Source organism: Platalea leucorodia (genome assembly GCF_965183815.1).
Source record: "Platalea leucorodia genome assembly, chromosome: 11".
Lineage (NCBI taxonomy): Eukaryota > Metazoa > Chordata > Aves > Pelecaniformes > Threskiornithidae > Platalea > Platalea leucorodia.
In genome coordinates, this window is record NC_138833.1 from 24,108,655 (window position 1) to 24,177,191 (window position 68,537).

The following is a 68,537-nucleotide window of genomic DNA, read 5'->3' on the forward strand; positions in this document are numbered from 1 at the left end:
GGAAAATAAAGAAACTGGGTCATTTTCTGTTTATTTGGAAGAGCTGAGATGTTAGCCCTCCAGCTGCAGAGAGCTCTGCTCACATCTCTTCAGGGCTTGTGGAACTTGGACACAAGCAATGGGGGAGAGGAGAAACCTCCCCCTCGCCGAAGAAAATGTGCGTTTTGCCCAGCTTCTTGTTTAGCCTGGGGGGAACTGGGTGCAGTGAGACTGGGATTGCCTTCCCAATCTAAAATGGCTGATTCGGGCTAAACACGTCTGTTTGTTTCTCATGATGGAGAAATGCAGCCAGGAGGGGCTGGGTTGCACTGGGACTGATTAACTCCCCCAGGCTGGGGAATGCCCCCAGCCTGCCGGGCCTCGGCAGTCGCCCAGGGGCAAGGGACGAGGGACGGGCAGCCAGGTCCCCACTTCCAGCTGGAGGTGTCAGGAGAAGAAGTGCTCCTCTCCTCCCCATCAGAGAGGTTTATTCCTTCCAGAAGAGGACGAGGTCAGAGGGCCGGGGTGGTACAGTGTGATCCGGGCAGGTCATGCCAAGTATAAAATACCTAGCGCTCTTGTCAGTGCGATTGCCATAGCCATAATGGGGCAGAGCCCCTCTCTTATCAGGGATGGCTGCTTCTGCTTTCACCTCCCCGAGCTGCTGCGCTCCCCGTGCCCGCGGTCCCACTCCGGGTGCCGACAGCATTTCTGGAATCCCCTGGAAGGGATCCAGGCTGGGGGACGCCGGGCACTGAGCAGCCACCAGCATCCCTCCGGCCAGGCCTCTTTGCTCTTATCTGCTCTCCCTTTTTGTGCCTAAGTCATCAGAGACAACAGCATCAAATCAGAAATAAAGTAATTAACTCACTAAGCAAATACAGATGAAAATCCTCACTTTATATTTTGAAATTGGAGCCCCAGCTCCTCGGGGCTTTAAGCAGCATCTTCCCTCCTCCAGCCTTCCCGCGGCCAGGTCCGTCCCAGCCCCACACATGTCCTGGGGGCGAGGAGAGGAGGAAGACACGGGCACGCACCCTGCGGGGCTCGGCTTGGCCCACAGCAGCCCACGCACTTGCCATCGATGTGGCTTTCCAGCCGGGACGGGGGAGCCCTGTGCCTGGTGCACTCCCGTGCCAACAGGCTCCAGCTGCACAAAACCGTGGTCACTCTCCCAGCCCGGGCTCAGGCGTGCTGGGCACATCCAGCGGGAGCGATGTGTCCCCCCCCCTCCCCCTGCGGCACCCATCCCTGCTGCCAGGGCGGCACCCTCTGCCCGGGGCTCTCCTGCCTCCCGCACGGCTGCAGCTCACGCATCCCCATCCCAGCCGATCCGTCCCGATCCATGATGTCGCTCTTCTTCCTCTTTTTCTTTTTTTTTCACCGTGTACAAGTGGGAATTAAATTGAGGCCACTAAACTCATTCGCGCTCGCAGCCATAATGGGATTGCAGGCAGCGTTTCACCACCAGCTCTTCACAGCAGCTGCCTGTCTCCGGCTGGAAAACCGCAGCATGCTCGCTGCTGCTGCCGGTGCCCGGCGTGCCGCTGCCTGCTCCCTGCAGGGCCTTGTGCCGCAGCCCGCCTGGGAACGCAGCGCTGGGGTTAAACCCAACCAGACCAAACCACGTGCAAGCAATTTCTTTCTCATGCGAGCACGCTAGGGGCCAAAAAGCTCTGCTCAGCTCCTGCTCGGGGTCCCGCGGCTACGCCTGGCCCAAAACCCCATCACACTGGGTGTGCCCCCACGTCCCAGGGGTGTGCGCCTGTCTGCACCCCTGCCCTGGGAAGCTGAGGGTCTTTTGGCGCAGGGGGTCAGTTCTCCCCCTGGAGCCGGCGGTGCGGTGCCGGCAGCGGGCTGGGCGGCCGCCCTCACGGCAAGGCTCAGCCTCAGGGGGTGAAGCAGCATCACAAGGAACCGGGAATGAGCCGGGGCCAGGAAAGCAGCCCTGGGGCACCCATAACCGGCTCAGGGGCTGGGGGTGCCGGCGAGCACACGGGCCTCCTGCCGTGGGGCGAGGACCCAGCCGGCTCTGCACGACCCACTGCACCAGGGCAGGGGGAGGCACCACGGGGGGCTGAACCCCCTGGTGGGTTCAGACCCCCAAGTGGGGAGCAGCCCCCAGCTACTGTCCGCCCAGGGCTGGCCACTTATTTTCAGCAGGCAGGAGGAGAAGGAGGGATACTGGTCACAGGCGAACTTGCGGGAACACCCGCTCCCCTATCGCCCAGGAAAAATGCCCCCGAAAGTGCCTGTGGACAGCAAAGGCGGGCGGGCCTGAGTGTGCTGGGAGGGAACAGCTGCTGGGAATTTAAATGACCGCCCGTGAATGCTGGTTTTGTTTTGTCCCAGCCGTGGCTGCACTCTGCTCCGGCCAGGCAGCATTCAAATACAGCCACTTACGGGGCTCGCGCCTGCAAAGAAAGCCAGTCTGGAAAACCGGGGGAGAAACTGAGCTTGAGAGGAGCCCTGGCAGCACCCTGCCCCTGCCCGGCCCTGCCAAGAGCCACGGCCCCGCGGGAGAAACCAGCAGAGCCGGCCAGAGCAGGCAGAGCCGCAGCGGCAGGGGTACAGGAGCCTCTGGCGAAGCTTTATTCCCGTCTGCCAGAAAGAAGAGCGATGGAAGGAGCAGAGATGCTCAGGAAGCGAGCGAGGTGCGCTTCCCGCGCGCTTCCCGCACGCTTCCCGCGCGCTTCCTACTCACCCCGCCCGAGGTGACACCGCCGTGGGGCTGGGGCTGGGGAGCAGAGACAGACACTTCCAGGGACAGCCTTGGGGTGAAGCCCTTGGCCTGGCCATCAGCCTGGGACGTGAAACCCTGCCCTGGGACCCACCACGGCTCCCCGGGCAAACAGAGGTGCTGCCGGTCGCCGTGGCTTGTGGTCTCAGCCACGCACCGATTCAGTGCACGCTGCCAGATCTGTGCCCTGGAAATATAGCTTTGTATGGATAAATGCATTTCTTATTACTGTTGCTAATGTGATATCAGCACATTGCAACATAGGTATTTTAGTAATACATAGTTCTTTTAATGAAGGGGCTTAACAAACTAATTTACTTTCCAACATTTGTGTATGTCATCTTTGCTCATTTATTCATGCAATATATGCAATGAAAGTTTCTAAACATTTAGAAAATAACAAGCATACGTTAAGAAGTGCACCCGTGCATTAAACAGAAAAGCAGGCGCTGCGTGCCCTGGCAGAGGCTGTCCCAGGCGCGCGCGCGCTGCCGGACGTTTCCTCCTCTGCCCGTGCGGCAGCGCAGGCGGGACAGGGAGCGCGGCTGGGCACTGCCAGTCCCCCATTCCCGGGGATGCTGACAGTTGTGACAACCCCCGCATTTTTATTTTTGTCATCCCGACAATGTTGCTGTTTGGACCGGCTTTCATTAAAAATAAATAATGCTTTTAAAATGAAGCTGGCACCGGGGCACCAAACTGTGACAAAGGCCAGGGAGGTGGCGCTGAGGACGACTGATGTGATTTTTCCAGCAAAAACTGTCGCAGTTCTCCCATGTCAAGGGCTCTGCTGGGGGGTGCGGGAAGGACGAAGGCGCTTGGTGCCACTTGCAGCCCGGTGGCTCGTCCGCAGAGGGCAGAGCCCAGGCTCGTGAGAGGTCTGACTGCGGCCTCACGCTCTCCCCAGGCCAGGCTTTGGTGGGCGCGTGTCGGGCAGAGGCGGGAGGTTGAGGCACAGAGGCCTCCCAGCCCCTTTGCAGGTCCTGGCTCTGTACCCATCCCTCCTTCGGCCGTTATCCCCCACGCCTGCCTCCAGCAGACCCCTCTGCCCGAGCCCAGCTGGGTGATGAACACCGCTCATCTTCAGGGTGGTTAAACAGGACATATGACATGGACTGACAAGCAGCGCACGGGGTCCCTGGGGCTTCAGTAATGTCATATATCTATCACTTCGCCACACTGCACAGGCACAGAGCGGCCCGCACCAGGCACATCTGTACTGGATACAGAGGCTTCCCCCATATCACAGCCTCCAGGTGAAGCTGAACAAACCTCCAGCGCCCTGGGAAAACTCCTGAAGGCTGTGCAAGGACGAGCTCGCGTCCCCTGGGCAGACTCAGCCTGCTCGGGCTTCCCGGGAGGGTGCGCCCCATCCACCCCAGCACAGATGCGTTTTGGTGCCCAGAGCACTGGTGCAATGATACAGCTGCCTCCACTTATGGCCATAGGGACTGGGCTGCAGCTGCTGCCCTGTTGTGACAACCCCATTGCAAAACCCCACAGCGCACGAGGCTTGCGGCGGGAGGGCTGTAGCCCTCGCTTGGAGCTTGTCCAAGAAGCGCTCAACGCCTAAGCTTTCCCCTGCTTCCTGCTCACAGCGACCAGAGGGAAAAGTAAGGAGCAAAGTCTTAGGCAAACATTTTGGGAATCAAAAAATCTCACTCTCTGAGCACGGTTTGGCTTAACAGCTTGATGGGGGATGGCGCGCACTCAATGTACAGATTGGGAGACAGAGACACTGCCCCGCCGAGCTTGCAGTTATCTGCTCCCGCAGGGAGGGGAGAAGGCGTTGCCGCACATTGCTTTCCTCCTTTCACCCTGGTCTCTCCCCTGCCTTTCCAGGCCAGAGCATTTTCCAAACTCTGCTTTATCCCATCCCTGCCGCTTCCTTTCTAGCGCTACCAGCATCACTAATAACAACAGCTCTAAATTCTCCTCGCCTGGTGCTTAGTCTGTGGCAATGGGCACTGTGCAGCCTCATTGCATCTCTCTGTGTCTCCATTCAGTCTGCGGCTGTGCGTGTGCCCTTAAATACATAAAATGCGTGGGCAATCGCACACCACTCCCTCCTCCCCCAGTTGTGCAATTTGGGATGCAATATCCAACCCCCTGGCTCTTTGCTCATGGGAATATCGTGCCCGTCCCTGTGGCAGGCAGAGTAGCGAGGTGGCTGTATTCCTTACCTCTCGAAGGAGCCAGGAGTGCGGAGAGAGCTGGAAATAGCCCTGGCTGACACAGATACCTGTGCAAAACAGCAGGGGCCTGCACTTGCCTTGGTAATTGCATACTGCATGGCGATGAGTCACCCGCAGCCCCGCTCCGGCGGGCAGCACGCGGCCTCCCTGCCTCCTGCTGCATGGTGCGGGCAGCGTTCGCCATGCTCAACTTGGTACCATTGGCTGCGAAAGTGCTGCACGCCCCCCCAGGAAGGGGGGCCCAAAGCACAGGCAGCAAGCGGCGAGGATAGCGGGGAAAGGATGGGAACGAGAGCATCTTGCAGCTTTTTAAGCTCTCGACATGCTTTCAAGTGCCAGGAAGACTGTGTGAGCTGTGATTTTGCTGCATTATTTCTGTTGCTAGCCATCTCTGCACGGGGAGCTCCTGCATGCAGAACTGCTTGCAGCAAGCAGGCATTCACCCACCGCCTGGTCTGGGGGGAGCTGAGCCCCCCGGACGACCAGGGACCACACTGGGACCAGCCCTCAGCGCTTCCCAGGACAGGGACCCGGGGCCTCTGAGATGGGCCCCCCTTATCTCAGCCACCAGTCCAACCATAACTGACGGTGCCGGAGAAGGAAGCAATGTGTCAGCTCACCCCGAGCTCCTCGGCCATGGCAAGAAGGCCCCACCAGCAGAGCTCTCCAGCCTCCTCCTCATCCTCCTCCCCATGGCAGGAGGCTCGGGGGCTGCCTCGCTGCTGGCGATTGCACTGTCAGGAGGAGATTAATAAATAATTAGCCGGCAAACTTCCACCGAGGAGCTTTGTTTCTTCTCCTCCAGCGGTGCTGCCTGTTCAGAGAGCGAAAAGCAGGGGAGAGCAGCTGTCTCTGGGGGAGAGGGCCTGGAGGGGGTGGCATTTTCCCTGCCAGGCTGGCGGCTGCCCGAGCTCCTCCGCAGCTGACTTCACATATCAAAGGGACAGAGGAGAGAGGAGGAGGAATAGGTAAAATCAATGAGAACCTATTTGGCGGGATAAAAGAGCGTGGTTTTATTTATAGCACTGGCTGGAGCTGAAGTGTCTCCTGCCCAGGGACGTGGTGCTGAGGTGCTGAGGAACAGCAGAGCAGCGTCTGCGCTGGGCCAGGAGATGCGCCAGTGCCTGCTGTCCCGGCACCCCGGCCTCCAGCCTCCAGCCCCACGGAGCCCCCGTCCCCACCGCTCCCCAAAGTGCTGCAGGCAGCTCCGCTCACCAGGCTGGCAAGGGGATCAGGAGGGGTCTCTGCTCTAACACCAGTGCCTGCGGTCAGGGACCTGACAACCAGCCCCTTCCCACCGCTGGTGCCCCGGCCAGGGGTGCAGTAGCTGGGGACAGCGACGGCCAGCCGCTGTGGGCGATGCTCGGAGGAGAGCTGGTGAGGAGGGCAGGGGCGGTGTGGAGGGGGTGCTGCGGGATGGGGGCCTGGGGGCAGATGGGGCAGCCTGGCTGGCGGTTGCCCTGGGCTGGGAGCCATGAGGCAGGGAAATGCCCACGGACATCCCTGCCAGCAACGGCTGCTTGAGGAACAGCAAGTCCTCACTCAGCAGCACTGGGGATCCAAAGAGGCTCCCTGTGCTGCTCTCCCCCTTGGCCAGGTCTGCTGGTGCAGGGGGATCGGGACCTGCTTGTCTGATCGTGGCACGTCTCCGGGAAGAGGCAGTTAAGCAGAAAGAGGAAGCGAAAGCAGTGATGGCAGCACCGAGACTCTGAGCATCTCCCGGGGAGAGGCAGGAGGAGTGGCCCTGCTCAGGGCCAGGGTCAGCAGAGGAGGATGAGGTTGGTCTGGGTCTCAGCCAGTCTCTCCCCTGCCCCTCGCTCCTCCCGGGGAGCAGAGCAGAGGAGCGGCTGGCAGCAGGATGATGGGGATGGAGGAGACAGCCCAGCTCCTGGTGCTGTCCTGCCAGGCAGGGACAGGCAGGGAAGGGAGGCCAAGCAGTGCCACCAGGAGCAGAGGCAGCCCAACAGGCAGGGACAAGGCAGGCGAGCCAGTGAGGGGACAGTGGGGTGACATCCACAGGCTATGACAGACACCATCAGCGCAGCGTTAGAGCCACCAGTGGCACGGTGCGGTGGGGAAGCCAAGTTCAGCCAGAGCAAAAGAGTAAGCACGAGGGACACGTGCCATACGGTGCAGCTCCCTTTGGTCCCCGCACGCTGATGGCTGGCTGGTGCCAGCGTGCCAGGCTGCCTCTGGGGCAACACGTGGGGACACCGCCGGCGAAACAGCAAGGGGAAGGCTTGGTCTCCATGGTGGGATGCCAGGCAGTGCAGCAAGAGTAGTGCAGGGTCTTTGGCAGGGGGTGCCTTCCCCCAGATAAAGTGAGGTACGGGGTGAGCTGAGTGCCCCGGACTGCTGCTGGGCTCTCATCCCAGGGCAGAAGGGGCCGGCTGGCCCTGCTGCACTGGAGCAGCCCAGGGAGGAGGACTGGCTGCTTCAGCTGCTGCGGGTGCGCTGCTTCCCGTGGACAAATGAGTCACTGAAAATGCCAGAAGGAGTCAATGGACATCCTGGTCTCCTCGCTCAGCCCACACAGCTGGTGGGCAGCATGAGCCATCGCGCAGGAGCCTTCCCTACCCTCTGCTGCGCCGCCTGGCCTCTACTGCTTGCTCCAGGAAATTCCCATCTGTTTCAATAGCTCATCCACAACCCCCTTCTTACTCCTTTGCCACTACATTTCTCTCTTTATAGGTTTTCTCTGTGATAACTGCATGGCTTTAGCTCCACAACATGTGCAAGGCTGCAGAACGGGGCAGGCTGGAGCCCTGTACATCGCCCTGTGTGTGTGCATACCCCAGCCCTCAGTGACGGCCGCAGGCTCCTCTGCCGGAGCCGCCCAAGTGCCTGCCTCTGCTCTAGGGAAGGACAGCTGCAGCAAGCTGGGTTTGGTGGCACGGGCTCGGGAGGGACCCTCTGCCAGGTGCACTCCAGAGAGGGGACTGGGGGGTCTCTGCCACAGCACAGCCAAATACAGTGCCCAGCGTGCCTGCATGAGAGGCTTTGCCAGCACGGTGGAGCATCGCTCCCCGACGATGCCTGGGGATGCTGGAGTGGGAATGGCAACCTTTGAATAAGCACAGCCACAGCCCCGCTCCCTGGACAAACTGGAGCTCAGAGCCAGGAGGCCAGCCAGCACCCCCTTGTCCTCTGAAGCCACTCTTTTGCTTCCGAGGTCCCCGTCAGCCCAAGAGGCCATGTCCTCAGCAGTGTGGCAAAGAGGCCATCAGACTGAGAGCAGAGGGGCAGGTTCCAACCAGGCTTGTGGGCAGCAAGGGCCACGTCGCCCAGCGGTGCATTTCCAGAGGTTCACACCTTGCTGGCCATTAAGCATCACAGAGCCCTCATGTCACACACTGAGGAGGAGGAGGCAGGAGCTGCCAGGTGAACATGGCTCATCAGGAGCCACCGGACACAGAAAGCATGGAGGAAAAACAACACTAGGTCCCTGCGCTCGGTGACTTCAGGTGAAGGACAAGGCTGAGCTGAGCACCCAGCAGGGCTGAGGAGAAAGAAAAGCAGAGCTCGTGGAAAGGAGCCAAGCAGAGAAACTCAGTGACACCCAGCGGCATGGCACTGCTAACCACCGCTGCCCCGTGGGGAGCGGGGCCTCCAGTTAGCAGCCCACATGAATGGAGATTGCTTTAGGGGAGAACTTTGGGAGAGCCTCGGGGACACCTTCCCCTTCGGCTGCCCCCAGTTTACCCAACCGCCGGCTCAGAGAGACCCAGCCAGCGCAGAGCCCCCCTCCCCTGGGTCCCCAGCGAGAGCGGCCGCCAAGCAAATTCCCCCTGGGGCTGCATTTAATTTTAGTGCCAAGGAGAGAGTGTCACAACGCGGGGGGCTGGCGAGGACCCACCAGAGACTGGAAATGTTGTAACTCGGAGGAGCCCCATTTGCCGCTGCCTCTCACTGCCCGCGCTGCCCGGTCCTTACAACATTTTCCCATCCACAAACAGGGGCAGCTGCAACACGAAACCAAAGGCGGGAGTTTGCACAGCGCGGGGTGTCTCCTGTCCAGCCGCCGCTCATTGGCTCCTGCCCCTGTCCCACATTTGGCCTTTGGTAGGCTAAGGGTACCTTCAAACCCTGTCCCCTCCTGACCGCTGGCCTAATGACATTACTCGCTCTCTGCTGTTTTGAAAGGGCATTTGCAGACTTTTCCTGTTATATTTTACCTTGGTAACATTATCCCCAGCCCCTCCAGGTTTAGCATCGTGTTGCTGTGGCTGGCTGCAGCGCCGGCACGGTGCCCTGGAGTGCTCCAGCTTAGCCAGGGCCGGCAGGCGAGGGGTGGGCGCGGGGGGCTTATATCTGCCCGACTCTGGCTGATGCCTCTTTGAGGTGTCATAAATACACAGAGCATAAATACAAAGAGCAGCAGAAGCCAGAGCTCTGGCAGCTCTCCTGCTCACAAAGCTCAGGTTCTGGTTTAGGAGGAAAGCTGTGAGCACCTAGAGAAACTGCACGGTCACTCTGTGCGCAGACAGGGAAGGGTGCGTGCAGACGGGGAATACAACGTCCCGTTCGCACCATTGCACTGAAGCACCACGGATCCAACGCCCTCTCTACCCACCGCAGGTATTTCTGAGGCTGCCACATGACTGACTTCTAAGGAGGTAGAGACAATACCAGCTATAACATCTTGTCCTCCTTTGCCTCTCTCCTGGTGCTTTCGAAGCCCTTTTTATGAGCGTTATTCAACCAGTCCTCCCAGAAGCTCCAGAGCACAGGGGAGTGGTGTGATCTCCATTCTATAGGTGAAAAAACCAAAAGGCACATAAAAATGCTTGGACTATGCAAAAGTCCAGAGCAGTTGGGAGCAGAAGCTGGAGCATGTTAACACCGACTTGCAGCCACGTGAGCAACTGTCCTTCGTCCTCCGGGATCCCACTGACACCCAGAAGGAGCAGCAAGTCCAGCACTCTGAGATGCCCCCGTTTCGCTCCATCTCTGCTGTCCTCTGGCCCGCTCTCAGCACAAGGGCAGCCTGACCCTAACGTCCCATCCAGTTTTGCCCACATGGCTGAAAGAAGCCCTAACCTGTCTCTGTCCAGAAGAGAAATGGGGCAGCACAGGCTGGGCTTTGCTTTCCTCGTGCTCCTCGGTGCCTCTGGGCTGCCTGGCTGAGCCGCACCGTGCGGGTGGCTGCTGCCAGGGTGGGTGGGCGCCCCGCAGGCTGACGACAGCGGGTGACTGGAAAGGGCTCATCTTCCTAGGTTAGAAAGAAAGGAGCGAGGAACTGTGCTTGCACATGCACCAGAAGGGAAAAGGTATTTCTGAAACACACAGCTATGCATACCGTGATTTTAGAACAACCATTCACAAGTAATTCCCGTGAATGGTTACTTTCTATTTGAGTACAGCTGGTATGAAGGAAATCACGAGATACTCAAGCGAGAACCTCTCCTTTTGTGCAACAAATTCCTCCGAAAAGACTACTTTTATGGCAAGGCCTTCCAGTCCTGCTTTTTCCCCTGACGGGACAAATGTCCCTCCTGTTCTCAGCTCACCTCCTCTCTCCGTAGCATTCAGTACTTGCATCTTCTGCAAAAGAGGGACTGGGGGGAGAATGCACTCCAGATCACCAGCTAGCAGGGTCAGCTGGGAATTCGAGTCTTGTTCTGCAAGGAGCTGCACGTGCCCCAGCGCGAGGCAGTTCCCTTCCCAGGCCGGTGCGATGCAGGCTGACGGCGCCGTGCTCTGTGCTGTGCCCGCTGTGAGCGGCAGCTGTGCATCCCGGCAGCGGCGCTTCTGGGCCCAGACCTCCCACCCACGGGAAGGGAAGTTTCATTGCTGGTACAGCAGCTTGAAAAGCACCTTGGGTAACTGTTTCAGCACTTCATAACAGTAATTAGTAAAAAAGCGCCACAGCAATGAGGAAGAGTTGACTTCTCTCTCACTTTGTCCCATCCCAGCCAAGCCGCTCCTGCCCCCAGCTCTCATCAGCCGTATGATAGAACACACGCTGTCCGCTGACATCTTCTCCTGGTGCAAGGCTTGGGATCATCAGGGAAAATCCAACATCAAGACATTGCGTGGTGTTCACAGCATGTCCTGAACCAAAGGGAGGCCGGGGGGTATTAAAGAGTGGCTGGAAACAGCTCTCCCTTTGAAACAAAAGCAAAGGGAGAACATGGACAGGCAGCAAACCTTTCCTACCAGAGGAAGCAGCACCTTCTGTTCACCCATCAGAGCCTGACACAGAGCTCTCCACCTAGCTCACTCCACATCACTTTGCTTTACTAGCCATTTACAGTGATCCTGCAGGCTCATCTGAGCCACCTGAGGGGGTCTGAGGATCTCGAGCCATTAGGCTGCAGGTGTTGCCACTCGGTTGGTTGTGTATCAGCTAATTCAGGCTGCAGTGCCAAGCCCTGCTCTTTCCCATGTAATTGCTATGGGTAAGTAAATAGAACATTCATGAGATTTTGGGTCCCATCATTAATTATTTCTGCAAGGGCTTTTAGCGTACGCCTCAAAACCCCTAACAGAAAAATGACGCGCACGGCATCAAGATGCTTGCAGCAACAGTGGGATGAGCATTGAGACGAAAACGAGGGAAAGCTGAAGATCTTTTGCTACTTGTTACTCTTTGCTCTCAGCCACCTGGCCCCAATCCAGTGCAGACCCACCGAGCCTGGAAGTGACCCTCGGCCCAACACGCTGCACTCACTCAGAGTTTATATATCTCACCTTGGGGTCAGCTAGGGACTGTCGAGCGGCAGTCGGTGATGCTAGCAGCACCTCAGTTGCCCCCACTTTTCAGAGCTAGCACTTCTAAGGTGTGTCACAGCGGTGCTTAAGGTGGGTACATGTCCCATGGGAAGGTGCTTGTGCCCCTCGCGTGGCTGCGAGCCCTGGGGGGCACTCTGCAACTGCAGATGTCGTGTGTGTCGTCCCCCGTCCCCCCCCCCCCAAGCCTGGATGTGGCCCTCAGCCCAACACGCTGCTCCCAGGGTTTATATATCTCCACGCGGGGGGATGTAGGGACTGCCGAGGGGCACCCAGTGATGCTGGCAGCCCCCTGGGCACCCCCACTTTCAAGGGCTGGCACTTTTAAGGAGCGCACAGCGGCGCTTAAAGCGGGCGCGTGTCCCGCGGGAAGCTGCCGGTGCCCCGCGCCTGGCTGCGAGCCCCCCGGGGCTCCCCGCACCCGCCGTGTGCCCCCCGCCCCGCTCCCCCCCGCCGCCCCCCAGCTCCGCCGCCCCCCCCGGCTCCCGCAGCCGGCGGGCGGGGGCTGCGGGCGGGGGCTGCGGGCGGCTCCGCCCCGCCGGCCGCCCGGCTCCCCGCCGCCGCGCCTGCTGCATGCTCGGTGCCGCCTCAGCCCCAGCCGGAGGTGGAAGATGGCGGAGCCGGGGCCGGATTGCAGCTCTCTGCTCGACGAGGATCTTTCCTCCTTCGTCTTCAGTTACCTCGCTGACAGCCAGGTAGGGAGGGCGGTGGAGGGGCTCTGCTGTCCGGCTCCCCGGCGCGGTGCACCGGCGGGGGGGAAGCCGGCAGACCCCCCCCTTTCCCGGGGCACCTGGGGGAAGAGCCGGTCCCCGCACCCCCGAACGGGGGTGCGGAGACCGGCTCTTCCCCCAGGTGCCCGGAGGATCTGTGAGGGTCCCGTTTGCTCCACGGATGCGCGGAGAGGGGACCCGCAGAACCCTGCCGCCCCCGCAGCTCTCTCCGCGCCCCTCCCCGTGGCTTCGGGGCGGCCCCGGCGCGGCAGCAGCCCCGCAGCCCCGCCGGCGCTTTCAGCACCACTCGCACGTGGACTCCCGCCCCCCCCCCCCCCTTCTGCCGGCAATTTGGGGGGGGGGGGGGGGTAGAAGTTGAGGGGTTGATCGGTTTTGGTTCACACTATCCCCCCCCCGCAACAACCCCCCGCCCCGCTGCGAGGGAGGGGAGGGGGACGGCGCGGCGCAGGGCGGCGGGGGGGCTCCGCAGGGGGCTGCGCGGAGGGGGCTGATCAGAGCCGGGCTGTGGGATGAGTCATGCCGAGCGTCAGTTCCACGCATACGGGCTGGGATCTTGGGGGATGGAGATTTGGGGAAGGGGGGGGGGGGGTTGGCAGGGAGAGGGGGTCTCGGTGCTGCGAGGCAGTGGCTCCAAAATCTGGATGGGCTCCCTTTTGGACGGAGCTGGGTATTAAAATCAGATTAAGGCTCCTTGGCAGCTCCGGCACGATCACGAGAGCGAGCCGTGCTGGCTATAGGGCTTGCATGCTTTTCCATTTTGGGGGGTGGAAGAGAGGCGCTATACAATAAGCCGGGCAGTAGCAAGAGCCGTGACTGATCTGGAGCACAACCGCGCATTTCGCAGTCGGATTGATGAGGCTGGTGCAAGTGGGAAGAGTTTTCTGTAGTTATATATCATCCCTCCAGCCCTTCACTTTCATAACCAGAGATTACAAAATAGCTGCGATTGTGATGCTAGCACATTCATCCCAACCCTTGCTCTCTCACCAGTTTAGCTCCGGGATTGCAGGCAGCAGGAGTGTGCGTGTTGGGAACGGGACAGGGACTAATCTTGCTGTTTGGGTTCAAAACAAATAAGGTCTCAAGTCTTGGTAAATCAGATTTGCCCCTGGTGCATGTGCCAGACAGAACCAGGCAGGTCTTGCCACCACCTAGACTGATGTAGTCCCGGCGCCTCTCCTTGCATGCACCAGCTCCCGAGTGCTCCGGCTTGGCGTGGGACCCGGGCGGCTTGCTGGCAGCAGAGCAGGGGAGAGGTGGGCAGCTTCGGTTGTTCACGAAGAGCTGCTGACAGGTTGATTACAGCAGAAGGGTCAGGAAGGCGTGAGAAGAGGGCCGAGAAGATTTTGTAAGCAGTTTGCGTTTTCTGATTTGGATGGATTTATTATTGCTGAGGGACCCGTCGGCTAGAGAAGAGGAGGCTGGTTGTGTGGGATGCCATGCCTAGGAAGCGTGGCAGAAAGGCTGCAGCTCCCACCAGCCCCGGTGCTCCCTGGGCAGGTGAAAGTTCCTGGCTCCGCTTCTCTGCAATAACCTGCCTGTTCTCTGCGTGCTTAACGTGAAGTGAAAAGCTCATGTGATTGCAGCACACGTCTCAAGGCTTTTTTCGTTTTGCTTTTTTGGTCAGCATTTGACATGCCAATTTAGGAATCTTATTCCAAAAAGGGACTGCCATGGGGGGGGAAAAAAACATCCTGAGAATTGTCATCCTTCCCTGGTGCAAAACCACCATGTTGTGAACATCCCAGAAAAATGTGGGACTGCGAAATGGCCTGTGATGAAATAAGACCGTTTTTATGGCATCTCTTAAAATACGGTTTGCTGTGCTTGAACGCTCTTTTTCTCCCCCTCTGCCATGCATGCACTACATGGGAGGGAGCAGCGTAGGTATGTGCACAGAGTTAGTGCTGGTCTGATGTCTGCGGGGTGGGGTATTTGCAGCCCGCTGCAGGTTCCCTGGCAGTGGCGTGCAGCCTGTGGTTGCTCTCCCGCCCCTGCTTTTGAGAATTGCATTTCCTCCCCGTCCCCACGTGCGCAGGGGTTAAAGGCTGGGGTAAAAAGAAAAGAAAAAAAGGGGAGGGAAAAAAGCCCCCCCCAGCTATGATTTGCATGCATTTGCTTAAGAAACGCCTGAAGTTGGAAGCGTGTGTGGTGCTTGTACCTTAACCTCTGATGAAACTGCAGGGAAGGCTCCAGCCCTGGCTGCTGTCACATGCCCGCTTTATAACTCGGAGCGGGAGGCGGTCCCGGGCTGGCCGCTGACGTCTCTCCCCATTACTACTGTACGAGCCTCTGCTTACAACTGGGTTACTGACTTCTCAATGAAGCCCGAAAGCTGCTTCCGCAAAGTCCCCGGTGCTCCAGCGCAAGATCAGGTTATCCGGAGAGGCTACGATGTCAGGAGGCCATGAGATCATGAATATTAGCCATTTCCTTCGTGGAAATCTTGAGGAGCTCTGACTCTCCTGCTCTCTCCCCGGTGCTCCTCCCCAGTCCTTGCTTTCGCAGTAGGTTTCGAGAAGGGCGCAGTTGGGTGCGTGCAGGTGCCAGGCGATCCCTTCCTCTCCGGGGGAGGAATCCTCGGGAGGGCTCTTGGGGGAGATGCACGGTGAAGGTTTGACATGGGTATTTGCATCACTCCCTTAATTATACGGGCTGGTGCTGAGGATGCCTCCTAACCTCTATTTACATATCGAGGACAGTGATGATTCACATGGTACCTGCATTGCTACAGAAAGAAAATCAGGGGTTTTCACTTGATATCTGCCTTTCTCCTGCCACCTTCTTTTCCCTTTTTAACAACAAAAAAAGTGATTTTGTTTTGCTGCAAATCAAAACATGTCATTTCTCGGCCCGCTTAGTCCATTTTGTGCAACTCTCTGCTGCTCAGAGGTATGAAGCTGGTTGTAGCTGGTTCGTCTGCTGGCACCAGGCGCTGGAAAGTGCCAGCCAGGCAGCTCTGCCGAGCGCACCGCGGAGCAGCCGGCGACTCTCAGCATCCCTACGAGAGACAGGAGCAGTTTGACTCTTATGGCTTCGATTTGTTTAAAAACCCCAAACAAAGTGCAGCAGGGGGAAAAAAAAGAAAAAACCAAACCCCAGGATGCTTCTCAGAGAGATGCTTAAAGGTCACATGAACTGAAATACAATATTCCCTCTCTAACTTCTCAGCCTCCCACTAACAGCTTAATCCAGTGCTGAGTGCGGGAGGCACAGTGAAGCCCGTGGTAGAAAAGCAGTCCATCGGGTGGATTGTTACTGCTAGTAATGAAGTGGGGATGCATCCCTAATTTCTGATAGTCCTCACCAAGCAGACCGATATTCTGCTTTTTCTGTGTCTTTTCTCTCAAAGATTGGGGGCGGGGGAGCAGTCTGGATGGCTGAGACAGCCCAAGGACCTGTGCAAAGTGGATCTCTAGCCTGGCTGCATTGCTGCAGCTTGGGTCGAAGGGCCGCTGCATTGCTGGGGCTGGAGACCTCCCTCCCTCTCCCGGGAAAGCGCTGCAAGGTGGCTGTGGCTCGGCGGCTGTTACCGACTGTGGCAGTTAGCAGAGGCCATGCTGGTACATTTGCAAAGTGGGGGGCGGCGGTTGCTGGGGATGCCGGTAGCCGCCCGCGCCGCAGCGGTGGCTGCGGGAGATGGTGAGCACGGCGTGCTGCTGCGCCTGCTGCTTGGAGCCGGGAGAGAGGAGCCTCTGGGAGCAGCAGGAGGGAGCAGCGGTGTGGGAAAGGAGGGCTGGCCTGAAATCTGGCCCCTCGGAGAGCATCCCCGCACACCCGCCTGCCTTCAGCCCCTGCTTTTGACCAGATCTCCCAGTGCTCCCCACCCTGGCAGGGCCCCAGGGCTACCCCAGACCGTGGGCTTTCCTCCCTCCTGCCTGCACATCCCTGCCCCAGTCTCATGCTGTAATGGAAAGGCACCTCTCCAACAGGTGAATAATTAAGGTCTCAACCTAGTGCCTTCAGCAAAGGGAGCTTTGTGAGGAAGACGGATCTCTCTCTCACATTAACCTTTCCAATGTCAAAAGCCTCTTTGTAGTTACAAACTCCACTTGCTCCGGCACTTCAGCGCTGTGGGTTGTCCAATGAAAAATGCCCCGGGGGATGCCCTTTCTGCTCCAAACCCCTTCCTGGCTTTGAGGAGTGGGTCCCAGGGCCCCCCGTGCAGGGCTGGGGACAGGGATGCCGTGGGCTGGCTCCCAGCAGGCGGTTTGCTCTGCTGCCAGCCACTGCTGCCTGCCGCTCCCGAGGCGCAGGAGCCCGCCGGGCTTTGGTGGGGCTGGGGACCGGCTCATGGCAGAGCATGGGAGTCCTGTGTCGGCACTGCCGGCAGGCAGAGTGCTGGCAAGGGCATGCTTCCCCGTGGCTGGCATGTGCCAGCACTCATGGGAGCTCGGGGACATCGGCTGGGGCAGAGGCATTGTGCAGGGACAGTCTGTGCCTTCGTTGCCCAGTGCCTGCGGGGCAAACACCACCGAAGCCGCTGCTGCTTCTGCCTGCCCACGGCCTTGGGGAGATGGCGTCACTGGGTCGAGGGGCACCGTCCCTGCAGGGCGCTCCGAGCTCGAGTGCCCCGCAGGGCTCTCCAGCACGGAGGGGGCCTTGGCTCTGCTGGGGGAGGGAAGGGCTGACCCCAGAGATAAGGCTCCACCAGGACCACGCATGTTGCGCTCACTCGCTGCCACCAAGGAGCCAGGGACACGAGGTGCCAGCAGGGCCTCGGTCGGCAAACGTGTTTGCCAGAGGAATCGGCTTCGGGCTCCCGCGGCGGAGCCCCGCTCCATGGCAACCCTGTGCGGGCTTATATTTCTCGTGACTGCTTGGCAGCCTGAAGTGATTTAGGAGAGGGGGAACTTTGTACACGCCAGAGCCGCCGCTGCCAGCACGGCCATGCCGGGCCGACCGCCGCAGTCCCGGCCACATGGCACACCTCCTCCCTGGGGGGCACGGGCTGGAGCAGCCTCTTGCCTGCACCCCAAGAGTGGGCAGCTGGCTCCCCTGCCTGCATGCCGTGCTGGGAAGAGCAGGTTCCCACCACCTGCCTGCTGCCTGGCAAGCTACCCTCTTGCGAGCGCCTGGAAGAGGGTGTTTTAAGCTGCCCCTGCTTGTAGTAACGGGCCAGAGACTAAAGGTTGAAGTTAATGGAGCGGGTGGTCAGGTGAGGTAGTGACCTACTTCCAGGGGCAGCCGCGCTGTAGGCGCTGGGTGATGGTCCAGCCAATGTGTTTCCCTTCCCTTATCGCTCGGCTGTTCTGCTTTTCAGCGCTTTTCCCGAGCTCTGGCTCACAAATTTTTGTTTATTTATTTATTGGTTTTTATAATGGGAGCTTCCAAGAAGTGCCAGAGGACTTTGCACAGATCTGGCAGCACTCAGGGTCTCATTAGCCCCATCCTTATGCTGCTCCATCTCGCTGCACCTCCCCAGGTAGAGGCAACAGCCAGGGTCGAGCTGCTGCAAATTGCTACGTTAAACTGGTTCACTTCAGAATTAAGACAGGGAAAAATAGAAGCTGGAAATCTCCTTCGGCCCTGTAAGAGCTGGAAACCCCCCGGGAGGGGCTGCCCATGTGGCAGGTCTGGTATCTGCTGGTGGGGGGCGTGGAGACTGCGGCAGCCCTGGGGGCTCTTTGGGATGGCCCCATCCAGTAGCCAGACTAACCTTTGATCGCTGCTGGCTCCCGGGCAGCATTGTGGGGCTTAGGGAAAATACTTCGCTTATCTTGCATCCCTGCTGTTCCAAGGCAAAGCCGGCAGGCGCTGGGTGCTGGGTGCCTCCCCAGTGCCCCCCATACCGGGACCTTCATCAGGGGGAGCACGATGAGGGTCCTGCTGAAGTATCACAGGGGCTTTTGATACCTGCGTGCACGTACCCACCCTTCCCATGGCACCCTGCCCACCCAGGCAGCGAACAGGCAGGCCTTTGCCCTCGCAGCTGGGAGCAGGAGGCCTCTGCCCTTGGCGAGGGGGAGCCTCCATGATGGGGGCTGAAGCGGGAGAGACCCTGGTGTGCCGGGAGGGCTGATGTGACACTTCTCCCCTCCCCTGGGACAGAGCAGTACATGCTTTATATGGATGTTTTTGTGCTGAGGTGGCGGAGGATAAAACGAGTGCCTCCAGCTCTTGCAGCGACTACGGTTGCAAGGCAGCGAATCTTTACTGAGATGCATTTTCTAAATTCTTCCTCTGCGCCACTTCTGCGCCCTGCGGTCGCTGCCTGCAGCAGCAGAGAGCACGCCGGCCGAAACGGCCCCTTCTGCTGAGCCAGCGCCGCTGGTCAGGCTCCTCAGTTCCTGTTTCAGTTTGCAGCAAGTTCATCGCTGCTGTCATTTCTGCTTCCCCGGCCTTTGTTTGAGGAGGCTGCAGGACCCCATTTGACCCCAGCATATGGGGTAGCAGGCAAGGGGGGTGGGAGGTGTCATCCTTTCCCCCCGCCAAAAGCTGCCTTCCCCACCTAGTCCCCAAGGAACCCTCATTTCCTAATTGTTGTGCGCATCAAGAGCAAGGAAATCCTGTGGCGGGGGGAGATGGAGGGGAGAGGGCAGAGCATCGCGGCACAGGCGGGGGGCTGAGCTGGGGCTGTGCTGCAGCCGGAGCAGCGTGCTGGGGCGGCCGGCTGTGCCTTGCGGAAGGAAGGAAGCCCAGCTGCCTCTAATCATGTTTCTTCTCCTCCCTCTTGCCCGGATGAGGGGGGACTGCAGGTTTCACCGCCTGCAAGTGACAGCTGGGGACCTGGTTGTCCTGCCACGAGGGGACCCACGGCCGGAGCAGCCCCAGCTGTCCCTCGGCACGCAGAGCTGGGGTGCAGGGGAGCTGCTGCCGGGAGCAGGCAGCATGGTCCCTGTCCCCCAGCCTCGGCCGCCTTCTTGCTGAGCCCTTTCTTGCTTTGTTTTTAGCCAAAGTGCCTCGGTAGGAGCGAGTTACGTTATTTTTTTTTAATGAAGAAAGTGCAAATGTAGCCATGGGGTGTTTCAGGGAACATCCCAGCGGGACAGTGCCGCAACCCTTTGCATGCACACGAGGCTGACGGGGCTGAGCTCCAGCCAGCCCCGCAGCAGCCGGGCTGGGTTAGAGCAAAGAGCAGTGCTGATTGCAGCTGGGGTGATGGTTGTACATGTGCTCGGATAACAGCAAGGAGCTGGAGGTGTAAAACATCACACCTGTGCAGCTCCCCTGGAAGGCCAACGCAGGGGCAGGCTCTGGCTTCTCTTTCCCCTGCAGAGGCCAGCCCCTCTGCGAGCATTGCGTGCCCGTGCCGGTGGGCGCAGGGCTGGGGTGGCCGCAGTCCTATGGCTCCTTGCACGTTGCCCAGGCAGAGCGTGCGCTCCCTGGCTCGGAGCGGCGGGCAGAGCCGCTGCCTGTGTGCCGGGAGGGCCGGGGCTCTGCCGCCTCGCAGTCAGCGCTGGCGGAGGGCAGGGCAGGAGACCCGGGGCCGCGCGGTGGTCCGTGCCAGGCGAGCCGGCCGTGCCCTTTCCTGCCGCGCAGAGGTCGCTCACCTGGCACCCAGCATGGCGGGGCTGAACTTTGTTCCAGCTCAAGTCCCTCTCTCCTCATTTCCTGGGACTTGCAGAGCCTCGGTGCAAATGTTTGCAACTTCCATGGCCCTTGGCTTCAAGCTAATTAAACTTTGTGTTCCTGTCGGCTTCCTTTAAACCGCGGCTGCTTAGCTGCTTTCCTTTCCCCCTCTGCTCTGGGGCCTGCAGCCCTGCCTGTGCGAGGCGTGTGCGGCTCAGAGCCACCTTCCAGCAGCTTAATGACGGGAGGATTTTTAAACCTTCCCTTGAACAGCATAAACCCCAGAGCTCTGCATAGCTGGAGCTGGAGATTTAAACCAACCAGCATCGTTTCTCCTTGGGAGCAAGCTTGCACACAGTTAGTCACGACCGAACTGCGCTAATAATGAAAGGAAAAAATAGCAAATGTTTTTCTTAAAAAGTAAGTTTCTGTCTCTGTGGGGGCCCCACCAGGAGACCGGCGCATGTGGGTTTTGGGTGCTAAAACCCATTTCCCAGGAAACAGAACTCAAGCCTATGAGAACTGTGTGGTTTTCTCAGGCTGAAAGGTTGGATGGTATTTGAGCTGCCTTTTTTTTTTCTTGTGGCCATGTCCTTTTAGGAAGGAATAAAGTGTGTCTGTCTATATATATATTTAAAATGAAAGCACGTGGTATGTGTCCCCAGAAACCCCCATGGTGCATGTTGTCACCCAGCTGTGGTGGGGACGCTGCTTTGCTGATGACCAGCAGCCCACCTGCCCCAGCAGCTCGGGCTGGCAGCGGAGCTGGGGAGCAGGGGCAGCCCCAGCCCTGCAGCACCGGGGCTTGGGGTGAGCAGCAGCGGGTGTGCGGGACACGCTCGTGCACGCGCGTCTCCTCTCCTCGTGGGACCAGAGGCTTCGGGATGTGGAAGTGGATTCGGGAGGAAGGAAGTCGGCAGCTGGGCGCGGAGGGATGTCGCGGGGGGACTGTTAGGACAGGCACGGATGGGGCGGGCTGGAGCTGCTCGGTTTATTTACTTCTGTCGACTCCTCCTGCCCATGCTTTTGGCCATGCTGCCTGGCCTGCCTGCAGTGATGGCTTCTCCGTTCCTGTGTTACCAGGGCTGCGGTGCATGGGCAGCCCCTGGGCCCCTGCCTCCCTGCGGTGACCAGGGGCTGCCCATGAGGGTCCACTTGCTCAGGCTCCCTCATCTCAGCTGGCACCGCTCGCCTGCTGCCTGTCTGAAACCCATCCGCACATCCAGCTGAGTAGAAAATAAATGAAAGGGAGATTATCCAGGGGGAGACTGTCCCTGTCTCTGCTGCTCGCTTATGGCAGTGCAAGGACCTGGAAACACAGCTTTCAAGTTTCTCTCTGTATTTATGTAACCCAAACTCACTCTTTTTTGGAAAGAGCCACTCTGTCTCATTTAGATACCTAAATATAGCAGCCGCTCCGGAGGGAGGATTAGCCTGTGAGTGCCCTGGCGGGTACGGGACCTTTGTGGACGGGTGTTAGGGGGAGCTTAAACCTCATTCAATCAGGCCCGAGCGGGTTATTCCCCTGCCATTGGCAGGGCAGGCTTGCAGCCGTCCCGGGCCAGGGGGGAGCTCGCAGCAGTGACCGGGCTGCAGGCGGGCAGGGAAGCAGGAACCTGTGGAGATGTGAACTGCAGGGTTTTTTCTAAATGTCTCGATGCCTTTTGAGGCCAGAGCCCATCTATGCCCAAACATGCTGTTTGCTAACGTGCCATCACCTCCCCTTGGAGGAAGGAACCGGTTCCCTAGCCTGGCGCTGCTGCAGGGGCTCCCTGATCTCTCTTGTGATTCAGGCCCTGATGGAGATGTGCAGGAGCTGCCTTATGTTTTCTGCAGGAAAGCAGAGGATCCCTCAGCTATTTGAGCTTTCATATCTGTACTTTTCTTGTTGCTTCCTTTGCACGTGGCGGCTCGGTCTCCCTTCACGCCTCCACGTCTCCCTGCTGCCCATCCCTGCCCCTCACCGTGCACTCTGCCCGGCTCGGAGCTGTGCAGCCTCGTGCCAGCGCTCACCCCTGTGTGCAGGGTCCTCTGCCACCCCTGCCATCCCACCGGGGCAGGAGCCATCTGGCTAAACGGTGGGACCCCCGGAGAGGTGTTGGTGAACACATACATGCTGGCTTCACACGGTGCCCTTGTACAACCTTGCAAACCCCGGTGCGGTGCCCCTTCGGTTCCCATCGCATGGGCAGGGACCAAGCAGGTTTGGCGCTGCCCGGTGGCAGCCCCACTGGTCCCTGCTGGGTGGAGGTGGCCTGGATCTGGAGGAAGGACCCTGCCGTTTTGGTGATGCCCTCAGGTCTGTGTTATTTGGCCCTAGCAAGGTGGAGGTGAAATAGAGAAGGTGAAGGCTGCGCATTGAAATGGGAGGAGGCAGCGTGGTGGAGATCCGGCCAGAGGGCTCGCAGCATCCCCAGGATCCCCGAGCCGCTCCGGCAGATGGCTGCAGCCGTCCCGCCCTGCTCTAAGGAATACAAATGTGCAGCAGATACGGTTACCCAGCCCCGAGAGCGGTGTTAGCTTTCATCTAGATCGATATCCCTGCCTGGCTGTGTCTGAGGGAGCACTCAGCTGGCAACCCAAGCCCGGCCAGGAGGAGACGCCCGCTGAGGTTCTGCTGCCGGCTCCAGACTCTGTTCGTCTGTCCGTCTGCCTCGGTGTGGAGGCAGAGCCAGCGCCGACCGCAGTGCTGTTGCCGTGCTGTCAGACTCCGTCATGCGTAAAATGTAATAAATAGGGGCATAAGCCTTTTACGAAGTCTATTTCCACTCTTGGATCCAGGATTTAATGCATGGCTGCTTAGAGAGGCTGAGGATTTCAGGGGTCAGCAAGGCTAATTGCACTGCTGGAATAAAAGGGTGTGCAGCAGGATTCTGTGCGCGGGCGGGAGGGGGTGCTGGGGGTCCCAACTGCGCGCCGTGCTGCCCCGGCCCTGCGTGCTCCCCGCCGGCAGCCTGGGAAAGCAGCGGCCACGCGTGGCAGCTTGGCAAGGGACGCGGTTCCCGGGGAGCGCTCCTTGGCTGGGCGCTGGTGGCTTTTGGGGCTCAGGGGACTGTGCCAGCTGGGGAGATGTGCTGCAGGTGTTTGGTTCCCCACTGCTCCGTGGTGTCCCTGCACGTCTGACTGAGCACGTCTGGCTGGAGCGCTTGATCTTAGATTACCTGGAAGCCAGGGAAAGCCTCTGTGGGGGCCGAGGGCCAGTGAGGATCAGGGCTGTCCCGGTGCAGGCTGGTACTGCTGGGCTTGGCTGGCTCCAGTGCCAGCTCAGCCCCAGCCTGCAGCATCTCCTTGAGCTGCAGAGGGGAGCTTGGTACCATCCTGCCAGGCTGCCCGCTGTGCCGGCGGGCCCCGACACCACCAGCTGCGGTGTGAGGGAATGTGTGTGCTCGGAGGTGGTGCCGCTGGGGAGACAGCCCCACCAGGAGTGGAAATGCAGCACCGGGGCGAGAGCCAGGGGTACAAACCTGGCCAGGTGCTCGGTGTGTGCCCGGCCAGCACGGGGCTGGGGGCTGGGGCCTGGACTGCGCTTTCATGGAGGCGTCGAGGAGGGACCGATGGGATGGGCAGGCTCCACTTCACGGGGACAAGTGGCAGCCAGCACACGCCCTGTAAGACGAGGGGGACCCAGATGCCCAGAGGCTCCCAGGGCTTTGCCCTGTGCCAGCCGGCCGCACAGGGTTGGCAGGGTTGTGCCGCCGGCCGTGGCAGATGGAGGACGCCAGCTCCGCTCAGTTACTTTCCTGGCTGATCCCGTCATCTCCATCTCACGCCAAGTGCTGAAGTCGTCATGGAAACCGGCACGGCGGCAGCCTCACCAGCAGCTCCCGCGTGGGATCCTCGGTCTGAGCGCCCAGCCGGCACTGGTCTGCCGTGGCAGTGGCGGGTGGCCGGCTCAGTCAGCCGCTTGCCGCTGGTCCTTATTCCTTGAGGGCATCAGTCTGCTCCGGCGATGCACACACACGGTCACTTCCCTGGTGTTGTGGCAGGGCCCAATCCATTAGCATTCACCAATCCCAGAGAGAGCCTTGCAGAAAGCGCAACACCCCCCCCTCCCCATAGTATTGCTATTAATAGTACCTGTTCACAGTTATCTTTAGCAGCACCATTCCCACCTTCATTCATAACAGCCATCGCACGGGCCTGATTCTTCTCCCTGCTGCCCAAGTGGCTTTCAGGTAACCCCGACCTCCTGGGGTGCCCCGCTCACCCCGCGCTTCCACTGCTCACCAGTGTTTCATTTGGCTGTGGAAAGAGACCGTCTGCAAACCTTTCCCTGCAGTGGGAAATGCAGCAGGATTTTTTTTCCAGGGTTAATTTTTCTCTTATGACTGTAACTCTGAACTCTGGTTGCCTTTGCCTCTCCTCCCACGTTGCTCCTGTCCAGCGGGGCTGTGTCATGCCAAAGGCTTTCTCCCTGGAGCATCCCTGCTGGAAGTCCACACTGGTGCTGGGATTTTGCTTGATCAGAGGAGAAGGCAGTGCTTGAACTTGACTATCAGGGATGGAGTATTTTCCACTTGTATTTCAGTGGCTGTTTTCATAGATTTCAAGCTATGGTCTTCCCTTCCCAGCATCTTCCATCTTCAGAGCTCACATGGACTCCTGGGAGGGTGCAGGGCTTTGAAGGGGCTTTGAGGCTTCATGGGTTCAGCCCACCGCTTTGAGGCAGCGTCTCCTACCACTGCCAGGGAAAGGCCTATTTCTCCTATTCTTGAACTCAGCAGTCACAGAGTTCCTCAGGTTCCCAGGCTAATCTGTTCCTGCCTTTAACGAGCTGCCTCATTAGAGTGTTTTTCCCTAATAACCAACCCTCCGGGCTGGGTGAGAGGCTGGTGATGTTCGGCTGTAGACAACTGGAGACCTGCAGGCTGCAAAGGGCTTTTCCAGCTGCTTGCAGGGGTGCAGGATGAACACCAGCCCTCTCGTCCTGCACTGTGCCAACAAGGCTGTGAAGAGGGACAGCAGCCCAAAGCACCCCAACCCATGCCTCTCCTGGCCTCCAGCACCAGATTTACTGGACCCACGAACTGCAACAGTGCAGCTGAGGGGGGCAGGTTGCACTGGGGAAGGCATCTGCCCTTGGGGTGCAGCAGACTGGGGATACTGGGACTAAACTGCCCTGCTGCCCAGTCTTCCTGCACAATGTTCTTACCCAGTGATGCGCCGCACTGGGGCTGCTCGATGTGACCCTGCGAGCCAAACCCATGCGTGCGCGCTGCTGAGCGGGCATGCCTGTGCGCCTCGGGCTTGGGAGGTGTCTGCCCAGCCTTAATGAGGGGTTTTGAGCTTGTTGCCTGCGTGCTTGGGAGCTGGGGCGGCTGATTTCAATAAATGGAAGTGGAAATCTCCCTCCTGGGGGCTTGCTCTGTGCGGAGGAGTACCCCCTCAGCTTGCAGCCGTGGCCTCCGGGGAGTGTCCATCCGTCCGATGTTGGTCCCACCTGGTCCCTCCACCTCCATGGTGGCTGCCCTGGCTGAGCAGGGCACAGGGCTGGGAGTCCTGGGGGAGATGGCTACAAAGGAGCAGATTCAGCAGTGCCTCTGGCAATGCGGCAGCATTTCACAGCTGCCACAGCCAGCCCCCGTCTCCAGGCCATGGTTTTTAGGGTGGCGATGATGCAAGGCAGGAAGGTGCCTGGTACTGGCGCTGCTGGGGCTGCTCCATTTATATATAGCTGACCCACTTGCTGAGTGGGGGCTGCCGGTCCCTCCTGGTGCTGCGCTCGGGAGTGCGTGTGTGCACGGGCACTGCGAGGGGCTGCACCAGCATCAGCCTGGGAGCACGGGGCTGCGGGTGCCGGGGCTGTGGGTGCCTGGGCTGCAGTCACCTGCAGCCTGCTCTATGGAAGGCCTGCAGGAACTCTCCGCTTGCAGGCTGCAACTGTGCTGCCTGCCACTCAGGCGGCACGGGCTCTGTAGCCTGCCTGGTTCCCCAGCACCCCTCCCAGCGTCGCCCACCCACTGGCACCCTGGCTTTCCCAGGGAAGGAAGAACTGCCGTACCTCCAACAGAGACAGGAGCAGGCAGGAATGGCTGCTGGAGGGGCCAGGCTGAGGCTTGCCCGGCTGTGCCTGGGTGGAGGCAGGATCCCAGCCCAGGGCAGTGCTCAAGCCCCCATCCCAAGAGGCAGCCCAGCCTCCCATCGGGTTAGCCAGCCTCCTGGCCATCCTGTCCCCTCCAGCCAGGCCTGGGGGTTCGGTGCTGGAGCTGCCACGTTGCTGCTAGCCTCAGGTCTGTGTGAGCAGGTGTGCATGGGGCATGCGTGTGCATGCACCAGCGAGGCAGGAGCTGCAGCACACAGTGCCTGTGCTGCCCGCCGGGCCCAGCTCCCGCCGCACGTGCTGGGCGCGTGCATAGCCGAGCGTGCCCTGTGCCGGTGCTGCCGGTGTGCGCCGTGTCCCACTGCCCGTCCTGCCTTGCCTGCCCCAGGAGGGGGGCTCTGAGCTAGAGAGGAGGTGGGAGCGCTGAGGTGGCTGGCACAGGGTGGCAGAGGCACAGGTATCTTGTCCCTGTGCCCTGGTTGCTGAGGAGCTGTGCTCCTCCTCATCCCATCGTCTCAAAGGCACAGCCTGGCGCAGCGTGGTGGCCTCCCAGGCTCGTGTTCCCGTGGGGGACAGGGTACAAGGATGGGGCCAAGCAGAGTAGGTGGCAAGAGGAGAGTGGGCTGCAAGAGATGAGCACGCATCCCCGCTATGGTGTCACGTTCCCTGGGGCCAGAGGACCCAGGAAATAAGGGAGCATTAACCCACTGAGATTCATGCCCCGGACCACTCTGAGCAGAACTCTTGGGTCCCCTCTCCTGTTTGGTGCTGGTGGGGCTGTCCCCATCTCCAGGCTCCCCCCAGCCCCAGCTCACTCCTCCAGCTGCCTGCTGCTACCTCTGGTGGGTGCTGCCAGCATAGGAGGGGCTTGGGGGAGCCCTTGGAAAGCACTGGGCTGCCAAAGCAGTGCCTCGCAGTGCCAAGCACCCGGGAGCCAGCCACTTCCCCGGGGATGGAGATGAAAAGAAAATCTCTTTCAACGTGCGGCTGGTGCGATGCCTCACCATGTGATAGCCACGGCACGCAGGTCGCCCGGGCGAGGGAGGGAGGAGGTGCTGGTGCTCCAAAGTCTGCGCCCGCGTGGGCCTCGGCCGGTTTCTCAGGGAGGAGATGGGGTGCGTGGCCGCCTGCCCGTGCTGCGGCGTTCCTGGTCGTGGGCAGGCATGAGGTGAAGTGGGAAGGGCCGACCCCTTCTGGGTGGGCTCTTACTGCTGCCCTGTGGAAGGGGTGTCTGTCCCTATGAAAGGGGGGCTGGCCAGGTGGGCTGTGGTTTGGTAGGAGCGGGTCTGGGAGCCCCCAGAGGCTGCAATTGCCCGAGCTGCCCCAGGCGGCTGCACAGAGCCGCCTCCTGTCCTGCCCCGCCGCCTGCCCGCCCGAGCGCCGCAGGGGTGCCCACGCGTGGGGACAGGGCCTGCTGCTGAATCGCCCGTCACGCAAGGCTGGAGGAGCCGGCGTGCCGGAGCTCCCGCCCCGGCGAGCTGCTCTGCGGCAGAGCGCGGGTGCTGTCCCGGGGAGGTGGGTGCCGTGAGAGCCGGGGACGTGGGAGCATGGCAGGGTGGCCCTGGAGAGACGGCCGGACTCAACTCTGTTAACCCTGCAGCTTCCTCGCCGGGATCAGGGCGTCTGGCCAGGATGCTTTCCTGAAAAGAGCCGCTCTCCGTGCGTAGTTGCCTCGGACAGGCTAGAGGGGACGTGGTGTTCCCATCTGACGGCCTCTTGAGGTCCCTTTGGCTGGGTGTTTCCAGAGCTGTTGTGTTTGGCACACCTGGAGAAAGGCAAGTCCCCGAGGTAGGTCAGAGCAAAACACTTGCTGCGGAAAGGGAAATTAATTACAGGCACTTTGCTGCACTCCAAGCAACTGCAAAGGCTGATGTTTCTCCTGTTGGCCAATAAACTAATTGTAATAACAAAACCTCAACAAAAGCAATGCTCTTAAATGCTTTCTTAATTAATAATTCTCAATAATTACTTGACGTCAATGACCAATAAACATTTCGGAGAAGGGAAATTGCTGTTAAGTGCCCGATACCTTTGCTCCTCCAGTCACTGTGCCTGGGTTCCTGCAGCTCTGATGAATCCCACAGAGAAGCGCAGGGAAGGCCAAGCCCGATGTTTTTGAAGGAAAACATTAAGTAGGAAAAAAGTGATTATTCACGTGCATGTCCACAGGGAAAAAGGAGGGAGGCTGAGCAGTCAGCCCTGCTGCTCCCTGCTGAGCAGCCAGCAAGGGATGGCAATGCCAATGCGCAGGCACCCTGAGGGGTGGCACCCATGGGTGCCCCCTTCCTGCCCCTCTGGCGCTGCTGAGCCCCTGGTGGGGTGCTTTCCTGGGGGCAGCATGAGGGGAAGGGCAGCTTCCCAGGGAGCCCATGTTCGAGCGGTCTTTCCTTCCCCCGGCCTGTCTGAGGGCAGCGTCTCCTGCCTCAGCGCTGCCAGGCCTGAAAGCATCACCAGCTGCATTTTATCGGGTGGGAGTCAGGGGAGCCCCACTCCATCTGCTGTTGAGCGGAGCCTCGGGAAACCTGCCATTTGTCCTCACTGTGGTGCTCCTGGCTGCAGCACGGTGCCGGGAGGGTTAATGTCCTCCTCCTCCTCCTCCTCTCGGCTTCACAGCCATCTTAAAACTGCTGGAGCCGGAGTTGTGCAGTCCCTGTTCCCACTCCTTTTACAGTATGGGCCAGCCGGCCGGCCAGGGAGCCCAGCCGGCTCCTCCATCCGTCCGACTCCTTTCCTTCTTTGGATGTCCCCTGCGCTCGCTGCCCAGGCACTGCCTCCCTCCCACGGGACCTGTGCCCCTGGCGAGGGGCGATGGCTGCAGCGAGGGGCTGCCCGGGGCGGGGGGCCGGCAGGCACGGGGTGTGATTTTTGCAGAGGTTTCTCCAGGACGGCGCTGGGTGTCTGCCAAGATGGATGCCAGTCGGCTCCCAGGCATGGTTAGCACTTAACGAGCCCTTTATAGCTGCAAATCCCTTGGCTGGTGTTAGCAAAATCCTCCTGCGGGGAAAGGTGGGAGAGGGTCACTGTCGTTAGAAGGAGGGTGAGGAGGGCGGCACAGACAGGTGAGCTGTTCGGGGTGAAGGAGCCTGTTGCAGAGCATCCCATCCTGCTCCTTCCAGCAGGACAGCAGCAGAGCCTCGCCCGGCACATGTCACCATCCAAAATAAGCTGCCGTGCTGGGGGGCAAAAGCAGTGATGCCACGGGAGGCCCCCCCAGCCCGGAGAGCTGCAGGCAGGGAGGGCAGAGCTGCAGGCAGGCAGGCTCCGCTCCCCTCTGAGCTCTTCCCCTATCTGCCACCCCTCACATCTGGACTCAGGGGCCCGGGGGTGTTTGCTGGCGGCCGTGGGAGAGTTGCTGGAGCATGCGCTGCTCCTGGCCGGCCGGCCGGCCGGCCGCGGCTACAGCCATCTGTCTGTCAGGACAGCAGCAGCGCGTGCTCCTGGCTCTGCATCCCCAGTGCTCCGTGGCCTGTTACCCAAATACCAGCTGCTGCCCAAGGGTTTATGCCCCCCGTGAGCCTGGGGAAAGCAGGGGAAAGGCCTCTGGGGCTGAGGGGGGAGGCAGAAGCAGGGTGTCCATGTGTCCCCTCTTTGCTGCGTCAGCAGATGTCAGCACAGGGAGGAGGAGGTCATCCAGAAATCGCATTTGGGTTTTTTTTTTGGTTGCTTTAAGTCTTTGTGCATAGGATGGTCCCTGAGCAGGGAACAAGGGCAGAAGGGGGAGCCACCCCCAAAGGCACAGGGAAGTCTCGGATGTGCTCCTGCCTCGTGAGCCCAGACATTCCCCCAAAAAGAAGGGCTGTTGCCATCTGTAAGGTCTGGCTGAGGAACGTAGCATGGGACTGGCCAGCTCACCCCAAGCATGGGGATGCAGTGAGGGTCGGACTGCTTCAGGCTTCCCCACACTCCAAAATCATGAAGGTTGGTTGGAAGATGGTGAGATTTGGTGGGAAAGGGTCAAAACATATCCCCTGTCTCTGGTTTCCAAGTGGGGACTGAATGGGAATTTCAAGACTGGAAGCATCCCATTGTAACCAGGGTTGGGCTGAGGGGTGTTCGTGGGCATGGGGCTCCCGTGGGCTTGCAGAGCCCCAGCTCCCTCCCCACCGTGCTGCTGCAGGTCTCTGTGGGCCACTGGCAGCAACAGTCTCACTGCAGCCCCCACGGCAGCAGGGACACTCCATGGCGGCCGAGGACCCATATGTCAGAGGGTGGCTTTTTCAGCTGCCCTGCATGAGCCCAGCACCTTGTCCTGCCTGTCCCCATGTGGGGATGGGAGCCCAGCGTGCAAGCGTCCCGTGTGTCCGGGAGCCTTGGGCTGTTTCTGCAGCTGCCCAGCTCAGCTTCCAGCCAGCGGCTGAGGTGCTCAGGAGCAGGGGGAGTCACCTCTGCCCCTGCCTGGGGGATGCTCAGGGTGCCTGCATTGCACCCTCCCCGTGCCAGCGATGGGCAGGAGTGTGGCAGGAGGGGTTGCGATGGCCAGGTGTGCAATGGGTGAGTGTGCGCCGTGAGGATGTGTGATGGGAGGGTGTGCAACGGGTGGGAGTGCAGTGGGAGTCCCCGTGTGGGTGGTGGCACAGGCACAGTGGGCGCCGCAGCTGCCTTTGCTGCTACCACCACGTGATCCAATTCACCCAGAGGAGTGTACGCTTCTGGCCCGGCTGCTGGCAGGACGAGGCAGCCCCCAGTAGACCCCCGCCGCTCTGCAAGACCCTTGGGCGGTCCCAATGCCAGGGTGCCTGGGGTGCAGGACTGGCACTCCTGTGGGTGCCATGGGCCCTGGGTCCAGCCGCTCTCCAGCAGGGGAAAGGCCGGGTGGGCTGGGGAGCCAGAGGGCTGTCTCCTTTGGCCGGCACTGCAGTCATAGGGCAGGAGCCGTGGCCAAGGCTGGTGGTGCTGGCAGCAGGGCGCCCTGGCCACCCGGGGAGCAGGTGTCCCAGCGTGAACCGGCCAGCCGGGAGCGCCGGCGGCAGGAGGCAGGATGCCTGGAGTTCCCGTCCTGCTTGGCCCCGTCTCAATGGGACTCAGCGCCAAGAGCGGGGGAACGGCTGCTGCGAGCAGCCAGCAGCGCCTCAGCCCAGCCTGGCTTCCTGGCCATGCAGGGGTAGGGACTGACGTGCAGTGCATCCCTTTTTTTAACCATTTTTTTCAGCTGTAGTGATGGAGGCAGCAAGCACACAGCCTGGGGCTTGATCGCACCTACCAGAGCACAGCTCCCTGCCCCTCCTGCTTCTTGCACGGGGCCCCTGCTCTGATGTCCCCACCAGAGAGCAGTGGGAAAGGTCCTGGGAGCTTGCTCTCCCCAGGCAGGAGGCTTGCGGGCAGCTCACGCCAGCCCTGCATCTCCTGGGATGGCTGACGGGGCTGTGGGCTGGGGTCAGTGCAGGATCCCACCCAGTCCCACCCCCTCGAATGCTCAGGCGAAGGGGCCACGCGGCTTGGCGCGGGGTGGGGAGGCTGCGCAGGGCAGCGCGGGGTTGGCTGTTGGGGGAACGGTGCCGCAGCGTGGCAGCTCACAGCTGCGTGTGAGCGAGGGCGGCAGCCAGCAGCATTTTATGGCATCCTGGGCTTCACCCCTCTTGCTCCTGCCCGTGCCTTGGCCCTGTGGCACCTCCCTTCACACCGTGTCCCAGAGCTGAGCCTGGTGGGCTTTTGTGCTCTCTTGGGCATGCAGGGTGCACTCTCCATCCTCCCCTGCCTGCCCTGCCCTGAGCATTGACCCCTTCCCCCCAGCACCGCATTTCCCATCGGTGAACCAGGTCTCTCCCGAAAACCTTGGCAAGGCGTCACGGAGGCTGCAGGTTTGCAGCAAATTTTGGGGCACGTCTCCTTCCCTCCGGGATGTGCAACAGAGGGACAAATCCTGGTGTGACCTGAGTGTTTGGCAGAAACAATCCCTCACCCGTAGTCCCAGGGATACAGTAAGTGCAGCAGGGCCGAGCGCTGCATCCGTGGCTGTTTTGGGCAAGGAAGCATGCCTGCGTTTCATCGGCAGGGAAGCCATGGGAAAGCCGTGCTCTCAGGGGCTGGCACAGCGTCCTTCACTGGGTGGCCTGTGTACTGTGGCGGCTCTCGCCAGGAGCGGGGGAATCCTTTCCCACCCAGGCAGGACCCGCTCGTGCCAGCGCATCTCTAAACCCCTCCAGGATGCAGAGTGGGGGATTCGGACCTACAGCATTTCACCAGAAAACTAGCCCCATTTCTCAGGAGACACCCAGGGAGAAGGCTCATGGTCTGTTTTATGCTTTGCATCCTGTTTAAGCCAATGTGAGCTTCTGCACTGGATGTGTATAGGCAATCCCTGGCCGCGGGCAAGGGGGAGCATCAGTGCAGCCCCCCGGCTCCTCTCGTACCAAATCCAGCAGCCGGCACGGTAATAAATGAGGAGTCTATATTTAGATGCAGTGTCTGGAGACATGTCACGGCAGTGCCAGTGGGTTTTACAATTCAGCGCAGGCAGGTTTCCCTGCTCCTCCAGCTTGATGCCACCTTTGCAGAAATGCTCATCAAGGACATCCAGCACCAGCTGGAAAAACACCCCAAACAGAAAAACTGACACCCGTGACAAGAGCTTGGCACCTGCTGAGGGATGGGTAGAGCGGAGCATCCCAGGGAGCCTTGGAAGGAGCTGGCTCGGGGCCCGTTTGGTTTGGCAAAGGCCTTATTTTGTTGCACAGAAGTTTGTAGTAAAGAAACATGTTGCAGGGATGGAGCCATGTCTTGTGCCACCCCAGCCCGGTGTCAGCTCCTCTCCCGGCACTATTGCTGGTGCAGCCGGGCCGACATCTCTCTTCTCCATGTGCTAGGCTGGCTGATTCCTCTTCCTTTTTCAACGAGCAGTACAACGGCTGGCTCTGCAGCACTTCTCCCTCTCCGCATTCCCACCCAGGCTCCCTGGGTCAGACACTGTCTGTGGGAGCAGCCAGGAGTGGTTAGGGAACATTTCCCTGTCAGAGCCAGAGCTGCCGGGCCCCTGCTGACTCGATCGGCAGCATATGAAGTTCCCTGCAATCTGTGTTGAAATTTAAGGAGAGGCCAAAGCCTTGTGCAAAGGAGGAAGAGCCCTGCACAGAGCCGAGCTGCAGGTTTCCTGCCGTCCCAGGGTGCGAGGTTGGTACTGCCTTGGGAAGGGTGAGATTTGCATGAGGGTGCCTGGCACTCGGATCTGGGTTTTTTCCCCCGTTTTGCAACGTGTCGGAGGCTGTTTGGAGCAGATGCTCTCCATGCGCTGGCTCCTCTCCCCTCCTAGCCTGGGGACAGTTTCTCCAGGCAAAGCCAAACACTGAGCCATTGCCATGAGGTGCGAGTGTGGCTGAGCCAGCTGGTGACAGACATGGTGACCAGCTCTGCCAGAGGCCTCCTTTGTGGCTTACAGCACTTTGACTGTTTTTTCCCTGTACCCCTCCAAATTTTGATCACAGCAGGTCACAGGGAGCAGTTTGCTTGGGTTCCTGCATCCCACAAGGATGCAGGCAGGGTGGGAAATCCCAGCACGACCGCAGTGCTGGGCAAAACACACCAGCAATGGGGCAAACAACCCCTTCCCCACCTCTGCTGCACCCTGGGGCTTGCACGGCCCTGGCTCCCTGCTCCCAGCTGGGCGTGATGGCTGCCGTGTCGGTATGAGCTGCACATGGACAACCTTTCCTCTGGCTGTCCGTGGTGCACGCTGTGCATTGGCAGTACCAGGACACTTGAGGACACCTCAAGGACTGTGAAACCTGCTGACGGGGCTGGTTCACAGCTGCGCTGGGGGATAACAGTGTGCTGTGCTGGGGGACAGCGAGCCCCCACGCCTGCCCCCACCTCCCGGGGCACCCCAGGGAGGGAAAGGCCCTTGCTGGTGGCAGGCACGGCGTGTTCAGCGTGGGGACAGAGGCAGCCGCGGTAGCCTGGGCAGCTGCCCGCGGGGGACTGGCAGCCGTTTCGGGAGGAGGAGGAGGAAGGCACCTGACTGCCAGGCAGCAGTCCAACTAGTTGAAACAGATCCCGTTGCGGTTTGCATAACCAAGCACGGCTCAGCCGGGTCCAGGGACGCATGGCTCTACCTGGTCGCCCACGGCTGGAAATCACACTTGCAGTGGAGCACTGGGTGGAGAAGCCAAGGGCTTTGCTTGCTGCATGCCGTGCCCGTGCTGCCAAGGGCTCGGAGGTGCAGGGGTGGCTCGTTCCCCTCGGGCTGCAGCGGGAGGGTGTGAAGCCAGCTTCGCCCGTGGGCTCAGCGTGTGTGGAGCGGGCAGGGTTCTCCCACCGGTGCCATGCTGAGCACAGCTGCGGGGCTCACTGCCCTGCCTCCCTGCCGCTGCCCAGCTGGAGCCATGGTGCTCCTCTCCAAGGTGACATTGGAGGCTCTGCCCAAGGACACCTGGCTGCAGTCCCACCCGGCAGCCCCCGACATGGGGAGCGGAGGCAGCCGAGAGAGACGGATGGCCTCTGTGGAGTGGGGAGATGGATGGGGATAAAAGCGGGGCGAAGAGGCTGTGGCGGGGTGGGTAACTGGAGCTGCTCACATGACTGGGGAGCCACTGCCAGGCACTGGGACCATTCAAAGTGTATGAAGGTGGCACACCAAGCAGGTGCCTTAACCCCTGCGAGTCCTGTGCGGGGATTCAGGCCCATATGGGACATGGTGCTGCCAGGGCAGAGGTGGCCTCCCGTGCACCGGAGGGGACCCTCGGTTCTGATGCTCCCAACCTGGAGGCGGATGTGGGGTCAGACCGGTTCAGGCTGTTGGATCCAGATTTCACACCTGGATTTCAGGCCAGCCTGCCCCCAGGGTCTCTGGCTTTAGGTCTGGACTAGCTGGGGTCAAAAACAGGGCGGGAACAAGGCTTGGGAGCAGGCAAGCTCAGGGCAGGGTTGTGAGGAGCTGGTGCAGGATATCAAGTGGGTAAAAGGGTCTGATTTAAGCATTGGAAGTCATGTTTGTGGGCTTCACTCCCACCGGTTTGGGGGGAAGGAAAGAGGGCTCCCAGCCCCAAGCCAGACCCCGCTTGGGGAGCGGGCAGACCCCACCTGGGCATGCAGCTCCCACGCGCCCCGCCGGAGCCTGTCGGGCTGGGGTTTTGGGGAGGGGAAAGGTGTGGTCCCTTGCAGTGGGGAGTTTGGAATAGTATGAAGCTTTGTGCATGTGGGTGATCGCCTGGGTTTGCATGTGCTCTTGAAGGAGTGTTTTGCCCTCAGAGGGATTTTTCTATCTGGAGATCTCTGAGCAGTTTCTTGCTGGGGTGAGTCAGTTGTTTGCGGTGGGGGGAGACGGGAGCGCCTGGTCCTGATGCCGGGGAAAGCTCGGAGGAGCGGCCGGGTTGGCAGCGCTGGCTCCGGGCTGCGGCTCCCAGAAATGCTCCCTGCAGAGCCAAAAAGCGGGAACAGAGCCCCAGCCCTGGGTCCCCGGGGGCAGGTGGCCTGGCTGGGACACCCGCTGCTTTCCGGGACACCAGCAGTGCTCTGGTGCCGACCCAGGCACAGCAAAGCCTTGTGTTGGTTGGTGTAGCACTGGGAAATCCCCGGGCCAAACAGGTTGTGCTACTGAAAGCGCAGCGGGCGTGCACAGCAGCCCCAGAGGTGCTGCTCAGGGATCACGCCTCCACCATCCACCTTGTGAGCCGTGTACATAGCCCGTGGTCATCGGACCTGCTGTAACCTGCTCTGATTTCACCTTCCTGTGCCTCAGTTTCCCCACTGTAATAATTGGAATAGTATCAATACTGTTGGTCAGTTAATACTGGTGATTTCCTAGCACTGATGATGCCCACCTGGAAAATGCGCAGCTGTTTGGCATCCCCCTTCCCCACCACTTTTTTAGGTGGTTTCAGTCACTGAAGGGGTGATGCAGCTGTGCTGGCTCTCTGCATTTTTGGGGTGCTGAGGCTGGCACAGCCCTGCCTGGGAGAGCCCAAGATGCAGCAGCGCCCACGCCGTGCCTGCCCGCCGGTGCCCAGGCAGCCCCGGTCTCCCCGCGCTGGCTTTCCCAGGGAGCACGGGCAGAGTTGTGCCGGAGCGGAGCCAAGCGGTGACCACGCCGGGTGGTGACATGTCTCCTCCGGCCAGGACACCTCCAGACGCTGTGCAGAAAATGGGCAGCAATTTAATCAGGGAGACTGCAGAGCCCGGCTGATGGGCCTAGCTGGAGGCGGGAGAGGAGGGGGGCCCCGATTCAGGGGAAGGGGAGGGGGGGACCCCTCTCCTTGCTCTCGCAGGGGACCCTGGTGATGGGGAGCAGTGAGGGGCAGGCAGCGGGCCACACCATGGGGTGCCAGGGCCTCATGCAGGGCAGCAGGCAGGAGCTGGCGCAGGCAGCGCTGCCCGTTCCTCTGCAGCAGGGTGGGCTGGGCAGGGCTGGCGCTTCCACCCCTCTGGGATATGGGCCTGGGCACGCATGGACAGGCCTGGTGGGAGGGTGTGGACAGATCCGAGCAGTTTTGCCCTTTCCACAGCGGTTTTTTGTACTTCAAGGCCTTGTGCCTCCAGCTGAAAACTTCATTTTTCACGTGGGAACTGGGCACAGCGGGGCCTCCCCGAAAGCCCCCCTGGCAGGAGGGCCAGCGCAGCCGGTGTCTGGCAGGAGAAAGGGTCCGTTGAGAGTCACAGTGGGTCGGGTTTGGTGATGATGCCCTGACCCCGGCAGGGCACGGCGCGGCACTGGAGCGTGCCTGTGGCAGCAGAGCGTCAGGGCTGGACCCGCTGGGAGGTCAGGCTAATGCGGGAAGATCCTCCTTGCACCTTCTTAACCCCAGCTTGAACCTTCCCTGTCTCCCGCATCGTCCTGATTAGCACTAAGACAGTGCTCTGCTGCCAGCAGCATGGGCAGCAGCACCAAACAGTGCGGAGCACTGCGCTGTCTTCTGTGGCAGGGGAGGCAGGGGTCCTTTTGGTACAAAACCTGCAGGGAAGCAGGCAGGAGAGATGCTTTCCTCCCTCCCCTGCCTGCTGCCTCCCTGGCAAAAGGGACTGGGAGCGCTCCCAGCGGGGGACAGGCTGCCCGGACAGTCCCTGCTCTGCATGGGAGCAACAGCAAGGTCCAAAAAGGTGCCGGTGACTCGGGGGGGTGAAGAGCATCCTGCACGTGACAGCCACAGACCTGGCAGAGGGATAACACTGGGCTGCGGTGTCCGGCAGTCGGCAGGTTCTCTTCACCAGCCCTTCACACGTGCATGTAAAGGAGCAGGATTCGGGCTGGCTTTAACCTCAGCTCCCGTTTCACAGCCGCAGAGCTGCTGACACAGAGTGCCAGAATGCGCCGGGAATTACAGCCCCCCCGCTGAGCGCGGCAGAGCCAGGCTGCGTGCTGAGCCGCTGTCTCCCGCTAGCTGCCACCCAGAAAGCCCTGTGTTTGGTAGCCCAAGCCAGGAGGGGAGGATATTTCAGTAATGATAGCTCACCCCGAGCTGGCCTCCCCTGTCATTTCACAGCCTCAAGGCAGCAACCCCAGAGCTGGTGGCACCATGGGGCAAGTGGCTCTGGTGCAACTGAGAGTCTGCCCCATCGGCACACTTGCTCCCTGCTGCCTGCCCATGGACCCCGAAAGCCTCCCCACTTCCCCACGTTCCCTGTGCAAGCCCCCAGGAGCAGTTCAGGGATTCCTAGGATGACAGGCTGCGGCTGTGGCTCCTGGCAAAGCCAAGGGGAGCTTTCCAAGCACAACACCGCGGAAGATCCCAAGGCTGTGGCTGCGGGTAGGGAGCACGGCTGAGGCTGGGCTCGCCTGGGCAGCCTGGGCAGCCCTGGACCTGGAGCAGGAACCCGATGTGGCACGACATGATGATGTGTACCACGCTCCCTGCAGGCAGCAGCTCTGCTTTCCGCCTTGTGCTACTGCAGGTTCAACCTCACTCGTAGTGTGGCGAGCTGGAGGGGCAGTTGCTCACTGCCTCCTGGCAGGGATTTGCTCTTGCAGCCAGCTGACAGGGGTGAAGAGCTACCGGTGGCAGAGAGAACAGTGCCCATGCAACTGAACTGGTGTTAGCTGGGAAGGGCTGCACCACGGGAGGACATTTGCAATATCCTCTGAACAGAAAGGGCCTCACGGAGCCCCGTCAGCCCGCGAGCTGGTGACCAAACCTCCAAAGGGGCCGGTGGCTGGAGCAGGGCAGGGGCAGGGCTGCTCCTCCTCCAGCCCCTGCAGCCACCCTGACCCTGGGGGAGCCTCCTCGCTGCAGTCCCTCTGCCCACAGCCATCATGTGGCTGCTGGCTGCCAGGACATCAGAAGAGGAAGGTCTGAAAATAATTGCTCCCTCATGCTTTCCTTTCAAAAGGAGGGAGTTGCCATCGTGGGGAATTTTTGTGACCGGCAGAGCTGGCTAATAGTCAGCCCCTTAGTGAGTCAGGCGCTTGCCCCCTCCCACAGCACAGCCTGGCCCCTCTGTGCCACCACCCTGGCTGGAGCTCGGGGCACCCCCACTCCTGGGGCTCCCCGAGTTTTGGGGTCTTGATGCCCCCGCTGGCTTCAGCCACGGCCCCCGCTGCTCCCTGTCCCGCTGGGCATCCTCTGTGCGGAGCCTCTCAAGGTTGCAGGGCTTGTGCCACCTCTTGCTCCATCCTTGCTCGGCACAGGCTGTGCTGCCTCGCTGGAGGAATGCTGCAGCAAGGAGGTGAGCGTCGTGCTGGAGCGCCGCACCTGCCTGCTCCTGCCTGTGCCTCTCTCCCCACGGCCAGGGGTTCTCATGGCAGGGCTGGAGACTTCCTGAGCTGATGGGACATTTCAGTTCCCACTGTGCTTTTGTACCCAGCTCAGCACATGCCGGTTGCTGTCTGTTGGTCACGCCTTTGGTTTTGGGGCAGATAACAAGAAATTTCTTAGAAAACACTACCAGGGTTCAGGACCAGACCCGTGCCCTGCCTGGCTAATGCCATCGAGCGGTGCCAGCCCCGCTGCCTGCAGCAGCACTCGTCAGTGACTGGGGCAAGGCTGGCAGCAGCCGCTGGCACGTGCATATTTGGGGGTGCTGCTCTCTGCTGTGCCGGGATCAGCGGGTGGTGGGCGGTGTTTGCCAGGCTGGCTGCTGGCAGGGTTGGCATGGGGTGCTGCTGTTTGGCTTGAGGGGTGCAAGATAAAGCTGTCACACTTCTCTTGCAATGGGAGACGCTGTTATCAGTATGCTGTGTGTGCCTGAGCATGCTGGCACTGCCCAGGCAGCCCTCTGCCTGGCAGACCGTGTCCCGGGGACATGGCAGCAGCAGCAGCCGGCACAGCACGGTGCTTGGCAGCAGCCGCGGTCAGCAGGTGCTGTTTCCATTAGCCGGTGTTGAGAGACGAGCGTCCCTTTTTGGGAACTGCCCATTCCCCACTGCATCTACCTGCTGCTCCCTCTCCTTGCACGGGGCAAAACAACCATCGGTTCTCCTTTTCTGCCCGTGCTTGGTGCTTGGTGGTGCTGCCCCGGCGGCGGCGGTGCCAGCAGGTGACGGCAGTGGGGACGTGCTTTGGGCTCTGCACGGGGCAGCTGGGGCTGCGGGGTCTCCCCAGCTCTCCTGCAGCACCAGCGTGTTCTGCAGCCCTGGGCTGGCCCATCCCGGAGCTCAGGCAGAAAAAGTGGACTCTGTAATTTGGAGCCCAAATAAACGGCTGCCGAGTATAGTATGAACGTGCAGTTCTGTAACCTGTGATATACTTTGCTGCTGCCCTTCTTCCTAAACCCGACGCACCTTTGTTTGAAGTGTTCCAGCAGAGTGTTGTTTATTCAGGGCATTATTACCTGTATCTCAGGCTCCTTTTTTCTATCCTGTGACTCAGCGATAGTTTAGTGCAATTTCTTCCATCTTTCCTCCATATCAAAGATATCCTGGCAAGTTCATGTTTATTGTTTGCAGTTAATGTTTAATATTTCCTATTACTGGCATCTCATGGTTGATCTTAATTACACCCTGCTAATGTAAGACAAAAGTCAGCGAGCGAGACCATGTTCACACTGGGGCTGGGGCGCAGAGCCTGGCACTGAGCACTCCTCGTCCTGCTGGTGCCACTGGGCCGGGGACCTGGCGCTGCCTGCGCCCGCTCCCCTTGCCCGCTCTGCGCTTCATGGGCTGCGTCGGGAGGGCGGCTGCTCCACGCACGTCGGCACGGGGCACCCGGCGTGGGGCCCGGCACTGCCACGGCGCCTCCCACGTGCCGCAGCAATGCGGACGAGCAGCAGTTGTTTTTGAGCAGCTCAGGTGGAAGAAAGGATCAACCTGCTATTTATTTTGTCCAGGCTTTAAATGCTAGTGCTGGTTTCTCCTCTTGCTGGCTGGGCTGAATTGTTAAAACAGATTAGTAGAAATTAAAAAAAAGTTAAAAATCAACAGAGTGCAGAGGGTGAAATGCCCTGCTCCTAGCAGGACAGCGAGGTGTTGCACACCTCTGTGCGGACCCAGGAGCCTGGGAGGTTCCTGTGCTCCTTTTGCCCCCAAACTGGGGAGCTGGATGAGGGAGCGGCAGCCTGCTGCTGCACAGCAGCCTCTGCCCTCCTCACGCCTCCCTCCACTGTGTCCCATCGGTGCGTTTGCAGGTCGCATCGGTGTGTTTGCAGGCAGGGTCCCCTCTGCCTTGCTGCCTCCCGAGGAGCGACCGCTCACCCTCCGCTTTGGGGCTCTCGGGCTATAAATATCAGGGGGTGGCGAGGGGTGGCCGGGCCAAGGCACAACCCGATACCACCTCTACCTCATTCACAGTGACATTTTGTCAAATGCCAGTGGGGAAGGGGGGGTGCTTATCTGCTGGCACACACTCTGGTGACCTTCACAGCTCTGGCCAGGTGCCTCCTTGCTGTGTTTACATTTATTTATAGCTCTCTCCTCCATCCCCACCTCTGCCCTCCTCCCCGGTACCGGAGAGGGGCTACCCGCCCCACACAGGTCCCTCTGGGCTGGGAGGGAGCTGGCACGTCCCTGGGATGATAAGGGGCTGGCAGCACCCAGCTTCGTCCCCCGCAGGGTGCTGGTGGCCTGACCACATGGGGACCGCGTCCCCTGGGTAGGAGCCGTGGGGACAGCAGGGTGCACCCTGGGGGGGGACGGGGCTGGGTTTGGCCCCAGCGTGGGTTGCGGTGGCTGTATGCCCCCATCACCTCCCCGCTCCGGTGCTGGGGTGGCCCGGGAGGGTGCTGGGGGTCTGCAGGTGCCCGTCCCTGCCTGCCCGAGTGGAGCTCCCGCCTGCCCAAAGCAGCTAGCAGGGCGGGCAGCCGTGCCCAGCGCTGCACCAGCCAGCCTGCTGCCGCCTGCCCAGGGGAGAGTTCATCGCAGTCAACCAGCTGCGCGGTGCCTGTCTCCCTGCGTGGCCGTAATCCCTGTTTCAAGCAATCTGTAATTACAGATTTCCCTGATAGGCCCGGACGGCTCTCTCCAAAACCCCTGCCCAAGGATTTTCTTTCCTTTTTAGAGACAAGCCTGGGGTGAGGGTGAGGAGGAGGAAACTCCCCAGCCGGCCGTGAATGCAGGCACCGGGAGCCGGTGCTGCCCGCGCTGCCCGCGCTGCCGAGGGAGGGCTGGCAGGAGCTGGCACTTCGTGTTCTCGGCATTTCTCACCTTCTGCTGGTTTGAGTCCCAGCCTAAACGCTACTGGCTAATTTGGGGCGCTGTCTCCAGCGCGTGTGGATGTATATTTATCCCTTAGTGCTTTGGGTAGGCACTCGGCTGTGGGGAGGGAGGAGGCTCCATGCGGGGCTGAGTCACCACTTCGGCTCTGCGGCGAGGAGATGGGCTGCCTGTTTCTGTCCAGTTCCTTCGGCCCCTCCGAGGAGCTGCTGCTTTCCTTCCTTTTTTCTGTACAGCAAAGCGGCATGTGAGCGACAAGGCAATTGCAAAGCATCCTGGGGCCATGTATGCAGGCGGCAATGCAAATCTGGCCTCCCAGGCTTAAACAGGATTAAGTTCCTGTGAAGGCACTGCGCCCGTCCAGCAGCGCTTCCACGCCGGCAGACTTCAGAAGCTGAAACTTTTGCAGCCTCACTAAGCATGAGCACAATGTGTCTGCCATCGCCCGGTGCACGCGGAGCCTCGCTGCAAAATACTTGGCCACAACTTCAAGGGGCTGGACCCAGGGGTTTTGCAGATAAGGGAAATTTCTACTGGTGCTGTTGTTGGGGGTGTGACAGAGGAGAGGACCTGCAGGTCTCTTCGTCACGGTCACTGCCCCAACCCCAGCCCCTCTGAGCCAGTTAAGCACCACGGTCAACGGCCAGCTGAGCTCTCTTGCTTGTCCTGGATTAGGTTGCTATTGCCTGGCAGCAGGGCTGCGGTTCCTCCAAGACAGTGTCTGGAGGTGGCATCGCCCCTTTGCTTCTTTTCCAGGCTGCAGGGAAGGCAAAACGCCAAAGCTTGAGCATTTGCCTGAAGGCTGCTGAACTCTGGGTGGCAGGTGCCTGTTTTCAGGCTGGCAGGCAGGGGGGCCGTGCGCTGCCTGCTCCCCAGGCAAGCTGGCTGCACACACGTGGAGCCAAGTCCCCTCTTCGTGGGCTCGCTGGGTGCGGCTGCCCCCGGGAGCCAGCAGCCTGGCCCCAGGCAGCCTCTCCAGCTCTGCTGACCAGGGGGTGTAGTCTGAGGAGCCCAAGTTGACACTGAAAAAGAGGAAAACATTTCCTGTCTCGTTAATCCAATATTTGAATTAGAGTTGGGCTTGGAGAGGAACCTCATGGCTCTGCAGAGATAAGACCTCACATGCTCCCGTGCCAGAGTTAATGCTGCTCCAAAGCCGGAGAAAGGGGCACTGTTCCACCTGCCGCCCCACGGCATCGGGGGGCCAGCACTGAGCTGTGCTCAATGGGGCATCCTTGGATGTGGCTGCAGCCAGTGGCTGCCCTCGCTCTGCTGCAGGTCCAGCCCAGGACACATGCCGGAGCTGCTGGGGACACTGTAGGTGGTTGCCCGCATCGGCCACCCTCACGATCGGGCAGGGAGATGGAGCTAATCCCCATGCCAGCTCCTTGTCCTACTCCGCCTTGCTGCTGCCCTGGGAAGGGCAAAGATCAGGGGCTTTGCAAAAGGATGGGGAGTCGGAGCAGCAGGTGCCCTGGTGGGTGCAGTCCCCAGAGCACCCGGGATCCCTTCTGTTCGCAGCTCCGGGAGACAAAGAGATGCTGACCAAGGAGCCAGCAGAAGCTCTTAGACTGATTCGCTCACGTGGGGTTTCCAGGAGAAGACATAGCGCAGGCTGGGAGAGGAGCCGGCCCCTCCTCACCCGCAGTGCTTTGGGAGAGGCCCTGCTGGTACTTGTCTGGAAACGTTTGGGTGCGGCCGGGGCTCCCTGGGACAGGAGAGTTGGCGAGGTGGCCTCTGGACGTCCTTGGCTCCCTTGTGTTTTCTCGCTATTGCCAGCTCTGCCATGGTGGACATGGACGGTGGGGCTGGCCGCAGGGCGGTGCGGCCGCAGCGAGCGCCGACCCCTCCTGCTCTCCAGGCTGTCCCTGGGCCCGCACAGCACGACTGCTGCGGAATCCGGCCAGCCTCAGCAGGGGCATGAAACATGCACAACCCTCAGTGTGAGGGTCCCTGCCGGCCTCTTGGTGCAACCCCTGCTCCCACAATTGAAGTTATAAATCCTTCACAGTGGGGAAAGGCTGTCCGAGCTCAGCAGTAAATGAACAGAACCGTTAATGCTCTGTCCTCCCAGCAAGCAAAGCCTCTGCAGAGGCGAAGCTCCTTGCAACATGCGAGTATCAGCTGCCTCTTTGTCCTGTAATTGCAATTGCATTTCTGCTAGGGCTGAGGTCAGAGTTGGTTCATGCTTTGAAGAAAGCCAAGGAGGATGTCTCTGAACGGAGGCCGTTCCCCCAGATGCCCTCCACCTTTTAGCTTTGGCTTTCAGGTGCAGCTGCCCACGCGGTGCTGCTGCGGGGCGCTCCGGCTGCCAGAGCGGGTGCCCAGGCTTGGGCTTCTGCTCCCCCAGAGGATGTAGGTGTGTGGCACGGTGGCACCCACGTAGCCGCCTGGGCACCCCTCTTCCCCAGAGCAGGGATTCATCAGACAAGCTGCAGCAAGCTGCTGGCAGCTTTCTGGTTGTGGCCACACTGCAGCATGCATGGGCCAGGTGTCTGGGCTAGAGGATGCCTCTGAATTTTTGAGCATGTCTCCATGGGTGTTTTCTGGCTGCACACCAAGAACCCATGGCTGATCTTCCTACAAACTCCCAAGTAAAATTAGAACAAAAGTTCACTCCTCTCCCAAGGCAGCAGGAAACGCAAAGGGTGGGAAAAGGGAAAGTCGGAGCAGATGAGGTCCAGTGCCCACAGGCAGCCTCCCCATCACTGCCACCCCCTACCTGGGCAGGGGGCCAGGTCCTCCCCTACCCCTCTGGCCAGCCCAGAGGGGCTCTGCTCTCAGTGCTCAGTGCCGGGCTAGTGATGCTCAGAGTGATGGATTCCCTCCAGAGACTTAAGTCCTCAGTGGCTGGGCCAGTTAAATGACCCTTTCTAGCAGAGGGGGCTGGCTGGAGCCGCAGCTTTGCGCTGGGATGCCGTGCTGGGTGCCCGTGTGGGTGGCTGCGCTGAGCAAAGGCTCTCCCTGCTTTCTCCAAGGAGGAGGGGGACCAACACAGGCAGAGCGGAGTTTTTGGGCACTCCGGACCTGTGCTAGCCGGGAACCTGGGAGCATCTGCTGCCAACCACTGCCTCAGGACAGCGGCATGCAGCATGGCAGTGCCGGACCACTCCTGCCTCCAGGGTGCTCAGAGAGGGCAGCTCAGCAGCGTTAGATTGCAGGAGTTTATTTTTACCCAGCCCTGTTGCCAGTGGGGACATGTCACATCTGTGGAGTTGATCAAAAGACGTCCCGAGCACTGGTGTCAGCTGCTCCTTGTGATCTCAGCACCAGGATCTTTTCCCTTGTGGCATATCAAAAGGAGCAGGAGAATTTGACTGCTTTGCTATTTTTAATTGAATGCACACACACACACACACAGAGACACACACATATATATGTATGTATGGCTTTTCTAAAAATAAAAGCCTTTCCCTGTGTTCCCATGGGAAGATTTGGGGAGAAGGGGGAGCCAAAGTTGTTGCAAGACTTTTTCTGGAGCAGGCGCAAGAGCAGTGGCAGGAAAGCAGGGACAAGCCACAGCAGGTAAGGGACATATCTGAAAGGCCAAAGGACCTCTGATCCCAGAGCATCCCAGGATGCCCCTGAGCAGAGGGGACAGGAGAGCTGGGGGAAAGATAACTTGTGTGTCCCCCAGAGGTGGCAGCGATGAGGACAGGGACCCTTGACCTGCTACACGCGCTCTGACCACCTGGGGAGCAAAGGTTTTTGCAGGGCAGGTTTGAAGAGCCCCAGCCTCGGGGGGCCCACGAGGAGTATCCGGATCCCAGAGCCATTCAGGGGGTTGCATAGACCTTATTTTGTGCTCAATATACTTGGCATTACCACGCTTGTGGATGTCTACCTGATACGCCTCCCTCCAGCGGCAGGGCAGATGGAGGATGCTGGGGGGAGCATCCCCCAGCACGGGGGCAGCAACCGCACACCCCGTGGGGTTTGCTTGCAGCGGTGTGGCTGGGGCAGCGTCAGCAGCTCCCCGCAGCCCCCAGCCCTGCTGCGGCCGCGGGGACGGCCAGGATGGTGGTCTGCTGCTGGGACACAGCACTGGCTCGCTATCGGGCTGTGAAGCCACTCTCTCCTGCCCTTGCTGCGTCCTCCAAACCACTCACGCTTTCCTTGCCACCCCTGGGAGGGGACGGGGCAGAAAGCAGGTGAGAAATGCAAAATGGGGGATGTGTGTGTGAGTGTGTGTGTGAGTGTGTGCACAGGAGTGTCCTTTGCTGTGGCACAGGGTATCCTAAACCCGGTGGGGAGCACTGGCACTCAGGCTCCTCAGCCTCTGGGAGCACAATCAATAACCCCAGATTATTCCAATTAAGGAAAAAAAGAGAAGAGAAAATGTAAAACACTGTCTTTTCCATTCCTGCAGCTCAGTTTGAAATCCCTTTTCCTTCCTGTCAAGCGTTGCAGGAGACCCTTCCAGGGCACTCCAGGAGGGGAGGCTCCCACGTTCTCCTGCCCCTGCAGCCTCTCACATGCTCAGATGTTTGCCTGCTCCAAAATCCATTTACTCTGTAAATAAACGTGCTTCCCTCATCACCAGAAAACTCCCCCTGGGCAGCCAATACCGGGAGGAGTCGCACCAGACCTTTCCCCTCCGTGTTTGAATCTGGATGTTGGGGACAAAACCAAGCATGACCCGAGAGCTCGGTGCAGGCAGCCAGTGGCAGTGCAGGCAGGGCCATGCCGGTGCCAGCCCTTGCTCCCGCGCGTGCTGGATGCAGCTGTGGGGCTTTGTGGCCGGGCAGCGGCTGGGAGCCAGGCAGAAGCGAGGCAGGTCCCTGCTGCTTTCTGTGGTTAAATGGAGATTTTTAGCTCGGTTCCTAGAGCTTGCATCGCCCTGTGTGCACCCAGACACATGCTGGTTTTCTCATCCTGCATGTGCAGTGCGGGGCCAGGGTGTGCAGGACATGCAGCTTCCCCAGAGGAACTGTCCCCGAGCGGTTCAGTGCCACGTGGCGGGGATGGGGACGGGGTACAGAGCAGCCATGCTGACCAGGTGTGAGGCCGCCCACCGGAGCCTGGCCCCGTGCGTTGCTGTCTCGTGTGCACCCAAGTCTCTTGCCTCGCTCTGTTATCACTGATCCCCAGGGCAGCTGGATAACCCTGGATGTCACCCTTAGGGCACTGAAGGCAGGAATGGCTTCAGTTTCCCCTAAGAGGACCAGCAGCAGCTTTACTGCAGTCGTGCTATGCTTTGAGCTTCTGCTCGCCGGAGGGGACGAGGCTCTTCCTGGGCAGATGCTGCTGTTCCGACGCCTGCCACAGCGCAGGATGCCAGAGGGGGGGTTTGGTGGCCGTTGCGGGGCGGCTTTCAGTAACCAGCAGTGCCAGTGCCAGTGCCAGGCTGTGCAAACTGATTTGCAAGACGGGCAGTGAAGAGGTGCTCTCCACTGTTGTGTAATTGCTCCTGGAGCCACTTGGCAAAGCTGGTTCGAAAGAAGGTCTGAGTAATGGGCTTGAGCAGAGGCGACGGCACATGGGGAGACTGGCCGTCTCCGCAGGTGGTTGCTGCTGCCTGTCGCTGCCTGCCCCTGTGGCATGGCGGTGGGCTCACGCCCCTTCTCTTCTCTCCTCAGTACGAGGTGTCTGGCGAGGAGCACCTCTACTCTGACTTCCCCGAGATTGATTTATCCCAGCTGGATGCCAGTGACTTCGACTCGGCCGGCTGCTTCAGCGAGCTGCAGTGGTGCGGGGAGCACTCGGAGACCGACTCCAGCCAGTACAGCACCGACGACTCCGAGCTCTTCCAGGTACCTCCATCCTCCTGGCACAGCAGACCCAAGGATGGAGGCAGGGGGATGGCAGGAGAGGGGGAGAAGGAGGGAGGAAGGAGGGGACCCACACAACTATTAATAGCTCCTCCCCAGCTGATTAGTGCTCCATTAATTTGCACGCCGGCTGTAAAGGGAGCAAGCAGAGTAAGGCTAATGAGGAGGTGGATGAGCAGAGGAGGGCTGCTGAGCCAGCCCTCCTATGATATATTATTAAAAGGGAATTACAGCTGGTGCACAGCACATCCCGTTCGATTCCCAGGATGGCAGGGTGTGCCGGGGCGGCAGCGCGGGGGTCTCAGGGCTCTGGTGTGGGGCGGGTTTATTCATTTCCCAGGAGCAGAAAGCAGCCCCTTCCCCCAGCTCTCCAGCTCTGGCATCCTCCCTGTGTTTGGGGCTGGGGTCCCTCTGGCAGAGGGCGGCTTGGTTTCTCTCCTCACCATTGCCCTGGGACAGCCCCATCACTGTGCTGGCACCCGGGACCGTGCACAACAAAGTGGTGCCGGGGCAGAGGATGCTCCCAGGCACCGGCAGGGCTGGTCCTTTTCCCTGGGCATGTTTTTGCCTCTCCTCGCACAAGAGCTGAGCGTCTCACAGAGCTGTGGTGCCAGGGCAGGGCTGTGAGCACAGCGCGGGCAGGTTGGAGGCAGGGAGCTGCAGAGGCTGCCCGGGGACCGGGGGCAGAGCAGGCTGGGCAGCCCGCTCGCCTTTCCCAAAGCTCATGCTGTGCCCTGGATGTGCCCCGGCCTTGGGGGCAGGGGTTGCCGTGCCCTCCTGAGCAGCACCCAGGCCCTTACCCCCTCAGACAAGGAGGTTGCGACCCACTGGTGCCTGCTAGTCACCAACTCGGTTACATTTTGGGAGGGAGGAGGAGTTGTATTTAAACAAGGAAAAAAAAACAAAAAAAAGCCCCAGTATTTTCTAACCTGGCCATAATAACAGCCCTCTGGCTTTTATGCTATGCTGATGCTATGCTTGAAAATGGTCCAGTCCAGCTGAGGGACCTTCATCACGAGATGCATATTTTCCGCTGAATTTCCTGGGGAAAAGATAAACAGAAAAGAAATGCAAAAGACAGGCCCATTAGGAGCAGCGGAGTATGATGAAATGTATCCCACTGAACTTGTATGCACAGTGGTCTCGTGCCAATAACAGGAGGAAAAGAAATGGAGCCAAAAATGGAGCATCCTGCTGCCTTTCTCTGGAGCCTGCTCTAGTAACTGCGAGCAAGGTTAGGGCACGGAACAAAAGATATTTAATTTTCAAACAAGATGAGAGAAACAGGGGAGGCTGTGTGCAGTCAACAGTCCTCCTTGCAAGCCTGAATTTACCCCTGCGCTAATTTTGTAGCTGATGGTAGCCTGCTTCTTGTTGGACATGGTTTACATTCAGAATGTGATAGAGGAGGACCAAAAAGAAGGAACTCCTGGCTCACTTCAGCCATTCCTCAGCTTCTGCATCCTCTTCTGGGCTTTTGCACCATATTTCCAGACTGGAGGGGGACTCGTGGGGCTGTGTGGGACTGGGATGGTGCTGGGAGGGCTGGAGATGCATCAGCCGAGGCAAAGCCTGGATCGAAAGAGAGGCCCGAGGGGGCAGGTCGGGGCGGCGGGCAGGGAGGAGGCAGGAGCAGCCCATGGCCCTGCCTGGCCCAGCACGGCCCCAGCACAGCCCCAGATGCTCACAAATGTCCCATCAGCATCCCCAGCTCATGCTGTTCGCTGAAAAAAATAGATCAGGGAGCTGTAATACAAGGCCCATCTCATTCTGGGGGCCGCGCTCTGTTGATAGGGTCCCTTGCAGAGCACCGGGCGCAGCCAGCTTTAAGCGTGAGGGCTCAGAGCCCCTGTCGAGCTGGAGGTGCCTGCATTTGGAGGCTTTTAGTGAAAACAAAACCCCATACTGCTTGTTGCAAGCTGTGGCATCTGGTCAGCGGTGCAGCCTGGGCTGTGCTTCCCCTGTGTGCTCCTGGGGGGCCATGCCCTCTTGTCCGCTGGGCAGCCCTGAGCTGAGCTTATGGCTCGCCACATTTTCTTTGCCTTCCCTGTCGGGAGAGCTGCGAATAACCAGTCGTGCCCTCTCGGGCCTCCCGAGCCCCGCAGAGGGCAGGAGCTGTGCCTGCCGCCTCCCCGGGCTCCCGTCCCGGCTGGATGCGGCGCTCACCCTGCTCAGCAGTGCTGCGAGAGCCAGCGCCGGGGGGGAGCTTGCAGCCCAGAGCTGGGAGGATTTGGGCAAGGAGCCTTTTAATCACAGATCCTTTATCTGCTGCTGTTTGCCTCATGGTGGGGTGGAGGCGACTATGGGGAGAGAAGATGCTCTGATTCGTTATTTTCCTGCTGGGGGTGCAGGGGGACAGACTGATGCTTCTTTTCCAGTTGGGTCTCTCTCCCCCTGATCCCATCCTAGTGCTCCGCTGCGGAGAAGCTCTCCCAGGGCCCCTGGGGGTCACTGGGAAGTGTGGGTGCTGGTGTGGCAGTGCCAGACCCTCTTCCCCCCTGCCCAGCATCCCCCGGTCCCTCTGCCCAGCCTAACTCCCCTCTCTTCTCTGCCTGCTCCTTTCAGATAATAGACAGCGAGAACGAAGCGCTGCTGGCAGCCCTCACCGAGACATTGGATGATATACAGGGAGATGACATGGGCCTGGCTGCCTTCCGAACTATGGAAGAGGGGGACACGCTCAACCATGCCTCCACCTCGCCTGCCCCCTCCCCCAAACCCACCGCCCCGGTCACGGGGGGGCCGCCCCCGGCCCCCGAGTTTGATGAGCTGTCTCTAGTAAGAACCCACTTCCTACTGTTTAAGGTGGATTTGGATGAGCCCCTGATAAGCCGGCTGCATGGGTATGATAGGAAGCAAAGGTCTGAATTTTTTCATTCTAGGCTTAAAACTCTCTTTAACCGTCAATACCAAAGCATATACTTGTATTGTATACGTATACATGTTCTGCATCATTGCTGTCACCTCCATCACCATTCTCACGGGAACAAGCTGTGTGTATACAAATATATATATGAAGGGGGTGGGGGCGGGTGTCACAGGGGCGGGGGCTGCTTTGGCAAGACCCACGCCTGCCCTTAATGGTCGTGTGGATGTGGGGCTGCCCGGGGGTCTCCCCAGCGCATCCCAGCCCCGTGCCCACGGGCAGTGGCGGCTGCTCGCACCGGCTCTGCCTCGGGGCCAAGCTCCCCGCTGCTCTCGCAGGAGGGACAGAGGGGGCTTGGCTGGAGTGTCAGACGGCCCGTGCCCCCCAGCTTTCAGCGGGAGGGTTTGACCCCCCCTTGCCTTCCACCACAACCCCCTCAGGGGCTGTGCGGCCTCCAGTCCCTACAGATGTGGTGGCTGGAGCATCCCTCTTTGTTCCCTGCAATATTGGGGCTCCAGCCCCGCTCCCCCTCCTGGCCAGGACTAACTGGCAGCATTTGCTGCAGACCCCCGTGGCCCCGGGAGGTGCCCTGGGACAGGGGCACCCTGCTCCCTCCCGGGGCTCACCGTCCCCCCCAGGGACCCCCAGCCGGGCCCCGCGGTGTCCCCAGAGCCGGGGCTGTGGCGGGGAGGAGTGACATCCAGTGGTGAGAGCGTGCATTTCCACCGCCCACGCCCTGCGCAGGGGGGTATATATCACACACGATATGTATGTGTATATATAGGATGTATACGTTGCAGGGGTGGGGGGGAAAAAGTGCTGGTCGCTTCCACCAGCAGGGGCTGCACACCTAAAGCTGTACGTGCCCCAGCTGAGGTTGCCTGGCAGACCCTGACCTGGGCACCCACTATTTCTGTCACCCCTTAAAACCCCCCGTGCCGCCCCGGGGCTCTGTGCCCGCCGGCCAGCGCAGGAGCCCCAGATCTGTCTCCTCTGTGCAGTGCCCCGGCGCCAACGCAGTCGTCTTGCTGTTGAGCTGTGTTGCCTTGGGTTGTTAGCGCAACATGGGTGGAATATGAAATGCTGTTGCTGGGTGTGGGCTTTCTTTTTTTTCCCCTAACCAAAAATGGTTTTGAGTAGAAGAAAAATGTTATGCCAACCTTGCCATCAGAAGTGGCGGCACTCTGGGTGACCCAGGGAGAACCACACTCCCACTGCCTGTGGGCTTGACAGAGCGTGTTGGGGAAGATCCTCAACAGGTCCCACAGGGGCTTGCGTATGCAAAATGCCTTGCAAGCTTGTTAATGGATCGAGGCCCTCTCTGGATAGTTTGGCCAAATGAGCCTTGCACGGGGACCCAAGCGAGCAGTCCAAAGCTGTCACTCCTGCCAACGTAAAGTCTCTGTCACCTAAGGGCCAAATGGATGGAGTGAGAAGTTTGGACGCCACGACAGCTCCTGTGTGTCTGACTGGAGCGGGGATGCCCCGGGAAGTAAATTCCCTCATGTCCCCGCTGCCCTGACCTGCTGTGGTCCCTTGGGGACATGGGTGAATGCTGCAGAGACGGCCCTGACCCCTGTCGGGGCTGTGTGTGGCCGGGCACCTGCCCCTGCAGCCACAGGGAGGTGGGAAATGCTTCCCTGCCTTTTTATTCCCCCTCCCCCCCCGATTTTTGGGTCAGATGCTCAGCAATGGATGTGCCCAGCACAGGCGCTTTCTCCTGCTCTTGCTGCGATGCCGACTCCTTTTCTTGCCACTTCTCTTTGCAGCTGAAGAAATTGCTCCTCTCTCCATCGCACGTGCCTCCGAGCTGCGAGGCTCAGCGGGACGGGAGCGCCCGGCGCCCAGGGACCCTCAAGTCCCGACCTGCACGGCCCTGCACAAAGGTACTTCCTCGGCAGGCAGAGCTTGAGCCAGTCCAGCTCCCACCTCTCGGGAGCCGTCCTAAAGGAGGTTGCCAAAGGACAGTGTCGGGGAGTGTGGGCAGCTGCTGAGCTGGGCCAGGGGCTGGGGACAGGCGGGGACCGTCACCGCCGGCAGAGCGGCGTGCGGCGTTCCCGTCCCCGTCTGCGTGGGGGCTGCAGTCCAGGCCCAGCAAAACCTTCGGGCTTTGTGCTGGGCTGAGAAACATCTCGATCTCATTTGGACCCAGTGGGGTCAGGCCTCTCCCAGCTTCCCTGAGCACTGGTCTGTGAAAACCCCACATGCTCCCTGGGCCACCCCCTTGCCCCCCTCCCCACTGACTCACGGCCCAGGCCAGGAGCCATCGGCCGGGAAGAGCTGCATGCCATGCTGCAGAGCCGACTTAAGCTAATCCCCTGAAACCCAGCAGAAGTTGCCGTCAAAGATTTTTCTACTTGGCTAATAGTAATTGTGCGGTGCATTAGGCCTGGCAAATTAGATTGCCTGGGAAGAGCAGCAAATCCCTCCCGGGGAGAAGGAGCATCATTACGTGCCCGCTGCCAGAGGGGCAGTGATTGGGCTGCCAGCCCTGCATGGCCGGTGGAAACCTCCTGGGGTGTGGGGCTGACCCCCAGGCAGGTCGGGATGCTGGTGGGCTGGGACTGGGGGATTCGAGGATGTGGAGTGGCTCTATTAGCCCAGGGGCCTTCTCCCCCCATGCCTGGTACTTGCATCGGGTTGTGGCTACAGGGCTCGGGGCTGACTTTCTCCTCTCTCCTCTGCGAAGGTGGAGGGTCCCCGGGACAGGAGGGCGAGCATCCCGCAAGCGCAGAGCCGCAGCTGCACGGAGCTGCACCGGCACCTCACCTCCACGGCCCCCTGCCCCCAGACCAAAGCCCCCCGGGCACCAGAGGACTGCCCCAGCAGCCGCCGCCACCCGTCCCCAGGCGACTGTGCCCATCACGAGGATGACAGCGACTCCAGTGAGGACTCGCTGAGCTCCGGCGACTCGGTGACCCCCCCTTCCTCAGCAGAGGATGGCTCCAGCAGCCAGTTCTCCTGCGAGGGGGAGATGCACTCGGTGGTGGAGCTCATCCGCTACATGCACACCTACTGCCTGCCACCGCGGAAGCTGCCTGCCCGCGACACCGACACCAAGCCCCAGCCCTGCAGCAGCCCCTTCAAGAGAGCCAAACCGGACTGCCCCGTGCAGCTGGGCCCCCCCAGCAGCACACAGAGCCGCCCAGGCTGCGCCTGGCAGGTGGCCAGTGGCTGCAAGAAGCCCGGAGCATCCTTTTCCATCCTGAAGGAGCTGCTGGCACGGGACCTGCTGTGCGACGTGAGCAAGCCATATCGCCTGGGCAAGCCTGTGTATGCCGCCCTAGCCCGGCCACCCAGCTCCTTCTCCCCTGTACCACCAGCCCAGGACGGGGAGGATGCCAGTGGGACCTGCACATCCAGAGCCAAAACGGCACCGGAGAAGGGTGAGCCGCGGCAGAGCCCCGGCGCTGAGGCGGAGGCACCGCGGGAGCCAGGTGGCCTCGAGGATGATGCTGGGAGGCATGTGGCCACCCCAGGAGCAGCTGCGGGGAAGGTGGCCCGCAAACAGGAGAGCGGCATTTACGCCGTCCGCCGGTCCAAGAGACTCAACCCCGAGCTCGGCCACTGGCTCTCCTTCCTCGATGAGCCACCCCCCAAGCCCCCCGTCCCCCAGGAGGCAGGGGACAGCCGTGGCCCCCAGGACGCCCTGGCCTGCAGGGAGCCCGCACTGTGCCCGGCACTGGAGGGCTTCTCCGCTGAAGAGCCTGCGGCCGAAGTGGAGGTGGGGGGCACGGAGGAGGGAGACAGTGGGAGCACAGCACCGCTGGCGGAGCCTCAGCCCCTCTCCCTGGGCTCCCCGGGGGACGGCGAGGTGGTCAACAGGACTGAGAGCCGGCGCTGTGCCCTCCTGGAGCAAGCAGGTGAGGGGGACCGGGGGCTGTCGCTCTGCCTGTCCCTCCCCGGTGCACCCACGCTGCCTGTGCTGTCCCTGCCAGGCGCCTGGCACTCAGCTGGCAGTGAAGCTGTGAGCAGCCCCAACACAGCTGAGCCCTGACCCATGTGCTGGCTGGCTGGGGGTCCCGTGCATGGGGAGTTGGGGCCCTGTTCTGGTTTTGGGGTGCTGTTTCAATCCATGGGGGCCTTCTGCCTCAGTTTCCCCATCCTTATAACAAGATGAAGGAGTCAGCATAGCGCCAACCCAGCAGGGACCAAGCTGCCTCACCCCTCCAGGTCCCTCTTCCCTGCACGCTCACCCTGTGCCTGAGCACTAGGGTTCAACTGCATTGGTGCCCTAAAATCGCAGCTATCCGCAAGCGCTTGGTGGGCATGAATGGCTCAGCCCTGGCAGCGTTAGCCCTCCCGCAGACACTGCCGCTTGCAGGCAGCAAAGCCCACGGTCCCCAGCCCCCCACCAGGCCAGGGTGGGCAGAGGGGCCCTGGCTCCCACCGCGAGCACCCCGGGCGCTGGAGGGAGCACAGCTCCGCTGGTAACCCTGCTTCTCTCCCTGCCTTTCAGAAACACCCAGGTGTCTCACGCTGTCCTTCGCACAAACGTAAGTGTGCACGGGGCTAAATGAACCGCGCTGGGGCTGGAAAGCCACCTCGGTTTGTCTGGCTGGGCTTGCATCTGCAGTGACCAAGCGAAGCTGCTTTTGCAGAGCAGACCGAGCCATGCAGCTGGGTGCGGGGCTGTGGGGAGCCGACCCTTGCTCAGGTGCAAGGAGCTTGCAGAGCTCTGGGCCGAGGGCAGGGCGTTTCTGCGTGCCAGGGGCAACACACCCCGGAGCTCTGGCTGGGACGGGGAGGGCACGCTGCTCGCCTTGCCGCCCCTCACACCCGTCCATGGGGTTACTCCGTCAGGCATTAGCTGTGGTGGGAGGGCTTGCTTGTAGGCAGGGTTTTCTAAGCTTCCTTTTGTTTTTTTGGGACTGTGGTTCACCTAAAGACCTTCTCTCTCCTTATTTTCTCCTCTTCTTCAGTGACCCAGCCTTTGGGAAAAGAAACTTTGAGCCGATGCTGACTGTGGAGTTGTGTGGGACAGCAGGTAGGACAGGCCTTTCATTTTTTAATTTTGCAAAAATCCTTCCTGAGAGGGGGCAAATTTACCCTAAATTCAGCCTGGAGTTGCCGGCTTTAGCCGAGCTCCACTGAGCGGGCATGTTCATTCCCCAGCCCAGGAGCCTCCTTTGCACCACAAATGCAGGGGACTTGCCATGCACTGCCTCCACATCCAAGCACTGCGAGCGGCTCACAAGCTGCATCCTTCAGAGATGCCAGTGCTGGGGGGACACATTTGAGAAGGGAGCTAGTTCAGGGGGCCCCTGCCTGAGCCAGGAGGGAAGGGAGAGTCCTGTGGTCCCTTCTGGGATCAGGCATCCTTTTTCCCCAAGTGCCACTGGATAGATGAGGCTGTGGGGGCCGAGCAGCCTCCCTCCCTTGTGACACCTGGTGCAGCTCAGGCGTCAGAGTGGGAGAGGTCAGGACGGCAGGGGCAGAGCTGACTCCTGCCCTTTGTTCGGGGGGGTTCAGGTCTCACGCCGCCCACCACTCCGCCGTACAAGCCTGCCGAGGAGGACCTGTACAAGCCAGACATCCCCCAGGAGCCAGGGAAGGAGGACAGGACAGCCCCCAGCCCCGGGGGCGCAGGGGATGCAGCAGCCTCCCAGAAAACCCCCAAGAAGCACCCCGAGAGGACAGAGCTCTTCGCCCACCTGAGCCGAGCTGCTGGGCGCCCCGCACTCCTCGAGCAGCAGGGCGTGCTCAAGCGGCCCTTCTCCCGCTCCTTCGGGGACCACGACTACTGCCAGGTGCTGAAGCCCGAGGCCGCCCTGCAGAGGAAGGTGCTCAAGTCGTGGGAGCCCCCGCGCCAGGTGGAGACGGAGCACAAGAGGAGGGTCCCGGCCGCCCACTACCAGGGGCTGGACCTCGGCAGCAAGGAGGCAGGCGGCGAGATCCTGTGGAAGGACGGCGTCAAGCAGCTGAGAGACCAGGAGATCAGAGCCAGCTTAACGAAGCACTTTGGCTTTCTGGACAGTGCTCTCGATGACGAGGACATGGTCTTCTGCAAGACCCCTGAATACGACACCGTCTTTGAAGACAGCTGCAGTGAGAGTGGCTCCCCCGTGGAGGAGGAGGAGGAAGAGGAGGAGGAGGAGGAGCACGGCAACACCAAGCTGTGCCTGCGGAGAAACCCCCTTTCCAGGACCAGTTTGCATTACTGTTCCCGAAGCAGGTCCAGCTCGGGGTCTTCGTGCTGCCGGTCCCGATCGCCTGCAAGCAGGCGGACCTTCAGGTACAGGGGGCAATGGCGGGGGGCACTTGGGGCTGTTCTTGCACCCTGTGTTTTTGCCCTGGTGTGTGGCAGCCCCATCTCTCTCTGGTCTGCTAGCCCAAGTAATAAAGATGCTAATGAATGAAAGAAAAAACATTTAAATAATTGGTACTACATCAGCAGCTGCTGAAAACATCAGCCATGGCCAGAGAAGGCAGCACTGGGGGAAAGCAGTCAGGGATTTCCATCGTGCTGGGGACGATCGGGCATGGGCAGGGGCCGGAGCCGTGCCTGGGAAGGGGTGAGTGCCGGCTGGGACCCCTCTGGCATCTGTCGGAAAGGACTTTGTAGCGTCCTTTCCAGTGTTTCCAGAGCCCCGTCTCTCCTCGGCTGCCGGTGCTTCCGAGCGCCCGCCCGCTGCTGCAGACGCCGCGTGCCTCGGCTTCGCTTTGACGTTTGAAGCTTTCCCTGCCGGATCCACCCCCCCGGCTGACCTCCTCTCCCTCGCTTCCCAGGTGTGAGAACGGCGAGCAGTGTCAGGGCGGGAGCGGGCACCGGGGCCAGCTGGAGAAGAGACGGGAAAAGGCCATCGTAAGTGAGCGGGGACCCCGCGCTGGGACAAAGCAATCCCCAGCCCTCAGTTCATCTCCCTCTCCAGAAAAGCAGCGGTGGAGCCCATTAGCCCTGGCTTCAGCACCCCTTGGTGCGAGGCCAGTGTTAAACGAGGACATGGGGGTGGAGGAGGGAGAGAAAAACCTAACGTGAAGCGGAAGCCACCGGCGATTGGCAATACATGGAGTCCTTGGCACAGAAATGCCCAGAGCATCCTACGCCGGTGCTTCAGCGCACATGGCATTGGCAATTAGCAGCGTGAGCTGGGGAATCCCTGAAGCTGCTCAGTGTTATGGATGTGGTCCTGCTGCAGAGGCAGCCTCATGCACTGGGAACCCTGCATGTGCCCACGAGCTGGGTGGGGTGATGGGCATGCGGGGAAATAACACACACACACACACACACACACACACACACACACTCGCACATGCCTCTGGCATTTTTTTCCTGCAGTGCAATTGAATTTTGCCCTTAGCAATTCTTGGGAATATTTCCTGGCATCTTCGCCAGGAGAAGCTGAAAAAGCTGCAGGAGTGCAGGAGAAATTTAAATGAGAAGAGGGCAGGGGTGGCTGCTTCAGCCTGGCTGTAACACCATCCTAAGGGATGTGGCTGTGGCTGTCCCCTGCAGCGGTGGTGTCCTGGGGGTGACACCCATGAGCTAGCTGGAGCAGAGACAGCCAGACCCCGGAGATGTGAAGCGGTGCCTGCGGCAGCATCGCCCTGCTGCAGCGTGATTCCTGGCGCTGGCTCCTCGGGCTTCTCGGTGGCCCTGCATTTCCAGCACCCATTGGTGGCACAGAGGCACGGGGCTCCCAAAGCCTGAAATCTTTCGCTTGCTTTGCCAGGGGGAAGGCCGGGTGGTGTATATCAGAAACCTCTCCAGCAGCATGAGCTCCAGCGAACTGAAGAAACGCTTTGAAGTGTTTGGTGAGATCGTGGAGTGCCAGGTCCTGTCCAGGACTAACAGGTGGGTGGCAAGCGAGCTGTGGCCTGGGGCTCCAGCGGCTGTGGGCCGCTCCTCTCCTGCTGCAGCATCAGCACTACCAGGCGGTGCAGGGCCACCCCTGCATCCAGCTGTGCACGTGAGAGCAGTGTGGTTGTGCCGGTGGGGTGAAGCGCTCTGCGCCACGCCAACCCCCTTGGTCAGCCAAGCCCACGGTCTTGGCACTTTGGGCGAGGAGACCCAGCGTCCCCCCAGGTCCAAGGGCATGGGAAGGACCGGCGAGATGGAGGGACAGGGGTGCAGTGCTGGGCAGAGCCACGGCAGAGGAGCTGTGGGGCTCATCACATCTTGACTTCTTTCTCTGGTTGCTCAGGGGGGATAAGTATGGCTTCATCACCTACCGGTATTCAGAGCATGCTGCCTTATCTCTGAAGAATGGCACCTCGCTAAGGAAGAGGAACGAGCCTTTGTTCCAGCTCAGCTCTGGTGGCCTCGGGCACTTCTTCTGGACCAGATACGCTGACTTGGGTAAGAAAGCAGGAGCTGCTTTTTCCGAAGCGTCCTGCTTATCAGCACAGAGCCATAAGGGCATGTTGCACTGCTGAACCCTAGTCATGCAAGGATCCTAAACTTCTTTAGAGCCTTCAGGGAAAGCCCACCGGCTCTCCTATGTCTCACGTAGCTGCTCTTAGCTCAGTCAGATGGCTTGGGAAACGGGGGAGAGAAGAAAAGCAACTGGAGTGAGGAGTGTGTTGGCTGCAAAATGTAGCATCGTGCCCCAGGGCTGCTGGGTGTCAGCTAACCACAGCCCAGCCTGGCTCCGCTGCGTTTCTGCACAGCGCTGGACCCTTGCCAGCAGAGAAGTCCCTGCCTAGTCGTTAGAGAAAGCAGTCAGCAACATCTCATTAGCCCAAGAGGTGATCTGGGTGGTTTGCTTCTCCACAGGACAGATTCACCACACTGCACATGCACTTTTGAGCCAAAATGACAGCACTGAAATGTGCTGCGGTCGCATTAACTCTTTCTGTGCTGTACGAGCGTCTGCAAGACCTCCTGCCTCACTCAGTGACCGCATCAGCCAGGGCCTTGCTGGACCCTGTCCCTCCATGGGTGGTAGGGCTGCAGCCTGGGCTGAGGGACGGGAGTGAAGCCCTGCGCTAGTCCTGCAAGAGAAGTGTGATTCAGCCTTCGCCCAGCCCTCGTTGCTGTGACCTTCAGGTGTTTCACAAACACCGTGCATTTTTTTCTGTACCCTCTGCAGGGGGTGAAGTGGTTCTAGTATCCCACTTCATGCATGAGAGACTGAGGCCCAGAAAATAAAGCCCTAAGTCTTGACTTATCTCTAGACGCCTAGTCTGACACAAGTACTGCCCAATCTTTTAGCACCTTATATCTCATATGCTCAGAGCAGCAATCCCTCTGACTTTGGTTGTGGGCGCAAATGCCTGTTGTTCATATGAAGAAATCCCAGGGCCTCTCATTTTGGGCATGGAGAAGATAGATAGGAAACAGACAGCACCCCATGATGCAGATGCTGGCACATGGCTGTGCAGTGCTGTGGGGAGGGGGGGGCCAGAGCTGCCCCCCTGCATAGGAGAACCCCCCTCAGCGCTCCTCACCTGCAGAGTGCTGCAAGGCCAGCAGTCACCCCTTACTGCACAGCCTGGCTCGTTCCTAAAATCCTGCTCACCCTGGTACAGGATGAGACAGGAGCCCACAGGCAGAGGTGAAATGCAACCATGCCATTCATGGCTTGTTCAAAAATATGCACCCAAAAGGGTTAAGCTGCTGTTAAATTAGGCAGCCTTATTTCTGGCATTTGCTGAATTTCCCAGGCTTTGCGGTGGCACTGTTTGTTCAGCTTCTGATGGAGGGCTGGGGAGCGCTGCAGGCAGGCAGCCCCCTCCCCGCGACCGGCAGGGCTCCCGCAGGGACGGTCCTGTGTCAGCGCCTCGGAATTCAGCTGCATCTGGCAGATTTGTCCACGGTGTGTGACCTGCCGGGCTGGGCACTGCTACAGCCCCGCTGCCCAACAGTTCCTTGTCCATGGGGGAGAGACAGCACCGTCCCCGCTCCCTTTCCCCATCACCACCTCATCCAGGCTGGCTTTGCGATGCCAGGATGCAGCATGCCCTTAGCGGGGGAGCGAGCAGTGCCCCGCCGTGCCTCGGTTTCCCTCCCCGCCAGGCGGCGAGTGTGCTTGTGCCCCGCTCCCTGACCTGGCTGCCTTGTGTCCCTGCTGTTCCCAGATTGCAGCGTGGAGGAGTCCTCCCCAGCTCCAGTGAAAAGCAAGTACGAGACCATGGATTTCGACAGCTTGCTGCAGGAGGCCCAGCTAAGCCTGCATCGGTAACAGCCTTAACCTTGGAGGAATACCTCAATACCTCAGTCAAGGCACTTCCAATATGTTTACGTTTTCAAAGAAATTATTCAGTCTATGGAAAGCGAGAGAGAGCGAGAGAGAGCGAGAGCACGCACGCACGAGAGAGAGACTGCTGTCCCTTCTGATTGATGTTTACATTGAACAAAGCTGCTTCTGTCTGTGAGTCCCCATGGTGTTGATGTCTCACTGCCACACGTTAGTCCCCCGCTTCTGACTGGTTGTTTTAGGGTGAGCCTAGGAGCCCCCCGGCCCCTCTCCCCGCTCCCGGCCCCCCCGTGCTCCCGCCGCGGAGTTGCAGCTGTGTTCACCATAACATTTTTTGTCCGTAGTGTGTGATGATGAAATTGTTAATTGTGAATAGAATCAGGATTATAAACTAATTTTTAATAGAAGAAGAAGAGAAAAAAAAAAGTATATACTTAAAAAAATGTATTTATGGCTCAGATGTACTGTAATTCAGATTTATTGTACCGCTTCCTTGATTTTTAACTATGCACTGTAATGAGGCACTTGCCACTCAGCAAATGGGGGGTCAGAGCAGAGTCACGGAGCCGTCCTTCACCCATCGGCTGCAGAGGCACCTGCCTCCCCCACCGGCAAGCCAGGGTGCTCGGCAGTCACGTCGGGGTCACCCACTTCGCTGTCAAAGCCATTCCTCTTGCTCACGTGGCCCGAGCCCCCAGCCCCCCGACCCCCAGCCTGGCTGGGTCGCAGCACCCGGGTGCTGGGCTCGGTCCTGGTGTGCGATGGAGCCGGCGGGCGGTGGGGCACGCCAGCCCCGTGCCATTCTCGCCATGGGGCCAGGCAGCTTTGCAGGCATGAAGGAGAGGGGTGGTAGAAGGATGCAGTATCCAGGGGGCTGCGGGGCCGATGCCTGCCAGCCAGCGCTGCTCCAGCCCTCCGCTGCCTTTGGAGCCAGGGGAGAGGGGCCGGGGGCTGGACCCGGCCAGGCTTGATCTGGTGGGTCCTGCCGGCACAGCCTGGGGGACGGGCGCCTCCAGGTCTGTGCAAGGGAGCTGGCTTCTCTCCGGCTCCTTGGGCGGCTGGGAGACCAGCCGGGCCGAGCGGCTTGCTCCCTGTTCACTTCCATCTCCTGCAAAGCAAGTGGGCGAGAAGACCCATCTGTGATCCCTGCCTGGCAGCCAGCCCAAAATCCAGAGGCAGGGAGGCGGGAGGGGGCACGGCACCCACTCTGAACGTCTGCCCCACCCAACACCCTGCCCGCCCGTTGCCCGGTACCTGATAAGCCATACACTTCCCCAGGATCCACCCCTCATGGCCACCAGCACCCCATGGCACGCTTGCCTGCTCTGCCTCTGGCCGAGGGCCCTCGGGGCTGCCCAGCAGTGCTGGATTTAAGGCATGCTCAAGCAGCATCCCCGCGAAATTTGCTTGCAAACTTGCCCTCCATCTCCGGGTGAGGTGGGAGGGGGAGAGAGCCCACCGCCCGCTGGAGCAAACCCCACCGCGAGCTGGCCAGAGGCACTGTTTTCCCGAGGGAGCGGGAATCTCACTACTCCTCAAGCCATCGCCATCATCTCCATTTATTCTTCAGACCCAGAGACCACTAGGGATTCAGCCATCCTATGTAGATAGAATATTATAGCCTTAACTCTGCCAATAGATTAGAGTCTCCTGGGGTCTCCCCTCAACGTGACTTAGGGGTTTTATTCTCATTTCCTTAATGTGGGTACTATTTCGTCTTGCAAGGAGTATGACCAAAGCCTCCGAAATTGCACAAGATGCGATGCCAAGAGCCCAAGCCCTGCCGAGGTGGCCCTTGGCTCCAGGGCCGTGTGTGCAGCTGGTCTCCAGCGGGAGCAGGAATGCTGGCAGCGCCGATACCAGCACAGTTACCTGGCTATTTCTCCCCGCTGTCAGGGGAGCTGTGGCTCTGACGACAACCAGCCCCGCAGTGCGAGCGCCCACAGGCCACCGCAGGGTTTGAGCTGCAGGTCCCCAATCTGCCGCCGGTGACGATCACTGTCAGGGAACAGTCCTTGTGCCATTTCAGTCTCAGCAGCAAGGTTCGGGGTCTCTCCTGCCACAAGCTTCCCCCACTTCTCATCCCACCTTAGCAAACACAAGTAGCTCTGGCTGAGACTGAGCATCTGCTATTGGCAATTGCCTCATTGTAGCTTTGCCTTTTTCTGTCCTAGTATTTCCTCACAACGATGATGTTTACATGTGATTGCTATAGAGCTTACGTAGAATGTATATAGCGACACATTTAGGGTGGGTAGTACTGTCCTGTGCTGTGCTGATGTTTTTCAGAAAACGATCAATCCAAAAAAACAACAAAAAAAAGCAAAGTAAGTGGAATTCTTCCATCTCCTGCTCAGCCAGGGGCACCGAGCCCCCACGGCCGGGCCCTGCTGGGGATGCATCAAGCGTGGTGGAGGGGAAGGGTTAGCGCAGAGCTGGGGGCTCCAGCGTCGGGGGAAGCCCTCTCCTGGGATCACTCAGTCGCTTCCCACGCATTGGTTTCGGTGTACCCAGATGTAAAATTTCACATTGTTTTCCTGTGGCTGGCGCCCCAGGACAGCCTGCGGCCCCTGCCCGTGCCTGGCTTCTGGATATTGAGGCCGGGGCTCAGGAAGGGGAGGGCTCGTCCTGCACAGAGCCGATCAGTACTGCACCCGTAGGGTAGGAAGAGATGCAATAAGTGGTCTTCGTGGTGCCTGAAGCCTATAAGTGGGGTTGGGGTTTGTTTTTTTTTTAGTCTGGTTTTTTTTTCCCTGTTAAATTGGGATGGTTTGTTTTCCCTTCTTCCCTAAGAAATGCCTCCAGGACTTATGCACTATGCGCAGAGGTGTGCAAGGCGCAGAGGCACAACTGTGGCTTGGGCGGCCCTCTGCCGCTGCCCGCACCTGCCAGCCCACCGCTGCAGCAGGGAAAAGCAGGGGGGCACGTGCTGCCCGCCCCGGGGCTGCATGCTGCCTGCGCCGGGGCACGTGCTGCCCGCCCCGGGGCACGTGCTGCCTGCACCGGGGCACGTGCTGCCTGCCCCGGGGCTGCGTGCTGCCTGCACCGGGGCACGTGCTGCCAGCCCCGGGGCTGCATGCTGCCTGTACCGGGGCACGTGCTGCCTGCACTGGGGCACGTGCTGCCTGCGCCGGGGCACATGCTGCCAGCCCTGGGGCTGCATGCTGCCTGTACCGGGGCACGTGCTGCCCGCCCCGGGGCACGTGCTGCCTGCACCAGGGCACGTGCTGCCAGCCCCAGGGCTGCATGCTGCCTGTACCGGGGCACGTGCTGCCCGTACCGGGGCACGTGCTGCCCGCCCCGGGGCTGTGTGCTGCCTGCACCGGGGCACGTGCTGCCAGCCCCGGGGCTTCGTGCTGCCTGCCCCAGGGGCTTCCCCCGACTTTCAGGACTGGGTGAGAGTGGAGGGTGTTCAGCTCAAGAAGCGCAGGTCTGCTGGGTTTAGAATCCTTCACGCAGGGTTTGTGGTGAAAAATAAGTTTCCACTCGATTTTTTTTTTTTTTTTTTAATATAAAGGTGTCTTTATCTCGCAGTGCTTGAATCTGCAAAGAGGCAGGAAGGAGGGCTCAGGCACAAGGGGCAGGTGAGAGCTCCGCTCCCTTAGCCACCTGTGACTGTTTCGGATGTTAATGGGGAAACGGGGCAGGAGCACAGCCGTGCCCAGGCATTGCTGTGCGGGGAGAGGCAGCCCACACCGCCGGGGAAGCCAGAGGCACCCCTTGCCCCACGGATTAGCTTTGCATCCCGCCCAGCCTGCGGCATCGCGGCAGGTGCCCTGGCGTGGGTGCAGCTCAGAGCTGGGCACCCCGAAAAGGGAACCCTTGCGTCCCGGCCCCGGGAAGCTGGCCCCCGCCGCCTGCGAGGGCCGGGGCTGCGGGGCGGGCAGGAGCGCTACTTCAAAGAGAAACTGGGAGCAAAAGGGTATACTATGGTAGGCAATAAGTGAGGAGGAGATTTATTTTTTTAAAAATATGTAACTATAGAATGTCCCCCAGTAGTTTCCTGCAGGTACTCTGGGGAAGTGCTGAATGTGAAGAATTTCATGATAAAATGCCCATTTGCTTTTTTTGCACAGATTTGCCCCAGAAAAGCTTGTTGTTCAGGGTTGAGTACTGGGTTTCTGGCTGGAATCCAGCGGGTCCCTGGGGCTCCGCAGGAAGGAGCAAATGTTTGAGTGTCTGGGCTGAACGCAGAGGACAATCCCGGGTTTTAGGTTCGATGCTGCCCCAAAGAAAAGGCTGATCCCGATTCCTACTGAGTGCAGCTGGCTGGGCTGCACATCTTCTTTAACGAAGCGGCAGCTCAGTCACCACATTACAGTCCTGAGTGTCTGATTTCAGCACTGGTCCATGCAAAGGAATGTTGCAACTGAAGACCAGCACATTTTTTTTCTTTTTTTTTTTCTGTTTTGTTTTTTTAATTTCTTTTTGGAGGTATGCTGAATACTGAGATACATCATTGTTCGTAGCTGAGCCCTGACACCCTTTCTGTTCTAAGCGTCGTAGTTCATCCCCGACAATCTCAAGCAATATAGAGCCAAATGCAGCCTTCGGGTTTCATTCCTCTTCCCTCGCCCACCCTGGGGTCGGGGTGGCGGCGGCAGCCTGGCCACAGTGCCCACGGCCATGGCCACGGCACCGAGCCGAGAGCCACGCTGCGGTAAATACTGCATTGGGGAGGGAGTGTGTGTATGCATGTGAGAAAGAGAGAGAAAGATTAAATTGATGCATTTCTTGAGAAAGGTGTAAGAATTTCACCAAAAAAGGGGCACATCTGCTTTGTTATTTATTAAAAAAAAAGCTAAATTCTGTCTTTTTCTTCTTTTTTTTAAGTAAAAGGACACTGCTAATAATTATTAGGGGCCAATTCTGCCTCCCTTCCTCATGCCGAGTAAGCACTACTTAGCTCTGCAATTTTCTACTTGCAGAGTAAGTAAGAGTAGCAGAATTGATCCCTCTGTGATTAAGAATCAAGTTTTTAGTCTTTTTTTTTTAATTGGTAGTGGTTTTTTATATTTCACTTAATTTTTTTCCCCAGTTCTGTTCCGTTGTGTCCTTATTTATGTAATATACTTTAACCTTAAAAGATGGCATGGATTCTTATGCCTTTCCTTTATTATTATTGTTATTATTTTTAAAGAAGAGATTTATTTCTAGTGTGATTTAACTGTCTACCTTCTAAAACGAGAGAACGTTTTCTTGTATTTTTACATTGTCAGATTCTATAGTTTCATAGATAATTTAACCAAATCGCTCAATGTATTACCTATATCTATCTGGTGGGTATAAAAGTTCTATTTTAAATTGTGTAAATACTTCAGAACTGGCTTCTTTTTCCAGACTCCCCTGCTGCGGAGTTACTTGTTTACATCGAAAAGACTGTAGAATCTCTACGCTCATGTACTGTAAATAGTGAAGTGATCTGCCTATAAATAAACGATAACATATATACTATAAAGTGGAAAGAAAAAAAAAAAGGAACAAGTCTGTGCCGCTAATACTTTAGTTTATTAGTGCAAACGTGCTCTGGGAGGAGGTGCTTTGCTCTGCAGAAGGTGCTCTCCTGCCTCTGCCTGGCCAGCAGCGGGACGCTGGGGGCACGGCCGGGCCGGGGGGGTGGCGGAGCCCCCCAGCTCACTTGCACCAACACTGCACCACTGCCAGGGATGTGGCTCCCGCAGGGGAATATCCCTGTATGTTGCTATTTTAAGTGTGGCTTCTTCCAGTTTAACTCGTGCAGGAAAAGCCTGGGCTCTGTACTCTGGACTTTGGGAGCAGTGCTGCTGCCGCAAGTCCCATTGCAGAAGAAACCCCCTGGACCAGGGGGGTTAAAAATGAAGTGGGGCATGCACCTCAAATTTGCTTGAGTGGGAGTAAGAGAGCAAAGGGCTGGATTGCAAGAAAAAGTGTGGAAAAGACTCCAGATGGTGATGTGGCAACCGTACGGCTCAGGATGGCACCTGGACAGTCCCCTTGGTGTCAGGAGAGCAGTCCCCCAGGAGACAGCCTCCTCTCCCAGAGACACGGCCGAGGTGGCCGAACCCCTGTTTCCCAGCACAGGGTGTTGTGGTGTCCTGGTCATCGTGGGAGCCCAGGCTGCGGAAGGGACAGGATGGAAAGCCCAGGAGCCCAGTGCCAGCCATCGCCCCTGTGAGGGCTCCCCACGTCGGAGACATTGCGCTGAATTTATCTGGAGCATGGCACGGTGATGCTGCCAGGCGGGAGGACCTCAGTAGCCCGAAAGGAGGAGGTGTGCAAGGTGCTGAGCTGTCCCGGCTGTTTTTTTCTGCCAATTTACACCGATTTAGGCAGCTGCCCTAGACCTGCCCATCTCCAGCGCAGCACAGTCGGCGAGAGCCGAGCACGGGTCCCCCCAGCCCAGCCACAGAGCCAGAACCAGCCTCTCACCCCAAGCCCAGCCCCTCGTCCCTGCGACTGCTGCACCCTGAGTGGACAACTGGCAGGATGCCCATTTCCCTGCTGCTTTCCAAGAAAAATGGGCTTCAGGGCCACCAAACAGGAGTATTTTTCTAAGATGCATCAGGGCACAGTGATGCTGCCAGTGCCAGGACAGATTAAAACATGAAATTGCAAGGAGGAAATGTGGGGATGCAGCTGGGGCAGCCGGTGTCGGGGTGCCCGGGGTGGGTCCAAGCAGAAGCAGAGGCACGGGAGCAGGGTCCCCGGCTGGCAGGGCTCCAGGGTGCAGCAGGGACACACAAAGGAAGGGTCTGCAGGGAGGGACAGACCCGCAGCTGAGGCTTGTCCTCCCAGCCTGACCTGTGCCGCCCAGTGCTGCATTCCCAGGCAGCTTCCTGGGAAATAAAGGACTGATACTGTTGATCGAGTATTATCCTGCAAGCAGACCTAGAGACTGAAGGGAGCTGTTGGTGAATCATGACATCAGTTCAGCAGCTCTGTTAGTCCCAGCAATTACTTCCAGCCATTTGGAAAAAAAAACAATGCAACAGTTTTCATTTTGGTAGAATTTTGTGATAATATGGCTTCTTTTCACACAGGCAGGTGCTACTTTTGTAATAGCTTACATGGCTGCTCTCCGGCTGCCGGAGGGAAGGGAGGCGGCGTTATCTCCTGCGCTAGGCACACAGTGCCTGGTGGGAAGGGAAAATAAATCAATAACGGGCTTTTGTGAATAGGGACAGCTTTTGTTGCTGACCTTGGCTGGCTGGCACCTGGCAGGCAGTGTGGGCAGCAGGCAGTGTGGGCAGTGCAGGCAGCGCACGCAGAGCAGGCAGCAGGCACAGCAGGGGCTGCAGGGGCAGTGTGGGCAGCGAGGGCAGTGTGGCAGTGCCTGCATCTGCCCGGCTGAGCTGGGCTGGCTGAGACCACAGCTGCCCCGGGCTCCACCGGCTTGGTGGGACCCCCCCGGCCCCACGGGGAAGGGCCCACAGAAATGCCCGTGTGTGGGCAGTGGAGGCAGGGGCACAGCAAGGCAATGCCTGGAAATGCCATGCCAGGCTCGTGCTCCCAACTGGTGTGAAACGCCTGTTGCTTGGGATTTATTTCACTGCCTGGTGAGCTGTCCTGAGCTGCCCTTTGGAGTTTCTGCTCCCACACGTGCCCTGGGCAGTGGCATCCGACACCAAATCCTGCCCTGGGCTCTGCTAGGCACAGGAGCTCCCTGCTCCCCGACACGGACCTCAGCTTCCGGGCCACACAAGGTCTGCCCAGGGGGCTCTGGAAGCCCTGCTTTGAGTAATGTATGCATTTGTCCCAGCTTGTGGTCCAGGCCCATCCAGGTATCTTTGCAGGGAGGAAGAGAGGTTTGGTTTCTTTGCTTCCCGCCAGCTCAGGGACCTCTCTGCCCACTGGTCCAGCTGCAATGCCCTCCCTGCCCGCAGCGGCTGCTGCATGCCCACAAGGGACTCCTCCTGCTCTCCTTCCCACTCTCTCCCAAGCTTTGCATCTCTCTCCATTAGGCACCTGCAACTCCTGCCTCCTGTGCTTGCTGTGTGTCTTTAAATGCCAGTGGAGAGCTTTCTCCAGGTGCTGCTGGTTTTGGGTCCTGCAATCTCTGTTCCCTCTTTCTCTCCCCCTCAGTCCTTGGCTGCATGTGTTTTAATGATGTTTCATACGCCGTCTCTGCCTCCAAATACCTTTTCAAACTCAGACTTGGACTCCTCGTGTTTCTCGGCAACCTCCTGCAGGTAAGAAGGCACCATCCTCTCCCCACCGCCTTTTCTAGCACTAGCCCCACTCCCCAAAAACCTCACCACCCTGCTGACTCTGAGGGAGCATTTCCAGCTCCTTATGTCTGCAGGCTCTTGCTGCCTGTGGTGCACAGTGGGCCACACTCTGCATTG

The 68,537-nt window shown here is 59.7% G+C and overlaps 1 protein-coding gene across 1 annotated transcript; it reads left to right on the plus strand.

Annotated features, from left to right (window-relative positions):
* The first annotated feature begins 12,256 nt into the window (after window positions 1–12,256).
* Window positions 12,257–60,572, plus strand: PPARGC1B (PPARG coactivator 1 beta). The gene is made up of 12 exons (XM_082323885.1): window positions 12,257–12,341; window positions 47,017–47,190; window positions 49,774–49,986; window positions 51,844–51,960; window positions 52,764–53,937; window positions 54,534–54,570; window positions 54,997–55,061; window positions 55,547–56,309; window positions 56,804–56,879; window positions 57,748–57,869; window positions 58,219–58,373; window positions 60,095–60,572. Exons 1-12 carry the CDS (start codon window positions 12,258–12,260, stop codon window positions 60,196–60,198), a joined length of 3,084 nt encoding a protein of 1,027 aa, XP_082180011.1. The 5' UTR covers window position 12,257; the 3' UTR covers window positions 60,199–60,572.
* Window positions 60,573–68,537: the final 7,965 nt, after the last annotated feature.

What these genes read in the sequence shown, in the direction of transcription:
- PPARGC1B (XM_082323885.1), top strand. Translation starts at nt 12,258, where the DNA reads ATGGCGGAGCCGGGGCCGGATTGCAGCTCTCTGCTCGACGAGGATCTT. An exon ending in ACGACTCCGAGCTCTTCCAG is followed by an intron (nt 47,191 to 49,773) that starts GTACCTCCATCC and finishes TGCTCCTTTCAG; the next exon opens with ATAATAGACAGCGAGAACGA. An exon ending in GCAAGCAGGCGGACCTTCAG is followed by an intron (nt 56,310 to 56,803) that starts GTACAGGGGGCA and finishes CTCGCTTCCCAG; the next exon opens with GTGTGAGAACGGCGAGCAGT.